Here is a 72,089-nt window from a genome sequence, read left to right on the forward strand (position 1 = left end):
CAATACTGCTTAAAAAGTACATAAGGGATAGTGGTTACTTGTGACCCAGTATCCAGCAAGGCGCTCATGGGGATACCGTCCAGCACCACAGGTAAAACCGGGCGCCCCCCAACGTACTTATTACGCCAATTGTAAGGGCCTGGTGATCTTATGCCTGGGGGTTGGCCCTCTGCCCCAGGTTGGACCCGTTTAAATTACAGTACCTGGAAATGTGTCCGGGCTGGTTGCATCTACGGCAAATGGGCTGTCCATCCTCTGCGTAGCGGTCTGTGGGCCTCCCTCGGAACGACGGGATCCTCCTCTGTCGACGCCACGGGACATCCTCCGGACTTGAAGCCTGCTCGATGGGTCTTGACGGGTCCACTTGCAACGCCTGGACGGTCCTGGTCAACGCCGCGACGCTCCTGGTCAGCTCCTGGACTTGGTGGTGCAGGCCTTTCGACGGGGCTTGGTTCAGGGCCTGTGCATCAGCCTCCACGGAGTCCATAGAGGAGGGCGCCGCCTCCTGGTGGTAGGTGATAGCAGGGCGCCGGGGGTTTATAGCGCCACTGGTTGCAGATTCACGGAGCACCCTTATGGCCCTGTCCTTAAATTGGGCAAAGGTCAGGTCGGGGTTCTGAAAGAACATGAGGCGCAGCTGGGCCCTGTGGGCGCTGGACAGCAGACCCTCTATGAATTGTTCTGTTAGCAGCTTATCGGTTTCCTGCACACTGCCAGGGTCAGTTTGTTGAATAGCCCTCAAGGCTTCCTGTAAATTTAAGGCATAGTCTCTGATGCTGTCCTGTGCCCGCTGCTTACATCCATAGAACCTCATTTTAATCTCAGCGGAGGTACGTGTATCAAAGGTACCCCGCAGCCGGGCCAGAATACCCTTCACAGTCCCTTTCTCCTCAATGGGCCATGATTTTACCTCCCTTTGGGCTGCGCCAGTTAACTGCCCTGTCAATATGCTGACCTTCTGTTCCTCTGTCAGGGTGTAAACTTGGAACAAACTATACAGTCTTTCCTTGAAGTCAGTTAGGGCATGGGGCTCCCCTGAGTATTTGGGCAGCCAGGCCGCTCCAGGGATGTAGGGTAAGGAAAAGGGCATCACCGCTGCTGCGGCTGCGTTGGTGGTAGTGGGCGCCTCTGTGTCCGACATCTTCCTCCCCCCTAGTTAAACATGGCCTACCTTCCGACGATCCGCTTCTGTAGGCCGCGGCTCCGCTGCTGCTGCTCTGGACGAGGACCTGGCGTCGCGTCCTGATGACGTCAGCGTCGCTCTCTCTCCCTTCCAGGACCTTGCGCCGCGTCGGTGCGTGGGGCGGAGCTTCGGATCTCGCGCGGTTTTGACGTCCACGCCCCTCTTCTTCCCGCGCGGCGTCCTGAAGATGGCGTCCGATGGCGGGAAGACGGCAGAAGACGGCGGGAAACGGTCCAAGATGGCGTCTGATGGCGGGAATCGGCTCCGGATGGCGGGAAACGACTCCGGACGGCGGGAAACGGTCCGAGATGGCGTCTGATGGCGGGAAACTTCTCCACAGGTAAGTTTACAACAGTCTTTTTCAGGCACGCAGTACCCGGTGGTTGCGGGCACGAAATCCTGCCGACTACGCCAAAGCTGACTCGCCCCCTGAGCCGTGGGGCACTCGGATCCGGGCAATTAGGGAAACGATGGGAGTAGTAGTGGCAACCCGGTTCCGTGGCTCAGGGTGGTCAGGCCAGTGGTAGTCCGTTATGTCTTATTCATAATGTCCGACTACGCCACCCGTGGATTGCGGTTATTAGGAACCGCCGCTGCATGCAGACCGCTGGGGCTGATGAGGTGTGCAGCTAGGGTAGTGTGACTCCCCACGGGAAGAGTGCGGCCCCAGGGCAGTGTAGTGGATGGTGGGAGTGATGGTAGTGAGAGTCCCAGTGCTGATAGTGCTGGAGGAGCAAGGAGCACACAGACAACAGGTTGCAGTCCAGGGTCTTTACTGAAACAGGTAAACTGACCCATAAACAGTCCCAGCTAGGAGGGGACCTGGATGTCTGAGAGCAACGGGGAAATTGGCCCTGGTCAGGGTGAGGGTGTAGGCCTACCGTGCTTTCTGCGCTCCTTCTGGCTATCTCCTCCTGATAGGGTAACAGCCCACGTTTCCGAGCTTTCCGTGTATTCTCGCCTGTATGGCCTGCGACGTGGGTTCCTTTCTGCTCCCAGCCTTGTACGGCTTTACTGGTCCCTTCGGTTGTGGCAGGGCCTCCAGGCTTCTTAGGCCAAGGAATGTACAGTCCCTTGCGGACTGGTTCTCTGCTGGGGGATGTGGAATCCTTCCAGCCTCAGACACCAAAGTCTGGTAAAGTTAAGTCTTTTCTCTGCCAAGACAGGCTCTCTTCGCCTCTTGTCTCTGGCTTGTGGCTCTCCTCCTGCCACACTTCCTCTTAGGTGCAATCAACTTTCTGTCCCTGCTCCACTCTGGGACACGTCTCAGAGCTGAGACAGGCAATCCAGTTCTCCCTAACCCTGCCCTCAGCACCAGCTTTTATAGGGGCAGCCAGCTTCCCCTACTGGCCTGAGACAGGAGGCATTGCATGCTAATGTTCCCCTGACCAGAGAACATCCCCCTTGCTCTCAGACACAGCTTTAATTACACTTGTGGCATCCAGGTAGGGTGACACATAATCATGCAGGAGGTTAGCCCAGGAGATCAGGTCTGTATCCTTACATCTCAGACACTGAGAAATCTGCTCTAAGCTATGGTGGGGATGTGATCATCTCTCTTTTCAGTGTTATCATCTGCTTATAATTGGTCAGCATCATGCAGGGAGAAGAATTTCGCACCCTCAGTGAAAACTCTGATAACATCTACTTGAACTTAATTTTTTTAACTCATTAGGCGCCAAATACTTTCATTGCTAATATCTCCGCAAATGAAAGATAAAATAGAAAAAAAAAACATGAAAAATTTGGTGACAGGTCCTCTTTAGGATAAGACAACCCTTTTAAATGTAAGAATTGAATTTTAGTCAAAAAAATGTATGCAACAAAAATGCCACATGTGATTTGATCCAAAAACATGCTGCATTTCAAGATGAGAGAAGCAAGTATTTGCAAAAAAAAAGTTAAAAGGGTCATTCACTGTTATGATATTGATCACTTATACTTAGGTTGGACCACCAAGATCAGATTGGTAGAGTTCCAACACTCTGCAACCCCTTTGATTCCATGCTGGAGCTGGTAACAGCTGATTGGTGGTGTTAGGATTTGGACACCTATCAATCTGATACTACTGACTTATATTGATGCCTTCTCCTAATTGATAAGTGGTAGCATACACCTTTAAAACAATACGTAGTTTTTATTTAGTTGTAAGATGAAAGTGACTCTACACATTAAGGCGTGTCATGGTCTGAGCACAAAATGATTCTAAGATTAGTTGCTGGCCTCTTGACCCGAACTTAAGAGCTTAAGGCCATGTTCATACATTCAGTAATTTGGTCAGTATTTTACTTCAGTATTAGGAAGCCAAAACCAGGAGTGGAACAATTAGAGGAAAAGTATAATAGAAACACGTCACTGATGAAACTTAGTGAACGTGTGAAGGTGGCCTAATAGAGACGCTGTGGAGAAGGACAGAAGCGCACACAAAATAGGGCAATAGCGTCTGATAAGGGGTAACTGATGGTAGCGCTCACCTAGAGGTGTTGTGTGCAGTCACAACAGCTATAATGGTGTAGAAAGCCGCTGCTGCCCTGTGGCTGGAGGAAAGGTTCTTCAAGAGGTGGAATGGCAAAAATGGAAGCTTGCACATTTAGGTGGGCTGTGCTGCGGGAGTGAAGAGCTTGTTTTTTTTTTATACCTTGAGAAAGGCCCTGGTCCATTGCAGAAACGCATTGATATTAATAAAAAACGTTTGGGAATCCCAACGCTCTTCATTCCCACAGTGCAGCCCACCTAAACGTGCCAGCTTCCATTTCTGCCAATGTGGCCTAATAGACGTATATGAGGCTGTCAAAGTTCAGGACAGGAGACTCGCAAACAGCTTGTGCATCACGATCTATGACACACAGATGTGTCAATACGCCATTAGTCTCATATAAGATTACCTGCATCAAGTTTCAAAGGAGCAATTGTAACCCTCTTTCAATTATTTAAAGGGATTTTCCCACAAATAAAATTCATTTTAATCAATAGATCTTGGAATAATAATAAGTTCCACAATTGGATGTGTTTAAATAAAATGTTCCTGTGCTGAGATAATCTTATAAATGTTCCCCTGCTGTGTACAGTGTAATAGTAAACACTTTGGCCAGCATAATGAAGATCACGAGTATGGAGTGCGGAAGAACCACAACTCACACCCCATGGTCGCACAAGAAATTGCTTACTCAAAATAAGTGTAAAAACACAAGAGAGAACTGAGTGTACAGCATATAAAAAAGACTTTATTAGTAGAAGTATAAATACACAATATTATAAATATAGTGAAATAATGCAAATAGGGAGACGATACAGAGCCACAGGGGCACGTGACAACTATCCACGGCTTACCAAAATGGTAGGATAGTGTAAAAGAGGGAAAAAGGGGGGGGGGGGACGACCCAAAGCAACATGTGCTAATAAATGGCGAGATAGGAGAGGTTCTATAGAAGGATATCAATACATTAAATAATGGTGAATACATATCCCATTTTTCCCCTAATGGGGCCAGAGTAGATAAAATCCATAATATAGGATACACTCACCGAAAAGGTCACCAGGGGACGCTCAAGGAAGGGGTCAGGGAACAAGGCAGGAGCAGACCAGTGTGGGACCTGCGGGCCTTTACGCGCGTTTCGCAGGTTTGCTTTGTCAAGAGGCGTGTGTACAGTGTAATGTCTGACCATACAGGAACATGGTCTGAACATACCACATCTCCTGGACAGGGAGGATGCAAAATAGTATACTGACATTACAGCCGGGGATCACAGCCGATTCTTTAAGTGAGGTAAAACAAGTTTTTAAACAGGCAGGGAAATGTTTTACCTCACAGAATCAGCTGCCATCCTGTGGTGTCCTGTCTGTATACTCTTTTGCTTCCTCCCATGGCCAGCTGTGTTATGTGCAGACCATGTTCGCTCCAGTGGGAGTCTGTTTATGACACGACACAGTAAAAGTGCAGTCATCAGTAATGATGTCAGCTACAAAGCTATTATAGTAAGGCCCAGTGTAGTGTGGAGGTCCAATGTGACACTGAAGATGTCCGCCTAGAGATAGATGCTGGTTATTGAGTTGCAGTTGTTGATCCATGTAACGCATAGGTTCACCTTTATACACCATTTCACCCATTTACCCAGATCATCAATCTTCAGAACGTCTTCAAATGTAGCATAAGTTTGTAAAAAATGATTCTGTATTTGTATCATAGCTCAAAGCTGCATTCACACTGAATTACTACTGAATGTAAAGGTGTGAGATAACACATGATTAGCTACAGCTTAGTTCTGCTGTACTGCTTTTTGTAGGGTCCTGTTCTGTGCTCCGGCCCTCCGTCTGTAGGTCCATTATACATTCATTTGCTTTTCATGGCAAAAAAGGTGCAGCATGCAGCGCTATTCCTTACCATCCAAACAATGCAGACCTCGAAGACCACTCAGCGGCTTGCGTCAATGGGATCCAGGGGTGCCATATGGCAATGGATCCACAGGGATCCAGCATTGAATTTTTTTTCCCTAATAACTGACTTAATGCTGCCCCTTCTAACACATCAGATGACTGTATGATGCCAAGAATACAAATAAAGTAAAGAGCATAATTGCTGTCCAGACACTGAACAAGCAGGCTATGCAGTAAAATTAAGAATGATCGATGTAGATATGGAAGAGAATAAGGTATAACTCAGGGCCAGTGCAAGACAAGTAATTCTATCTAGTAACAAAGTTTCTCAATTTATTATGTAGATTATAAATGGATGTAATATAAAATTGTTTTGCGGATGAATCGCTGCTCTGAGTGTTAGATTTTCAAAGTGGTAAAAGGGTTTATCTGCCAGTAATGATATTTACCTGGGGACATCCACCTATTGGAGACAGGCCATTAAAACTGGCCAAACTTTCTCCTTACTTTCTTGGCCACTGTGGGTCTTTTTGGACTGCAAATGATTGATAAGTGTTGGTAAGAGTTTTTGAAGTATATATGTCATAAGTGTCTATGGTTGGAGAACCCCTTTAAAGAAAAACATTGGTCAACAATTTTAGGAATTGTAAGGAAGGTTAGAAGATGTTTGGCTACGGTCAAAGTCTGGTGGTTTCACATTTTATATAATTTAGGCTTTGCATGTGTTAGTTCACTATATCGCACCTCTGATCTCTCTATTGGACCATGTAAAACATAAAAAACCTATTGACATGAGAAAGGATCTGCAGGATCGGTGATGATAGTTACTGGGAACCCCACCAATCACTAGAGTGGGGATCCCTATCCTCTCTTATGGAGGAAATAGTATGGAGCCGTTGCCAGGCATGCGCACTGCCACACTCCATTCAGTGTCTATGGGACTGATGGGGACAGCCGAGAACATCAGCAGCCCCGTATATATATATATATATATATATATATATATATATATATATATGATGCGCCCCCTGGGCCATGGGGTACCCGGAGCCGGGCCTGTAGATGCTGGGGGTTGTAGTCACCGTGGCGGTGAAGCGGTCCGTGACCCAGGGCGGTCAAACCAGGGTAGTCTATGTGTGTCTGTTATGTATAGTCCGACTACGCCACCTGTGGAATGCGGTTATTGGGAACCGCTGCTGCGGAGCAGTCCGCTGAAGCTGGTGGTATGTGCAGCAGGTGATGTAACTCCCCACAGGAAGAGTGGAGCTTCAGGGCAGCGTGTATGGATGATGGTGGTGGTAGTGCAAGGTATCAGTAATGACAACACGGTGTCTTTGTAGTGCAGTCCCAGGGTCTTTACTGTTGGCAATTATATGGGCCCCAACGGGAGTACCGGCTAGTGATGAGGGCCTGATCAGTCTGAGAACAATCCTAGAGTCCTCCTAGCCAGGTGAAGTTGTAGGCCTGCCGTTGATGACTATACTCTTTGGCTATCCCGCTTATAGTCGTGCTGTAGCCCACGTCCCTGAGTGTAACGTGCTGCGCTCACCCGTATGGCTGGCGACTTGGACCTTGTGTATTCCTCACTCCTCTGTGGCGATACGGGTCCTTTCGTGTGGCTGAGCCTCCGAGCTTCTGTTGGGCCAGGAGACCTGCAATCCCCTGCCCTGCGGTATCTGCTGCTGGGTTTGCAATCCCCACAGCCTCGGACTCCGGTGTCCGGTCCTCTGTCGATACTATCCAGGACGAGCTAGCTCCAGCTCCAGTCCCTGGCTCTTTACTCCTTCATGTCCTACTTGACTCCATACACTAGACTGACTAATCCCGCCTCCAGATCCAGTTATATAGGGCAGGATCCTCCCCTTTCTGGTCTGGGTCAGGAGGTGTTGCATGTAATGTGTTCCTGACCAGGAAACTCCTGTTTTGCTCCCAGACATGGTATTACTACCACTGTGGCAACCAGACCCTCTGGGGTGCCACATTCCCCCTAGTAAATTTCAGTACTCCGGGACTGAGCATATTTTGCAGAAATATAACAGACAACAATAAATAATAGCAATAACAATACATGAACATATTTACAAGCATTACTGTCTTTTTAGGTCTCGGTATCATACGTAACCAGGTGTCCATTTCACCCAACAAGGTGCACTTCTTGAGGGACCCTTCCCAAATCCTCCACGGAGGCCCTGGGGTGGCTGCAGGGCATAGATGATCCAGGTGTTGGACCACGTCTTCGGCCACCTCCAACGGGTTTTTGTTCAGTGGTCTGGCACAAAAGGGGGCTCTTTATAGGTGCAACTATTTATAAGGGAAAGTTCTTGGTTATTCACTGTCCATAACCTAAAAGTCTTTGGACCCTTTCCAGGTAACGGGATGAACAGGTTAAATGCACTCATATAAAACATTTCAAAATAGCATTGTCTCTGGCATACCCTTACGGGTAACTATATACAGCATACATTTACTTTAAACTTTACATTTTTAAATTCTCCAAAGGGCAGGGGGCTGACCTCTTGTACTTCTGGTGGATCTACGGAATACACTATCTGTCATTGCTCTACCCTGGTCCCTTGTGTCTACCCCTGGTGTGGTCGGTTCAATGTTCACCACACTACAGGTGTTTGGAGGTGTCTCTGGTAGGTTGGGCGGCTTCCTATGGATCCTTTGGCTTACCGTGGGTATGACAGGCTCGCTACTAGCAGAGAGTAGATTCTCCTCATGGTCTGCTGATGAGGAATCTCCGCGGCCAATGGTTCTTCCAACTCTACTGGAACTTCTACAGCTCCCTGAGGAGCTGGTTGGAGAAATGTAAGGACTGGCACAACAATGGAATTATTTACTTGCGTCCATGACCGGGGAAATTCTCCGAGTACTGTGCTGACCATAGACGCATCTCGCCTCGGGACTACCACCTGCCAGACCAGCTCATGTGTCCGGGAGTTGACAGTTCTTCGACACAGCTTCCCTTCATAGATGAACAGCTTGCTCTTTTCTTTCCACAGCTGTTTGGTCTCTTCTGGAGCATCTGAATCAGGGTATGAGTCAGCTTGTGTCAGCAACTCTTTGACTAGGCGAACAGCCGGGTCACTGTCTTGTGTTTCTGCCCATCCATGGTGGGGCAATGGATTGAACGTGGCTTCTCTGTTGGCCGAGCACCTGTTCTTCACACAATGGGAGCACTGCTTTATCCCATGGCGGTGGAACGCGGGGATTTCTATCTCTACCAGCTCCTCTGGGTCTTCTCCCCCGTCTGGCAAGTTAGGCATTCTGGACAGCGCATCTGCGTTTGCATTCTTGTGCCCAGCCCAGTACTTGATGGTGAATTCATAGTTAGACAGTCGGGCCATCCATCTTTGTTCCAGGACACCAAGTTTTGTAGTGTCCAGGTGTGTCAGCGGGTTATTATCCGTGTACACAGTGAATTTGGAAGAGGCGAGATAATGTTTGAAGCGCTCAGTCACAGCCCAGACGATGGCAAGGAACTCCAACTTCAAGGAGCTGTAGTTTTCTGGGTTTCTTTCGGTGGGCCGGAGCTTCCTGCTGGCATAGGCTATCACCCTTTCTCTGCCTTGCTGGATCTGGGACAGCACCGCTCCTAGTACCACGTTGCTCGCATCCGTGTGAAGGATGAGGGGTTGGCCATAATCAGGGTAGGCCAGGACCTCGTCTCCTGTTAGGGTCATCTTCAACTTGGTGAAGGACTCATCTTCCAGCTTGTCCCATTTGAATGGTGGTTTCTGGTTCTTGACCTTCCTGGACTGGCCTATCAGGAGGTCCTGCATGGGTGCCGCCATCTTGGTGAAGCCTGGTATAAACCTTCAGTAGTAGCCTACCAACCCGAGGAACTGCCGCAGTTCTTTGATGGTGGAAGGTCTTGGCCAGTCCTTGATTACGGTGATCTTATCGGGGTCTGGTGCTACACCGTCAGTGCTTACCACATGTCCTAAGTACTGTACTTTTGGCTTCAGCAGGTGGCACTTAGACGGCTTCACCTTCAGGCCAAAGTCAGCCAGGGCTTCAAACACTTCCACCAGGTACTTCAGATGATCCTTATATGTCTTGGAGTATACTATGACGTCATCCAGGTACAGCAGGACTGTCTTCGAAGTTCTTATGCCCTAGAAAGCACTCCATCAACCGCTGGAAGGTTCCTGGGGCGTTGCAGAGCCCGAATGGCATGCAGTTGAACTCGCTAAGGCCCATCGGGGTGGTGAATGCGGTCTTTTCCTTATCCGCCTCTGCTACAGGAACCTGCCAATACCCACTAGTAAGATCCAAAGTAGAGAAATAATTAGCAGATTTTAACGCAGCTAGTGACTCCTCTATCCTGGGTAGCGGGTACGCATCTTTATGTGTTATGCGGTTAATTTGCCTGTAGTCTACACACATTCTCATTGTGCCATCCTTTTTCTTTACAAGAACTAATGGAGCTGCCCAGGGGCTACAACTGTCTCTTATTACCCCAGCCTCCTTCATCTCTCGCAACATCCCTTTGGCATTTTGGTAGTGTGCTGGCGGTACAGGCCGGTACCTTTCTTTAATGGGTGGATGGTCTCCCGTGGGGATATGGTGTTGAACCCCCTTTACCTGCCCAAAGCTGAGTGGGTGTTTACTGAAGACCCTTTCATACTCTTAGACCACCCGGTATACTCCTTGTTTTTGGTGTTGAGGGGTGCAGTCAGTGTCCACATGCAGCTTCTGACACCAGTCCTCCATCTGTCCCTCGGAGCCATTACCCTCCGACTGGTTGGATGGAGGTAAGGGTTCCACTGTTTTTATAGCATTTTAATTGACGGTAAATAGCTTGGCTAGGGTGGCATACTGGGGCAAATGGACTTCTTTTTCCCCAACGTTCAGGATGCGGACTGGCACTCTCCCATGGCGGACATCAACCACCCCCCTGGTTGTCAAAATGGTGGGCCTACTGTCAGAGTAGACGGGCTCTACCAGGGCCTGGTAATCTCTACCCCGGAGACCGATTGCTGCCCGGCACCATATCAGCATTTCACTTCTTGGGAGCATGGCAATAGGGAATGGGTCACTCATCCTAACACTGCCAATCTCACCACCAGACAGTTCTACATGTTGTCTTTTCATCAGGGCTCTGATCTCTCTTTGTAGAACCCGCTGCTGGCTGGCACTGGCGGTCTCCGCAACCTGCTGTAACAAGACAATTATTTCTGCAAGACAATTTTCAATGACATTAGTGCCTAAGGTTATCATGGGATGACTTTCTCGGCGATCAATGTCGATAATAATCAGTCCTTGTGCTGGCAGTTCGACTTTGCCAACCTTTATGGTCACTTCTTTGTACCCCACCTGAGGTACGGGTTGACCATAACTAGCATAAATACTCAAATGTTCGTCTGGACGGCGGGTAATGTACGAATCAGTCCAGTACCATTTGAAAAAAATGTAGGGGATGGTGGTCACCTGGGACCCAGTGTCCAGCAACGTGCTCATTGGAAAGCCGTCCAGCACGATAGGTAGGACTGGTCGTCCTCCCACATATTTGTCTCGCCAGCTTGATGGGCCTGGTGGTCTTACGCCTCGGGGTTGGCCCTCTGCCCCAGGTTTTGCTCGTTTAAATGACAGTACCTTGCATAATGTCCTGGCTGGTTGCAGCGGCGGCAGATGGGTTGTCCGTCCTGGTCGTAGCGGTCGCTGTTCCTCTGGATGGTGGAATCCTCTTCTGTCGGCGCCACAGGAACGTCCTCCGGACTGGAAGCCAGCGGGATCTTTCCTTTGGGATACACCTGCAAGGACTGCACAGTTTTGGTTAGCGCAGCTACACTTTTAGTTAACTCTTGGACCTGATGGTGCAGGTCTGTAGACGGGGCATTGTCCAAAGTCTGTGCATCAGCTCCTACAGGCTCCGGGGAAAAGGGTGTCACCTCCTGGTTGTAGGTGATAGCGGGGCGCCGGTGAGCTGTAGCACCACCTGGTGCTGGTTCCCTTAGCACCCGGATGGCCCTGTCCTTAAATTGAGCAAATTCCAAGTCAGGGTTTTGCAGAGCCATTATGCGCAGCTGGGTTTGGTGGGCGCTGGACAGTAAACCCTCAATAACAGTCTGTTTTCATAATGCACACTGTCAGGGTCTACCTGTTTGATGGCCCTCAGCGCCTCCTGCAGGTTTAAAGCATAATCTCGTACACTGTCCTGTGCCCGTTGTTTGCACCCATAAAACTTCATCTTTATCTCTGCTGTAGTACAGGTGTCAAAAGTGTCCTTTAGGCGGGCCAGTATCTCTTTTACAGTCCCTTTTTCTCTGGCTGACCAGGATTTTACTTCTCTCTGGGCTGCACCAATCAACTGGCCTACGAGGATGCTCACTTTCTGCTCCTCGGACAGGGGGTATATTTTAAATAAACTGCTTAGTCTCTCCTTGAAGTCACTCAGGGTGTGTGACTCTCCTGAGTACTGGGGCAACCACGCCGCCCCCGGTATATATGGCATGGAGAATGGCATTACAGCGGCAGCGGCCGCGCCGGTGGTTGAAGCTCCCTCCATATCGGGCGTCTTCCTCCCCCCTAGTGAACCGTGGCCTACCTTCCTTCTCCTTTCTTCCGTAGGCCGCAGTTCCGAAGGCGATGGTCTCTGTCGAGGACCTGGCGTCGCACGCGTCTGACATCAGCGTTCGATGTGGCTCCTTCCAGGACCTGGCGCTGCATCCGTGCGTGGGGAGGGGCTTTGGACTTCGCGCATTTCCAGCGATCACGCCCCTCTTCTTCCCGCGCGGCGACTCGAAAATGGCGGACAATGGCGGGAAAAAGGCGACAAATGGCGGGAAATCTTCACCACGGTATGCGACACAGTCTGAGAAGGCGCGCAGTACCCAGTGGTAGTGGGCACGCAATCCTGCCGACTACGCCAAAGTTGACGCGCCCCCTGGGCCGTGGGGTACCCGGAGCCGGGCCTGTAGATGCTGAGGGTTGTAGTCACCGTGGCGGTGACCCGGTCCGTGACCCAGGGCGGTCAAACCAGGGTAGTCTATGTGTGTCTGTTATGTATAGTCCGACTACGCCACCTGTGGAATGCGGTTATTGGGAACCGCCGCTGCGGAGCAGTCCGCTGAAGCTGGTGGTATGTGCAGCAAGGTGATGTAACTCCCCACAGGAATAGTGGAGCTTCAGGGCAGCGTGTATGGATGATGGTGGTGGTAGTTCAAGGTATCAGTAATGACAACACGGAGTCTTTGCAGTGCAGTCCCAGGGTCTTTACTGTTGGCATTTATATGGGCCCCAACGGGAGTACCAGCTAGTGATGAGGGCCTGATCAGTCTGAGAACAATTGACGCGCCCCCTGGGCCATGTTTCAGGGGATACCCGGAGCCGGATCTGGATGGGGGTAGTAGTCCTTGTGGCGGTGACCCAGTCCGTGCCCAGGGTGTCAAACTAAGTGGCAGTCTATGGCAGTAGATGTTAACTTGATTGTCGACTACGCCACCCGTTGAGTGCGGCTTTGAAGCCGCCGCTGCAGAACAGTCCGCTGAGGCCGGTGATATGGGTGCAGCGATGATGGTATAACCCCCAACGGGAGGGGTATGGCCTCAGGGCAGCAGGTGTGGATGATGGGTGCAGTAATGTTGTAGTAAGCAGACTCAGAGGCGGGAGGTGCAGTTCAGGGTTTTTACTTACTGATGTTCTTCTGGTCACTCTGGCCTTGAGTGACCACCCGAGCCGTGCTGCGTCCACCAGGTCCTGGACTCGGCCAACCCCCAGGCAATTGCGGAGCGTGGTCCTGAGCTCCCTTCTGACCCTCTCTCTCTGGCCGTCCCCACCAGGGATCCACCTGTGTCCGGCTCCCTCGGGTCTCTTGTTGGTTGAACCTTCTCTGGCTTCCCTGACCCTATGCTCGGTGTGCCATTCTGGTGGATTTGGTGAGGGTCGTGGTAAAGCTTACCCACGACCTCCGGTTTCTGGCTGAGGATAAGTGGCCTCCACCAGTTCGGGTTCCGGTACCCGTGTCCGCCAACCCTTCACTCTTCTGTCTTAATTCTGGGATCTTGGGGTTCCTTCTTCTTTCCCCTCTGGGCCTTCCTTTCTCCTCTCTCTCTGCAGACTTGGCCTTGGAGCTGGGCCCAGACGGAGCCACATCTCCCTGTCAGCCCTCCTGGCTGAGCTTCTCTGCTCTGCTCCTCTGGCTCTACAAAGACCCTGTCCTAAGATGGTGCCCACCTTATATACTCCCTCTATGTGTGAGCTCAGGTGACCAGCACCCAATGAGCTCCTAGCCTTACCCAGACTGCTCCCCCTATCTGCCCCTACACTACTGGGATGTTCCACCCCCCTCCCACTCCAGCCAGGGACAGACGCTGTCGTACCTGCACATATATCTGGTGGGAGTACCGTAGTTCTGTCCCCCGGAAATGGGATGTATGTAGTGCATGTGTAGCACCCTGAGGACTCGGCTGCTACAGGGGTATTGCACCTCAACCCAGAGGTGTGGTATTCCACTCCCGGGTAAGGATGGAGTGTGGAACTGAGCTCAGATAGCTGCATACACTACATACATCCCATTTCCGGGGGACAGAACTACGGTACTCCCACTAGATATATGTGCAGGTACGACAGCGTCTGTCCCTGGCTGGAGTGGGAGGGGGGTGGAACATCCCAGTAGTGTAGGGGCAGAAAGGGGGAGCAGTCTGGGTAAGGCTAGGAGCTCATTGGGTGCTGGTCACCTGAGCTCACACATAGAGGGAGTATATAAGGTGGGCACCATCTTAGAACAGGGTCAGTCTTTTGTAGAGCAGAGGAGAAGAGCAGAGAAGCTCAGCCAGCTCCAAGGCCAAGTCAGAGTGAGAGAGGAGAAAGAAAGGCCCAGAGAGGGGAGAAGAAGGAACCCCAAGAGCCCAGAATTAAAGCAGAAGGGTGAAGGGTGGGCAACTCGGGTACCGGATCCCAAGCTGGTAGAGGCCAAAACGCACCTTAGCCAGGAACCGGAGGTCGTGGTTAGGATCTGCCACGACCCTCACCAAATCCACCCGGATGGCACACCACGTATAGGGTCAGGGAACCCAGAGAAGAGGTTTGACCACCAAGAGACCCGAGGGAGCCGGACTTAGGTGGATCCCTGGTGGGAACGGCCAGCAGAAAAGGGAAAGTCAGAAAGGGAGCTCAGGATCACGCTCCAGAATTGCTTGGGAGTTGGCCGAGTCCAGGACCTGGTGGACGCAGCACGGCTCGGGTGGTCACTCAAGGCCAGAGTGACCAACAGAACAGCAGTAAGTAAAAACCCTGAACTGCACAGCCCGACTCTGAGTCTTCTTACTGCATCTCCACAACCACCATCCTCTACATCTGACCCCCTGAGGCTATACCCCTCCCGTTGGGGGTTATACTACCACAGCTGCACACACACCACCAGCCTCAGCGGACCCTTCTGCAGCGGCGGCCTTATTGACCGCAAATCAACGGGTGGCGTAGTCGACACTAAGAACATCTAACAACATCTGCAAAGACTGCCGCACACTGAGTTTGACACCCTGGGCACGGACCGGGTCACCGCCACTCGGAGACTACAACCCCCATCTGATCCGGCTCCGGGTATTCCCCTAAGAACATGGCCCAGGGGGTGCGTCAACTTTGGCGTAGTCGGCAGGATTTCGTGCCCGCAATTACCGGGTACTGCGTGCCTGAAGAAAAGTTCGCATTTACCTCAAAAAGAAGTCTCCCGCCGGTTCCGGAGGGTCCCCGCCATCGGACCCCATCACAGATCGATTCCCGCCGGTTGCCCGCCATTTGCAGCTTTTTCCCGCCATTTGAGAAGATTTCCCGCCTTGGAAGAGCGGACGCCATTATGGGCATGCCAGAGGGTGGCAAGAGGCCACCTCCCATCGTGGGCCAGGTCGAAGAATGGCGCCAAAAGCGGAAACCGCCCCCACCAACAGAGACTGTGATGCTAGAGATGTCCATCAGCGTGAGGGAACTGCCCCTGGAACTGACAATCACCAAGTTGCCCCAGGACCACCCTGAATGGGGGCGTAGTGAGAATAAAAGAGCGAAGATGGGTGCCGCCTGGAGGAGTCTGGAGAGAGCGCACCCGGAGACAAGAAGTCTGGAGAGGAGTATGGAGAAAGCACACCCGGAGATGGAGGGAGAGTCAGGCAGCACCGACCCTGTGGTCAGGAGCCTGCTACAAGCAACAACCCCACTAGGCCTAGTGGAGGTCCTGGCGCAGCTCCCCCGAGACCGGGAGTGTGCACAGACTGCGCTGGAGGGCCTCGCACGGAGGATGGCTCAGGTGCAGCGAGAAGCGCTGGCGGAGTGGAGCCGAGAGATGGCCCAGCAGACCGGAACCCGTCAGCGGAGCACGCCACCCGAGACGAGGAGACAGACCGCCTCTGAGGATGGTGCAGGAGGAGTGAAGGCCGGAGACGACGCCGAGGAAGGAGCTGAGGAGACGGAGGCAGGTAAAGGGGACGTAACTACCCCAAGCCGAGATACAGCGTGCCTGCCCCAGCTCCCCGTCGCAGAGCCCGAAATTCCCCCTGCCGTGCCCGTCGCTGCATCGTCACCGCTCCCGACTAGGCCTCAACCAGAAGCCGCGGCCGCGACCCCTGTGACGTCACGCGCCTCAACCCTGAGCGAGGCTAAGCAGGAAATACCACCGGCCTGGTCGCAGGGCCGAGCGCCCCCGGGCGCTGCAGTGCCAATAGCGCCCTCTACCTCCACCGAGCCACCGGCCTGGTCGCAGGGCCAAGTAACCCCGGGCGCCGCCGTACTTACGGTGTCCTTTACCTTTAGGGTGCCCCAGGCCTGGTCGCAAGGCCTGGTGAACCCGGGCGCCGCTGCCACCACCGCGCCCTTAACATCTAGAGTGCCGCACCTGGGTGAAGACCTATTTGCCCAGCACACGTGCCCGGATGGGCAGCCCTTTGTATGGCCGAAGGAGTATTACCAACTGGAACTCCAAAAGGCAAGGCCCCTGTGCGAGCCCCTGATTCCGGCTCCGAAGCCCGTCAAGAGGACCCCGCTCCCGCTGGAGGAGGCACAGTTCGAGTGGGACCCCACCGGAGAAGACCTCATGGGGTTCACCCAAGAAACTCGGGCGGCCGCAGCGGAGCGTGCGGAGTGCTGCCAGCAGCAGCTAGAGGTCTTCGAGAGAGAGCGAAGAGAGAGGCGGGTCCGTGAGCAGCAGATGCAGATACGGAGCGCAGAGCAGAAGAGCCGGACCAGGTGGGACCCCCGTGCAGCTCATGGTCCCCGTACCACCGGGACTGTGATTAAATTTCATATGCAGCACGGTTGGGGCTTCATAAGAGATCATCATACCCCCGGCGACGTCTTTGTCACCCGCAGAGACGTAGAAAGCCATCTGCCGGAGGGACACAGAGGTCGTGACCTATACGTAGGGGACGAGGTCACATTCACCCGGCACAAATGTGCCAAAGGACCCTACGCCCTCCATGTGCACCGGCTGACGGAGGAGGAGCTGCGGTGTGAGGAGGAGCAAGAGGACCCGGACGGGTCTGAAGCTTACCAGCAAGAAGGAGCAGGAGGACGCCGTCATTAGAGTACGGTATCATGAGACTGTACATAGTTACCCGTCGGGGTACCAGAACTGTTGCTGATTTAAATATGTTCCCCGTTGGGACAAAGTGTGAACTGTAACCCGTGTGTCCCTATCCCCACTGACCGAGGACTGAGAGCGGTCATTTTTCCCTAATACCTGGCCGAGGACTAAGAGCGGCCACCTACCCCTTGTACATAGTTGCGCTTCCTAAAGCGCCCCCTACCGGTTTTATAAAGAACTGTGTTTTTTCTAAAAGAAACGGTCGCACTTTACCCGGTCACAAGTTGCACAGTGGCCGGAGGAACAAGAAAGTTTACTAAGAAAAAGTTTATTGCTGCTAATATATATATGATGTTTATATGTTTATGTTTTATGAAAAAAAAATGTATGTTTGTGGATGTTTTTACTCTTTTACAGCCCGAGGACGTGCTGTGATTTACCAGGGGGGAATGTAGCACCCTGAGGACTCGGCTGCTACAGGGGTATTGCACCTCAACCCAGAGGTGTGGTATTCCACTCCCGGGTAAGGATGGAGTGTGGAACTGAGCTCAGATAGCTGCATACACTACATACATCCCATTTCCGGGGGACAGAACTACGGTACTCCCACTAGATATATGTGCAGGTACGACAGCGTCTGTCCCTGGCTGGAGTGGGAGGGGGGTGGAACATCCCAGTAGTGTAGGGGCAGAAAGGGGGAGCAGTCTGGGTAAGGCTAGGAGCTCATTGGGTGCTGGTCACCTGAGCTCACACATAGAGGGAGTATATAAGGTGGGCACCATCTTAGAACAGGGTCAGTCTTTTGTAGAGCAGAGGAGAAGAGCAGAGAAGCTCAGCCAGCTCCAAGGCCAAGTCAGAGTGAGAGAGGAGAAAGAAAGGCCCAGAGAGGGGAGAAGAAGGAACCCCAAGAGCCCAGAATTAAAGCAGAAGGGTGAAGGGTTGGCAACTCGGGTACCGGATCCCAAGCTGGTAGAGGCCAAAACGCACCTTAGCCAGGAACCGGAGGTCGTGGTTAGGATCTGCCACGACCCTCACCAAATCCACCCGGATGGCACACCACGTATAGGGTCAGGGAACCCAGAGAAGAGGTTTGACCACCAAGAGACCCGAGGGAGCCGGACTTAGGTGGATCCCTGGTGGGAACGGCCAGCAGAAAAGGGAAAGTCAGAAAGGGAGCTCAGGATCACGCTCCAGAATTGCTTGGGAGTTGGCCGAGTCCAGGACCTGGTGGACGCAGCACGGCTCGGGTGGTCACTCAAGGCCAGAGTGACCAACAGAACAGCAGTAAGTAAAAACCCTGAACTGCACAGCCCGACTCTGAGTCTTCTTACTGCACCTCCACAACCACCATCCTCTACATCTGACCCCCTGAGGCTGTACTCCTCCCATTGGGGGTTATACTACCACAGCTGCACACACACCACCAGCCTCAGCGGACCCTTCTGCAGCGGCGGCCTTATTGACCGCAAATCAACGGGTGGCGTAGTCGACACTAAGAACATCTAACAACATCTGCAAAGACTGCCGCACACTGAGTTTGACACCCTGGGCACGGACCGGGTCACCGCCACTCGGAGACTACAACCCCCATCTGATCCGGCTCCGGGTATTCCCCTAAGAACATGGCCCAGGGGGTGCGTCACATGCAGCTTTCTAAGCTCAGTTCCACACTCCATCCTTACCCGGGAGTGGAATACCACACCTCTGGGTTGAGGTGCAATACCCCTGTAGCAGCCGAGTCCTCAGGGTGCTACATTCCCCCCTGGTAAATCACAGCACGTCCTCGGGCTGTAAAAGAGCAAAACACCACAAAAACATACATTTTTTTTTCAAAACATCATAACATATAAAACAGTATATATATATTAGCAGCAATAAAACTTTTTCATAATAAACTTTTCATTATCATCATTCTTGTTCCTCCGGCCACGGTGCAACTTGTGACCGGGTAAAGTGCGACAGTCTCTTTTAGAAAAAACACAGTTTCCTATAAAACCGGTAGGGGGCGCTTTAGGAAGCGCAACTATGTACAAGGGGGATATGGCCGCTCTCAGTCCTCGGCCAGGTATCAGGAAAGAATGACCGCTCTCAGTCCTCGGTCAGTGGGAATAGGTACACACGGGTTACAGTTCACACTTGTCCCAACGGGGAACATATTTTAACTATTAACAGTTCTTGTACCCCGACGGGTAACTATTTTACAGTTCTCTTTACCGTACTCTAATGACGACGTCCTCCTGCTCCTTCTCGCGGGTAAGCTTCAGACCCATCTCTCTCTCCGTTCTCGCTCAAAGACTTCCAACTGCTGTCGACAGCACTCCGCACGCTCAGCTGCGGCCGCCCGGGTTTCCTGACTGAACCCGATGAGGTCTCCTCCTGCGGGGTCCCACTCGAACTGCGCCTCCTCTAACGAGAGCGGGGTCATCTTGACAGGCTTCGGAGCCGGAATCAGGGGCTCGCACAGGGGCCTTTCCTTTTGGAGTTGAAGTTGGTAGTACTCCGGTGGCCACACAAAGGGCTGCCCATCCGGGCAAGTGTGCTGGGCAAACAAGTCTTCACCCAGATGCGGCACTCTGGATGTTGAGGGCGCGGTGGTGGCAGCGGCGCCCAGGTTTACCAGGCCTCGCGACCAGGCTTGGGGCACCCTAAAGGTAAAGGGCACCGTGAAGACGGCGGCGCCCGGGGGTACCTGACCTTGCGACCAGGCCGGTGGCTCCGTGGAGGTAGAGGGCGCTGTTGGTACTGCGGCGCCCGGGGGCACTCGGCCCTGCGACCAGGCCGGTGGCGTCACAGGGGGCGTGGCCGCGGCTCCTGCTTGAGGCCTAGTCGGGAGCGGTGACGGTGCAGCGACGGGCACGATCGGTGGAATTTCGGGCTCTGCGACGGGGAGCTGGGGCAGGCTCACGGTTTCTCGGCTCGGGGTAGTGACGTCCCCTTTACCTGCCTCCGTCTCTTCAGCTCCTTCCTCGGCGTCGTCTCCGGCCTCCACTCCTCCTGCACCATCCTCAGAGGCGGTCTGTCTCCTCGTCTCGGGTGGCGTGCTCCGCTGGCGGGTTCCAGCCTGCTGGGCCATCTCTCTACTCCACTCCGTCAGCGTTTCTCGCTGCACCTGGGCCATCCTCCGTGCGAGGCCCTCCAGTGCGGTCTGTGCATGCTCCCGGTCTCGGGGGAGCTGTGCCAGGATCTCCACTAGGCCTAGTGGGGTGGTTGCTTGCAGCAGGCTCCTGACCACAGGGTCGGTGCTGCCTGACTCTCCCTCCATCTCTGGGTGCGGTCTGTCCAGACTCCTCTCCAGACTTCTCATCTCCAGGTGCGCTCTCTCCAGACTCCTCCAGGCTGCACCCATCTTCTCTCTTTTATTCTGTATACGCCCACATTGAGGGTGGTCCCGGGGCAACTCGGTGATTGTCAGTTCCAGGGGCAGTCCCCTCACGCTGATGGACACCTCTATCATCACAGTCTCTGCTGGTGGGGGCGGTTTCCGCTTTTGGCGCCATTCTTCGACCTGGCCCACGATGGGAGGTGGCCTCTTGCCACCCTCTGGCACGCCCATAATGGCGTCCGCTCTGCCAAGGCAGGAAATCTTCTCAGATGGCGGGAAACGTCTCCCAGTGGCGGGAAACTCCGTGGATGGCGGGAAAAAGCTGCAGATGGCGGGCAACCGGCGGGAAACGATCTGAGATGGCGTCCGATGGCGGGGACCCTCCGGAACCGGCGGGAGACTTCTTTTTGAGGTAAATGTGAACTTTTCTTCAGGCACGCAGTACCCGGTAGTTGCGGGCACGTTATCCTGCCGACTACGCCAAAGTTGACGCGCCCCCTGGGCCATGTTTCAGGGGATACCCGGAGCCGGATCTGGATGGGGGTAGTAGTCCTTGTGGCGGTGACCCGGTCCGTGCCCAGGATGTCAAACTAAGTGGCAGTCTATGGCAGTAGATGTTAACTTGATTGTCGACTACGCCACCCGTTGAGTGCGGCTTTGAAGCCGCCGCTGCAGAACAGTCCGCTGAGGCCGGTGATATGGGTGCAGCGATGATGGTATAACCCCCAACGGGAGGGGTATGGCCTCAGGGCAGCAGGTGTGGATGATGGGTGCAGTAATGTTGTAGTAAGCAGACTCAGAGGCGGGAGGTGCAGTTCAGGGTTTTTACTTACTGATGTTCTTCTGGTCACTCTGGCCTTGAGTGACCACCCGAGCCGTGCTGCGTCCACCAGGTCCTGGACTCGGCCAACCCCCAGGCAATTCCGGAGCGTGGTCCTGAGCTCCCTTCTGACCCTCTCTCTCTGGCCGTCCCCACCAGGGATCCACCTGTGTCCGGCTCCCTCGGGTCTCTTGTTGGTTGAACCTTCTCTGGCTTCCCTAACCCTATGCTCGGTGTGCCATTCTGGTGGATTTGGTGAGGGTCGTGGTAAAGCTTACCCACGACCTCCGGTTTCTGGCTGAGGATAAGTGGCCTCCACCAGTTCGGGTTCCGGTACCCGTGTCCGCCAACCCTTCACCCTTCTGTCTTAATTCTGGGATCTTGGGGTTCCTTCTTCTTTCCCCTCTGGGCCTTCCTTTCTCCTCTCTCTCTGCAGACTTGGCCTTGGAGCTGGGCCCAGACGGAGCCACAGCTCCCTGTTAGCCCTCCTGGCTGAGCTTCTCTGCTCTGCTCCTCTGGCTCTACAAAGACCCTGTCCTAAGATGGTGCCCACCTTATATACTCCCTCTATGTGTGAGCTCAGGTGACCAGCACCCAATGAGCTCCTAGCCTTACCCAGACTGCTCCCCCTATCTGCCCCTACACTACTGGGATGTTCCACCCCCCTCCCACTCCAGCCAGGGACAGACGCTGTCGTACCTGCACATATATCTGGTGGGAGTACCGTAGTTCTGTCCCCCGGAAATGGGATGTATGTAGTGCATGCAGCTTTCTAAGCTCAGTTCCACACTCCATCCTTACCCGGGAGTGGAATACCACACCTCTGGGTTGAGGTGCAATACCCCTGTAGCAGCCGAGTCCTCAGGGTGCTACACAATCCTAGAGTCCTCCTGGCCAGGTGAAGTTGTAGGCCTGCCGTTGATGACTATACTCTTTGGCTATCCCGCTTATAGTCATGTTGTAGCCCACGTCCCTGAGTGTAAGGTGCTGCGCTCACCCGTATGGCTGGCAACTCGGACCTTGTGTATTCCTCGCTCCTCTGTGGCGGTACGGGTCCTTTCGTGTGGCTGAGCCTCCGAGCTTCTGTTGGGCCAGGAGACCTGCAATCCCCTGCCCTGCGGTATCTGCTGCTGGGTTTGCAATCCCCACAGCCTCGGACTCCGGTGTCCGGTCCTCTGTGGATACTATCCAGGACGAGCTCTGTACAGCTCCAGTCCCTGGCTCTTTACTCCTTTGTGTCCTACTTGACTCCATACACTAGACTGACTAACCCCGCCTCCAGATCCAGTTATATAGGGCAGGATCCTCCCCTTTCTGGTCTGGGGCAGGAGGTGTTGCTTGTAATGTGTTCCTGACCAGGAAACTCCTGTTTTGCTCCCAGACATGGTATTACTACCACTGTGGCAACCAGAGCCTCTGGGGTGCCACATATACAGTACAGATCAAGAGTTTGGACACACCTTCTCATTTAAAGATTTTTCTGTATTTTCATGACTATGAAAATTGTACATTCACACTGAAGGCATCAAAACTATGAATTAACACATGTGGAATTATATACTTAACAAAAAAGTGTGAAACAACTGAAAATATGTCTTATATTCTAGGTTCTTCAAAGTAACCACCTTTTGCTTTGATGACTGCTTTGCACACTCTTGGCATTCTCTTGATGAGCTTCAAGAGGTAGTCACCGGAAATGGTTTTCACTTCACAGGTGTGCCCTGTCAGGTTTAATAAGTGGGATTTCTTGCCTTATAAATGGGGTCGGGAGCATCAGTTGTGTTGTGCAGAAGTCTGGTGGATACATAGATGATAGTCCTACTGAATAGACTGTTAGAATTTGTATTATGGCAAGAAAAAAGCAGCTAAGTAAAGAAAAACGAGTGGCCATCATTACTTTAAGAAATGAAGGTCAGTCATTCCGAAAAATTGGGAAAACTTTGAAAGTGTCCCCAAGTGCAGTTGGAAAAACCATCAAGCGCTACAAAGAAACTGGCTCACATGAGGACTGCCCCAGGAAAGGAAGACCAAGAGTCACCTCTGCTTCTGAGAATAAGTTTATCCGAGTCACCAGCCTCAGAAATCGCAGGTTAACAGCAGCTCAGATTAGAGACCAGGTCAATGCCACACAGAGTTCTAGCAGCAGACACATCTCTACAACAACTGTTAAGAGGAGACTTTGTGCAGCAGGCCTTCATGGTAAAATAGCTGCTAGGAAACCACTGCTAAGGACAGGCAACAAGCAGAAGAGACTTGTTTGGGCTAAAGAACACGAGGAATGGACATTAGACCAGTGGAAATCTGTGCTTTGGTCTGATGAGTCCAAATTTGAGATCTTTGGTTCCAACCACCGTGTCTTTATGCAGCGCAGAAAAGGTGAACGGAAGGACTCTACATGCCTGGTTCCCACCGTGAAGCATGGAGGAGGAGGTGTGATGGTGTGGGGGTGCTTTGCTGGTGACACTGTTGGGGATTTATTCAAAATTGAAGGCATACTGAACCAGCATGGCTGCATTTTCTCTGTACTGGGTAAACTGGAGATAAACAGCTCTTGTCAGCAGATAGAATATTTCAGACTTTTGCCATATTGATTAATTTGCACATAATTTTCCTGTTTACAGTTTAGGCACCTGGATGGTGGAGGCCTCCATTACACATGTGGACATCTCCGAATTCCAGGACTTGAACACATCATATATATCTTGTTTTTTCACTTCAAAGTCCGTTATTATCCGTAAATAAGCCGGAGCCTTCACAATTTTACTTACTTAATAATAATCTATTAATCTTGAATAAATGCTCCAGATCCTGGATTTTACAATTTGGCCATTAGGTTCCATTATGTAAAATCAGGAGCTGACCTTCTTTATTGGTAAATCACGATGTAATTCAGGTTAATGATTCTTATGATTTTGCTAATAAAAACACTATTGCATTGTACACGTGTCGTTGTGTGATTGATCTAGATCCCAGCAGCCTCAATTGTCCGCTATTATTGAGAAGTCTTGGCTGCTAGATATGGCAGTGTCATCAATCTCAAGAAGCCTTTTATTCTCACATACATGATAGAATCCAATAGTAAACATCAGCATATCCCTTCCAGGAGCGGAACGACATCGGTCACAGCAGGTGTGATCGGGCCCGTGCAGGAGGGGGGTCAGCCGCCACCAGCACCTATTTCAGTTAGAGGTGCATGCAAGGACACACATTCAGCTGAAATGTATTGAGACGCAGAGACCATCTGTGTCCCTGCACCACAATACACTCTGCCAGCCTATCAGAGGCCAGCTGTTGACGTTGGTGTGCCAGTCACAGGCGGCACATGACCGTGACGTCATGCACCATGCCAGCAAGACGAAGTTAGATGCCAGTTCCTTCAAGTGCTATAGAATACGCTGAGAGTTGTGGGAGTGGAGGAAGGGAAGAAGAATAACTTATTTATTTTTAAATGTATTGGAGAAGAACAGCAAACATTATTAATGGAAGGGGCACAGGATGGGGGACATTATACCAGGAAGGGTACAATAAGAAAGCACAGCAACACACTACAAGGGCCAATACATATGCAGACACTGAGAACATAAGAGCTAAACTGCATTATTGCTAAATAAAATGTACTTACAAAAAATGAAGGCTCTTAACACACAAATTGGCCAATTCATGTATGCCCATCAACCACGACAAGGTAGCCTCTGCATGATGGGTAACTAACCTCTTAAACATGCCTCTCTTGGGCTATAAGCCTACAATATAAATGGGCAAACATGCCTCTCTTGGGATAGAAACCTAAAAATTTAAGTGGGCAGGTAGAAACCAACACTAATTAAAAACACCCTTGGGCTGATGGGTGCTTATACCAGGAAGGGTCCCAGGATGGAGTGCATTATACAAGGAAGGGTCCCAGGATGGGGAACATTATACCAGGAAAGGGCTCAGGATGGGGGACATTATACCAGGAATGTGCTCAGGATGGGGGACATTATACCAGGAATGTGCTCAGAATGGGGTACATTATACCAGGAATGTGCTCAGAATGGGGTACATTATACCAGGAAGATGCCCAGGATGGAGTGCATTATACCAGGAAGGTGCTCAGGAAGGGTAACATTATACAAGGAAGGTGCCAAGGATGTAGTGCATTATACCAGGAAGGTGCTCAGGATGTAGTGCATTATACCAAGAAGGTGCTCAGGATCGGGAACATTATACCAGGAAAGGGTGCAGAATAGAGCACATTATACAAGGAAGAGGCCCAAGATGTACAGTTGAAACCAGAAGTTTACATACACTATATAAAAAGACACATATGCATGTTTTTCTCAATATCTGACATGAAATCACAATAAACCTTTCCCGTTTTTTTAAATGCCTTAATACATTCTCTCTCTCCTTATTCTGGCATTTGGCAAATATTAAAAATTATGGTAATCCTAATTGACCTAAAATGGGAAAGGGCATCAGCGTTCCCATGTAACTTCCCAGGCCTATGCTCTACGTGAAAGTTGAAGTCCTGAAGAGCTAGGAACCATCTAGTTACCCTGGCATTGTTACCCCTCTTTTCCCTCAACCATTTCAACGGGGCATGGTCTGACACCAACTTAAACTTCCGGCCTAGTAGGTAGTATCTTAATGTATCTACGGCCCACTTTATGGCTAAACACTCCTTTTCTACTATTGCGTAGTTTTTCTCGCAGGAGGACAGCTTCCGGCTCAGATAGAGAATGGGATGTCCTTCCCCATTTATCCATTTATCTCTTGAGAGAGTACGACTCCTAGACTAAACTCTGAAGCGTCTGTCTGGACCACAAACTCTCTCTTAACCCCTTAAGCCCCGAGGGTGGTTTGCACGTTAATGACTAGGCCAATTTTTACAATTCTGACCACTGTCACTTTATGAGGTAATTACTCTGGAACACTTCAACGGATCCCCCTGATTCTGAGATTGTTTTTTCGTGACATATTGTACTTCATGATTGTGGTAAAATTTCTTCGATATCTCTTGCGTTTATTTGTGAAAAAAATGGAAATTTGGCGAAAATTTGGAAAATTTATGCAACTAGATAGGTGCCTTGGGGGGTCTAGTTTCCAAAATGGGGTCACTTGTGGGGGAGCTCCAATGTTTGGGCACACAGGGGCTCTCCAAACGCAACATGGTGTCCGCTAACAATTTGAGCCGACAATTTGTTAGCGGACACCATGTTGCATTTGAAGAGTCCCTGTGTGCCCAAACATTGGAGCTCCCCCACAAGTGACCCCATTTTGGAAACTAGACCCCCCAAGGCACCTATATAGATGCACAGTGAGCACTTGGAACCCCCAGGTGCTTCACAAATTGATTCGTAAAAATGAAAAAGTGAAAAAAAAAAACACTTTTTCATTTTTATGAATCAATTTGTGAAGCACCTCGGGGTTCCAAGTGCTCACTGTGCATCTAGATAGGTGCCTTATGGGGTCTAGTTTCCAAAATGGGGTCACTTGTGGGGGAGCTCCAATGTTTGGGCACACAGGGACTCTTCAAATGCAACATGGTGTCCGCTAACAAATTGTCGGCTCAAATTGTTAGCGGACACCATGTTGCGTTTGGAGAGCCCCTGTGTGCCCAAACATTGGAGCTCCCCCACAAGTGACCCCATTTTGGAAACTAGACCCCCCCAAGGCACCTATCTAGTTGCATAGTGAGCACTTGGAACCCCCAGGTGCTTCACAAATTGATTCATAGAAATGAAAAAGTGAAAAAAAAAACACTTTTTCATTTTTTTTAATCAATTTGTGAAGCATCTGGGGGTTCCAAGTGCTCACTATGCATCTAGATAGGTGCCTTGGGGGGTCTAGTTTCCAAAATGTGGTCACTTGTGGGGGAGCTCCAATGTTTGGGCACGCAGGGGCTCTCCAAACGCAACACGGCGTCCGCTAACAATTTGAGCCAATTTTCCATTCAATTTGTTAGCGGACACCATGTCGCGTTTGGAGAGCCCGTGATGTGTCTAAACAGTGGAGCTCCCCCACAAGTGACCCCATTTTGGAAACTATACCCCTCAAGGATTTTATTAATGTGTATAGTGAACATTTTGAACCCAGAGGTACGACACAGAATTTGTTTACATTAGGTCATCATATTGAATAAGTTGTCATTAGTCTTGAGCGCAAGTGCTCACTACTTGAGTTTGCATCGGGTACTCAGGTATGCACCATGTACAGCGTGTGCTCGAGTGACATGCTCGAGTCCCTGCTCCGCATGTTTCACGGTAATTAGACACCCAAAAAAAAACATGCAGGGATCGCTCGTGCATGGCAGGCAATCCCCGTAAAGTTTTTTTGGCCGCGAAGCATATGGGGCAGAGACTCGAGCATGTCACTCAAATACCCACGATACTCAATGCATACCAGAGCACCCAATGCAAACTCAAGTAGCGAGCACTTGCGCTCAACACTAGTCGCCATATCGTCATCTTTTTTTCTTACTTTTGAAAAAAATCCCAACCCCATCACAACCCTAACCCCAACCCCAGCCCTAACCCTAGCACAACCCTAACCGTAGCACAACCCTAACCCTAGCACAACCCTAACCCTAGCACAACCCTAACCCCAAACCCAGCCCTAACCCTAGCCCAATCCTAACCCAAGAGTTTATTTTTGACGCCGTTCCTCGTGCGGTATAAGTGATTAGACGACTTTATTCTTCGGGTCGGTGTGATTACAGCAATACCAGAATCATATGGGGTTTTTATGACTGACAGCTGTCACACACTAAAAGACGCATTTTTTGTAAAATCTAGTTTTTGCATCGCCATATTTTGAGAGCTATAATTTTTCCAGATTTTGGCAGACAGTCACGTGATGGCTCGTTTTTTGCGGGATGAGTTGACGTTGTTATTGGTGCCATTTTCAGGCACGTGACATTTTTTGATCGCTTTCTATTCCGATTTTTGGGAGGCAGAATAAACAAAAACCAACAATTCAGAAATTTTTATTTTTTTTTTTGTTCTGTTCCGCGTGTGGTAAAATTGATAAGGTAGCTTTATTCTTCAGGTCAGTACGTTTACAGCGGTACCACATTTATATAGTTTTTCTATGTTTTGCACTTTTACATAATAAAAGCAATTTTATAGAAAAAATTATTTTTTAGCATAGCTTTATTCTGAGAGCTATAACTTTTTTATTTTTTGGCTGATGGAGCTGTATGGCGGCTTGTTTTTTATATTTATCTTTTTGATCGCGTGTTATTCTATTTTTTGTTTGGCGGTATGGTGATAAAGCATTGTTTTTTGCTTGTTTTTTTTTTTTTTTTTTTTACCATGTTCACTGAAGGGGTTAACTAGTGGGACAGTTTTATAGGTCAGGTTGTTCCGGACGCGGCGATACCAAATATGTGTACTTTTATTGGTTTTTTTTTTATAATAATATTTATTGATGGGTACATTATATTTTTATTTTTGGTGGATTATTTTTTTTATTTTTTTTTTATATTTTTGCAAATTTTTTTTTTTTTTTTTTTTTTTCACTTTCTGAAAGTTTATATACTTTATTACTTTGTCCCACTCTGGGACTTTCACTTTTTTTTCTCTGATCGCCTGCATGGCACAGGAATGCAGCACCATCCCTGTGCTATGCAGGCTGTCAGCACTGGACAGGGAGAAGATTGTTTGGAGATGCACTGAGCATGTCCAAACAATCTTCCTGCTGTCTGGTGACCCGGATGTTGTCATAACGACATCGGGTCGTCATGGCAACACCCGGGAAGCCTTTGCAGACAAAGCTGGAAGCCGGAAGAGGAGGTGAGTATCTGCGATCACCTCCCCTTGCCCCCGCAATGCTGCGATCGACTTCGATCGACTTCGATCGCAGCATCGCGGGGGTTAATGTGCTGGGAGCGGTGCAGGACCGCTCCCTGCACATAGTATCGGGTGTCAGCTGTGACAATCAGCTGACACCCGGCGGCGATCGCGCCCGCACAGCCTGTGTGCGCGCGCGATCGCCATGACGTACTAATACAGGTCTGGCTCTTAAGTCCCAGGGCACAGACGCGTATTAGTACGTCAAATGTTGTTAAGGGGTTAAAGTCTGGTGCGACCAGGACCGGTTGTTCACACAGTGCTGACTTCAACAGTTGGAACGCGGTCTCTGTTTTCTCCGTCCACTTCCACATGGTTGACCTGGTGCCTTTTAGGACATCCGTCAGTGGTGCAGCCATCATGGAAAAATTTGGGTTAAACTGTTGGTAATATCCCACCATTCCCAGGAATGCTCTCACTTGCTTCTTGGAGAGCAGTTGCAGGCAGGTCTGGATTGCCTCCACTTTATTAACTTGCGGCTTTATTTCGCCTCTCCCGACGACATAGCCCAAGTAATTGGCTTCCTTTTTTCCAAAGGTGCATTTTTTCAGATTTATTGTAAATCCCACCTTCCTTAGAGCATCCAGAATGGGCTGTAGTTTAGATCTGGGCTAAAAACTACAATGTCGTCAAGGTAGGCTGCGGCATACTTCTTATGTGGGGCTATGATCCGATCCATAGCCCTCTGGAAGGTGGCTGAGGCCCCCTGTAACCTGAATGGCATCTGAGTGTATTGAAAGCACCCATCTGGGTGTAGAGAAAGCCGTCTTCTCCTTGGCCGCCTGGGACATGGGGATCTGCCGATAGCCCTTCGTCAGGTCGAGAGTGGTGATGTATCTCGTCGGTCCAAGCCTTTCGATGAGTTCGTCAACGCGGGGCATCGGGTACACATCACACTTGGACACCTCATTCAGCCGGCGGTAGTCATTACAAAACCTCCACTCTCCGTTGGGTTTTGGCACGAGGACGATTGGGCTCGACCACCCACTCTTTGACTCCTCTATCACATCGAGGTCTAACATCCTTTTCACCTCGGCCGAGATCACTTCCCGGCGTGCTTCCGGAATCCGATACAGCTTCAGATTCACTCTTACATGTGGTTCTGTTAACTCGTCATGCTCTACCACCTGAGTATGCTCCGGCAACTCTGAGAACAGCTCCCGATTCCACTGTAGTAGTTCTCGACACTGTTGCTTCTGGGCTGGCAGTAGAGTCTCAGAAATAGTGACCTCTTCCACCTTGCCTTCGGGAGCGGCTCCCAGGCAAGGAGTTTCCACAGGCTCTCGGTTCCGCCACAGCTTGAGCACGTTCACATGGTATACTTGGTGCGGCTTTCTTCGGCCAGGTTGGTGGATTCGGAGTTCACTTAACTGAGTTTCTCCACCACCTCCTATGGGCCCTGCCACTTGGCCAGGAACTTACTTTCGACAGTGGAAATGAGAACCAGAACACGATTCCTGATCAAGGTCACCAGACTCCCGGAGTCCAACAGCCCATCACTCCATTAACGGACATGGCACACACCTGCGGCCCCTCGACATGTCGACAGTCCACACTGCATGCTGGGTAAGCATAGTATGAACATCATCTGCATAGGCTCAGCAGATGTATGACACTGGGCGGCTACGTGTCCCGGACTGCGACATCGCCAACAAATCACATCCTTCACAACAGACCTTGCAGTCTCTTCAGTGGAAGTGGTATACCATCAGTTGTGGCTCTGAATCCCTTCCATGGTGAACCCATCCCCTTTTGGGCACTCCAGTAAGGGTAGGTGGCTGTGTCTGGTTTCCCCAGGGATTTTTCGACCACTTGGTATCTTTCTACCAGACCTACGAGATTGTCTGCGTTCCGAGGGTCGCCTTGGGCAAACCAGGTCTGCATCGGCCTGGTTAGGGAATGGATGAACCTGTCCATCACCACACGCTCAACCATCTGGGCAGGAGAGGAAGACACTGGCTGCAGCCATTTTTGTACAAGATGTAACAAGTCGAACATCTATGAGCGTGGAGGTCTGTCGCCAGCATACGCCTAGTGGTGGACCCTTTGTGCTCTGACAGACACAGTCACTCCTGAGCGTGCCAATATTTTGGTTCTTAATTTGGCGTATTCCTTTACGTCCTCTAAAGTCAGATCGTAATAAGCCTGCTGCGGCTCCCCAGTCAAATATGGCACCAGAACCTTTGCCCACTGCTGCAGCGGCAATTTCTCCCGTTCCGCCACCCTCTCAAAAACAGTCAGGAACATCTCAACATCATGCCCCAGGGTCATCTGTAACGCTCTCCTTACCGTCTTCCTGACGTATGCATCATCACCTGGACTTGTCGGAGCCGTTGTCTTGCCACGGATCGCCTCTGCAAGTAACTCGATCTGCTGTTACTGTTGGCAATGCTGATCCTGTTGCTGCTGTTTCTGGAGCTCAACCTGTTGTATCAGCAGCTTAGTGGTCTCTTGTTGCTGCTGTAGCTGGTCACGGTGCTGCTGCTGCATACTCTGCACCAGGTGCTTAATTAGCTCTTTCATGCTGCTGGCAGCCTTCACCTAAGACATCCAACGGTCTCTGTAGAAGGTACACGTGTTCCTGGAATCTTGCCCACATTTGTCTCACCCCTCTGACCAGAGGTGTATTTTGGTTTTCTGGCACCCGGGGCAAGAATTTAGTTTGGCACCCCCAAAGCACAAATGCGATTTGCACACTTAGGCTATGTGCCCACGATGCAGAAATGAAGCAGAAAATTTCTGCAGCATTTCTGCATCTCCCTGGCAGAAAAAACGCATGCAGATTGTGCATGCGTTTTTCCTGCAGAATACATGCGGATCCACATGCGGATTCACATGCGTTTCCGCATGCAGATTGACAAGCGCTTTCCAGGCAATAGCATCACTTGGAAAGTGCTTGACAACTAGGTCACACTGTATAAATCCATGCAAACAGCATGGATTTATATAGTGTGAACCGTAAAAATGAAAACAAATAAAGCTATACTCACCCCCGAGGCCCCGGCGTGGCTGCAGCGCTCGTTCCTGTCTGGTTCCTGGATGCCGGCATATCGCGAGACAGAGCGGTGAAGGGCCTGCGGTCACATGACTGTGACGTCACCGCAGGTCCTCAAGCGATGCCGGCATTCAGAGAGAAGCCTTCGGAAAGGTGAGTATAAACTTTATTTGTTATTTTATTCTTTTTTCACAGGTACAATGGAACCCAGGTCTGGATGAGAGTCTCCTCTCCTCCAGAACTGGGTACCATCCGCACATAGAGACGCATAGAAGCCGCTTGTACAAATGTACAGTCGCGGTTTCTATGCGTCTCAATGCAAGTCAATGGCGGGAGTTCCGCTGCGCTTCCGCAAAATTAAATGACATGCTGCGGATTTTTGTACGCAGCATAAACGCTGCGGAAAAATCTGCTGCATGTGCATAGAACATGCGGAATCCCCTTGGGGACCATGGGGTGCGGATTACCTAGCGTTTCACAAGCGTTTATGCTGCGGAAATTCCGCAGCATAAACGCTTGAAAAACGCTACGTGGGCACCCAGCCTTAGTCACGTGCTGATGAGCTTCTCTCCCTAATTCTCTCAATGTTCAGAGAAAAACAGAGATGCAGGAAGAGAACCTGCTAGTTGTAACGTGACCGAAAGTAAGAAAATCTCAGAGTGAAGTGGCCTGATGAAGGCTCCACTCCTGAGCCGAAAACCGATTTGTGATTTTGAAAAATCCGTAATAAAAGGTTCTTATTGTAATTATCACATCTTCACCATTCCTATTGGCAGCGCACCAACAAACATTTTATGGCATACTTCTCCACAGTTTAACCCATTACACCTCACATTTGATTGGTGCTGCGCCTCACTCCTTCACTGCCACGTGCTAAAATTTCACATCAAAGGATTTACTGGCCACATCAGCGCCACCCATTACAACTCTATCATTCAATGTTGGGTACATCATAGTGTTTAAAGAATACCGTGGGGGCCATCATACAGTGTGGGGGGCATTATCTGTGTACAGAGGAGCTGTGGGACCATGGTAGTGTACATAGGGGAGCTATGGAGACATCATACTGTGTACAGGAGGACATTACACTGAGAATTGGGGGCTTTGTGGGCAGTATATAGTGTTAGTACTAGTATAGTTGGCTATCATACAGTGTGAGGAGCATTATACTGTGTACACAGGAGATGTGGGCCATTATAGTGTATATATGGGAGCTATGTGGACATCCTGGTGTAGAGAGCATTATACTGAGTATTGGGGGCTTTGAGGATATTATACTGTATTAGAACTACGGTAGAGTTGTAGGAAACTATTAAACGGTAGTTGCAAAAACAAAGAAAATATCCATCTATCCATCTATCTATTATCATCTATCTGTCTGTACTTCATGTCTGAGTGTCTATTTATCTCTCTACTAGAGATGCGTCAAACTGCTAAAATTCAATGAGACAAATTCACTTGAATTCGGCCAGAAAATGTGATTTGCGGCAAATGTATTTGACGCGCCCCCTGGGCCGTGTGTGGGGGAATACCCGGAGCCGGGTCTCTGTGTAATGCTAGGGGTTGTAGTCTCCGTGGCGGCGACCCGGATCCGTGGCTCAGGGTAGTCAAACCAGTGGCGGATCTATTTATTTGGTTTTTAATGTTGAAATGTCCGACTACGCCACCCGTGGATTGCGGTCGCTGAGAACTGCCACTGCAGGGCAGACCGCTGAGGCTGATGTTGTGTGCGCAGCAGAGGGTAGTATATGGTAGTATATAGGTGCGTAGATGGTGTCGGTTGTGGTGCATGGGCGCAGCAGAAATGACTCAGAGTCCCTGCAGTGCAGTTCAGGGTCTTTACTGTTGGTAATGAAGAAGGCCCTGCCGGGAGTACTGGCTAATATTAGAGGCCTGGTCAGTCTGTGAGCAAACAAGAGTCCCCCTGGCCAGCTTGTCCCACCTGAAGGGCGGCTTCTGATTCTTGGTCTTTGACTGACCTAACAGGAGGTCTTGCATAGGGGCTGCCATTTTGGTGAACCCGGGAATGAATCTTCGGTAGTAGCCTACCAACCCGAGGAACTGCCGCACTTCCTTTATGCTGGAGGGTCTTGGCCAGTCCTTAATCACTGTGATCTTATCAGGGTCAGGAGCTACTCCATCAGCACTCACCACGTGTCCCAGGTACTGTACCTTTGGTTTCAGTAGATGACACTTGGAGGGTTTCACCTTTAGGCCGTAGCCTGCCAGGGCGTCAAACACCTCTGCCAGGTGTTTCAGATGGTCCTCATATGTTTTGGAATACACGATGATATCGTCCAGGTATAGCAGGACCGTCTCAAAATTTCTGTGCCCCAGGCAGCACTCCATCAACCTCTGGAAGGTTCCTGGTGCGTTGCAGAGCCCGAACGGCATACAGTTGAATTCGCTGAGACCCATCGGGGTGGTGAACGCGGTCTTCTCCTTGTCTGCCTCTGCTACAGGAACCTGCCAGTACCCGCTAGTAAGATCCAAAGTGGAGAAGAAGTTAGCAGACTTTAATGCAGCTAAAGATTCCTCTATCCTAGGTAATGGGTACGCATCTTTGTGTGTGATACGGTTGACCTTTCTGTAATCTACACACATTCTCATAGTGCCATCTTTCTTTTTCACAAGAACTAGCGGAGCTGCCCAGGGGCTACTGCTGTCCCTGATTACCCCAGCCTCCTTCATGTCTCGCAACATTCCCTTGGCATTCTGATAGTGTGCAGGGGGTACAGGTCGGTATCTTTCTTTTATGGGTGGATGGTCTCCTGTGGGTATGTGGTGTTCTACCCCCTTTACTTGCCCAAAGTCTAGTGGGTGTTTGCTAAAGACTCTTTCGTACTCCTGCACCACCCAGTAGACTCCCTGTTTTTGGTGTGAGGGAGTGGAGTCGGTGCCCACATGCAGCTTCTGACACCAGTCCTCCATTTGTTTCTCGGAGCCGTTACCCTCCTCTGGTTGAGATGGAGGCAAGGGTTCCACGTCCTTTACAGAGTTTTGGTTAACGGTGAACAGTTTGGCTAGAGTGGCATACCGGGGCAAGTATACTTCTCTTTCCCCAATGTTTAGGATGCGGACGGGTACCCTCCCATGGTGTACATCGATCACCCCCCGTGCTGTCAAAATGGTGGGCCTACTGTCTGAGTAGACGGGTTCTACCATGGCTTGGTAGTACCTTCCTCTTAACCCGATTGCAGTCCGGCATCATCTGGGTAGCGGGTAATATCTGAGTCATTCCAGTACCGCTTAAAGAGCACATAGGGGATGGTGGTTACCTGTGACCCGGTGTCCAGTAGTGCACTCATAGGAATGCCATCCAGCACCACAGGCAAGACCGGTCGTCCCCCTACGTACTTATCCCGCCAGCTCGATGGGACTGATGGTCTTATGCCTGGGGGTCGGCCCTCTGCCCCAGGTTGGGCCCGTGTAAATGATAGCACCTTGCCATATGTCCTGGTTGGTTGCAGCGGCGGCAGATGGGTTGCCCGTCCTGGTCGTAGCGGTCGCTGGGCCTTCCTCTGGACGATGGGATCCTCCTCTGTCGGCGCCAAGGGACATCCTCCGGACTGGAAGCCAGCTGGATCTTTCCTGGAGGGGACACCTGTAAAGACTGCACAGTTCTGGTTAGCGCGGCAACGCTTTTGATCAGCTCTTGGACCTGATGGTGCAGGTCTGCAACCGGGGCTTTGTCCAAAGCCTGTGGATCAGCTCCCACAGGCTCTGCAAACAAGGGCGCCGCCTCCTGGTGATAGGTGATAGCTGGGCGCCTGTGGGTTACAGCGCCACCTGGTGCCGGTTCTCGGAGCACCCGGATGGCCCTGTCTTTAAACTGCGCAAAGTCCAAATCAGGGTTCTGCAAGGCCATTACACGCAACTGGGTTCGGTGGGCGCTGGACTGTAGACCCTCAATGAACTGTTCAGGCAACAGCTTATCCTCATTCCGCACGCTGTCAGGGTCTGCCTCCTTAATGGCTCTCAGGGCCTTCTGCAAATTCAAAGCATAGTCCCGTATACTGTCTTGTGCCCACTGTTTGCATCCATAAAATTTTAGCTTGATCTCTGCTGAGGTGCGGGTATCAAAAGTGTCCTTCAGACGGGCCAGTATTTCCTTTACAGTCCCCTTTTCCCTGGCTGACCAGGACTTCACTTCTCTTTAGGCTGCTCCGATTAACTGGCCTATCAGGATGCTCACTTTTTGTTCCTCGGACAGGGGGTATACTTTGAATAGGCTATATAGTCTTTCTTTAAAGTCGCTCAGGGTATGCGACTCCCCTGAGTACTGGGGTAACCATGCCGCTCCAGGGATATACGGCATCGTGAACGGCATCACTGCGGCAGCAGCCGCGCTGGCGGTGGGAGCTCCCTCCATTCCTGGTGTCTTCCTCCCCCCTAGTTAACCGTGGCCTACCTTCCGTTGCTTCTTCTCCGCAGGCTGCGGCTCCGCAGGCGATCGTCGGGGTCGAGGACCTTTCGTCGCACGCTGGTGACGTTGACGTCCGCTGGGCTCCTTCCAGGACCTTGCGCAGCGTCAGTACGTACGGCGGGGCTTCAGCTCTCGTGCGCTTTTGGCGTCCACGCCCCTCTTCTTCCCGCGCGGCGTCCCAAAAATGGCGCCCAATGGCGGGAAAATGGCTGCGGATGGCGTGAAAACGGCTGCGGATGGCGGGAAAACGGCTGCGGATGGCGGGAAACTTCACCACGGTAAGTATCACAGTCTCTCTTCAGGCACGCAGTACCCCGTGGTTGCGGGCACGAAATCCTGCTGACTACGCCAAAGTTGACGCGCCCTCTGGGCCGTGTGTGGGGGAATACCCGGAGCCGGGTCTCTGATTAATCCTAGGGGTTGTAGTCTCAGTGGCAGCGACCCGGTCCCGTGGCTCAGGGTGGTCAAACCAGTGGCGGATCTGTTTACTTGGTTTTTAATGTTGAAATGTCCGACTACGCCACCCGTGGATTGTGGTTGCTGAGAACCGCCGCTGCGGGGCAGACCGCTGAGGCTGATGTTGTGTGCGCAGCAGAGGGTAGTATAACTCCCCATGGGAGGAGTATAGCCTCAGGGCAGCGTGCGTAGATGGTGTGGGTTGCGGTGCATGAGCGCAGCAAAAATGACTCAGAGTCCGTGCAGTGCAGTTCAGGGTCTTTACTGTTGGTAATGAAGAAGGCCCTGCCGGGAGTACTGGCTAATATTAGAGGCCTGGTCAGTCTGTGAGCGAACAAGAGTCCTCCTGGCCAGGTGGAGGTGTAGGTATTCCCATCTGACTGCACTCTTCCTGGCTACCCTGCTGTAGTCGTGTAGTAGCCCACGTCCCTGAGTGTACCGTGTGGTGCTCACTCGTATGGCTGGTGACTTGGGGCCTTTGGTACCTTTCGCTCCTCGATGGCTTTGCCGGTCCCTTGCGTGTGACTGAGCCTCCGGGCTTTCTATGGCCAGAGGACCTGAAATCCCCTGCCAGGTGGTTTCTGCTGCTGGATGTGGATATCCTCACAGCCTCAGACTCTCTGCGTCTTCTGCCAGGATGAGCTCTATCAGCTCCAATCCCTGGCCTTCAGCTGCTGTCTCCTACAGAGCTCCTTGCTTGCTGCTCTGTCCCTTTCTCTGGAACTAACTCACTAACCCCGCCCCAGATCCAGTTTATAAAAGGCAGGTTCCTCCCCTCCCTGGACTGGGGCAGGAGGCATTGCATGCAATAGTGCTCCTGGCCAGGATAACCCATGCTCGCTCTCAGACATGGTATTTCTACCACTGTGGCAACCAGACCCCCTGGGGTGCCACATATTCAACGCAAATTGAATTACTGGTAAACTTGTGATGGGTAGATATTACATAAGATGTTGTTAAGCATCCAGCAACTAGGGGGGTTAACAGGGTGCAGCTAAGGTGAGTGGTCAGGCCTGCCCCAGTGAGACTGGGTAGTGTCAGTTCTGAGCTGGAGAGCGAGCTTAAGGCTGTGTGCCCACGATGCATTTTTTAAGCTTTTCCGCAGCAGCAAAAACGCTGCAAAAACGCATGGTAGAAGGCCTGCCATGTTCCCCAATGATAATCCGCATGTGCTGTGCACATGCTGCGGAAATTTCCGCTGCGGGTTATCATTGCGGGAAAAAACGCAGCACTACCAATTATTTTGCGGAAGCACAGGGTTTTTGCCGCCACTGACTTTCATTGGAACACATGGAATCCGCATCACTGCATCTGTAGATGCGGAATCCAAACGTTTCAATGTGAGGATGGTACCAGGGTCTGGAGGACAGGAGACTCTCCTCCAGACCCAGGTACCATAGAACCTGTAAAAAAAGAATAAAATAAATATTATGCTTACCTTCTGATGGCCCCCGGTGCGCTCGTCTTCACTTGCCGGCAGATCGCGGTGAACTGAAGGACCTGCGCTGACGTCAAGGTCATGTGACGGCAGGTCCTTCAGTGTAGTATTCCGCGAGCTGGGCATCGTGGGCACATATCCTTAAGGATGCAGACCTCTTCATCAGGCTGATGAGGGTTCTGGGACTCTCCCACTGTGACTGCCATTTAGTTGCTAGTGGTATCTATAGGAGAAAGTAGTAGAGAAAGGAGTTAACTGTTGTTTAGCAAAAGCAAGGATTGAACACCACATCTGAGGACTGGACTCATCCTTCCATTCTAATCGCCCCATCGTACCTCACAGCACTAGAAGGTAAAGCCTGTGACACTGTGGACCGGGGACTGCTGGTGGGAGCATTGCTGTTGTGGGAGTATTGCTGTTGTGGGAGTATAGAAGTGTGCTGCTAAAGAGACTTGATCTGTGCTGTACTGTACTAGTAAGAAATACTGTTTATTAATGTGCTTTTAAGAAGAAACTATTTGTTACTGGAGCCTGTTGCTCAAGAGACTTAAATTGCACTGGCAGTGCGGCTTCATTAAATGCAACTGTTCAATTGTTCATGAGGACTGGTGTCAAATGTGTCTGGTCAGCAAGTGAATCCAGCTATGTGTCTGTGCCTGAGGGCAAGTACCCCTGTATGACTGAGAGAAGCTGCAGCACATGGTCTATGGTCGCCCAGAGTAAACAGTTCCCCCAGGATTCCAAAGAATTCATGAAACCTATCTCACCCCTATCTACACCTAGCTGTGTGCATGTAACAAAATCTTTCTATGTCTCTCTGAGGTCTCTCCAGAACACAGGGCACAATAAACAGACAGGTTATAAAAGAAGAACAATATACTTATGTTGCCCCTCTCCTGTCTCTGCCCAGTCCTCCGCTGGCTCGCTTACTCCATTTCTCCCATCTGACTTCACTCTTCAGAGCCTCCAGTACTCACTAGGACTTAAATGACTTCCTGTTGAGCATCACCCAGCGATGTCATGATGTCTCTTGATGCCTAATGAGCATTGAATTGCAAAAATTTGGGTTCTGGAAAATCCAATTTTTTGTGAAATTTGAAGCAGAGAGACAAAAACAAGACAGCCCCCAAAAAGGGAATGGTATTATAGTATCTAGTTTTGCATTTTGCATGAGTTCTTGTAAATACTGCTATCATAAAGCGGTATTCTTCAGCCCATTCAGGTTGCACAGGTTGTCCAGTGCCTACAGGATAGCAAGAAGGTTTGCCCTGTCTTTCAGCACAGTCTCCAGAGCATAGAGGAGATACCAGGACACTGCCTGTGGCACATTATTATTATTATTTATTATTATAGCTCCATTTATTCCATGGTGCTTTACATGTGAAAAAGGGGGTATACATAGCAAACACAATTGCAAAAATCTTGAACAAAAACGCAATGGCAAACTGGTACTGGAGGAGAGAGGACCCTACCTGCGATGTCTCACAATCTTCAAGGGATGGGTGAGGATACAGTAGGTGAGGGTAGAGCTGGTCATGCAGCGGTGTGGTGGAGCAATGATTACTGCAGGTTGTAGGCTTTTCGGAAGAGGTGGGTTTTCAGGTTCCTTTAGAAGGTTTCCACGGTAGGCGAGAGTCTGATGCTTTGGGGTAGAGAGTTCCAGAGTAGGGATGCACAGGAGAAATCTTGTATGCGATTGTGAGAAGAAAAGATAAGAGGGGAGTAGAGAAGGAGATCTTGTGAGGATCGTAGGTTGCGTGTAGGTGTGTACCGGGAGACTAGGTCACAGATATATGGAGGAGACAGGTTGTGGATGGCTTGATATGCCGCGGTTAGGGATTTGAACTGGAGTCTCTGGGCAATGGGGAGTCAGTGAAGCATTTGACAGAGAGGAGAGGCCGGGGAGTAGGCGGGAGGCAGGTGGATTAGTCGGGCAGCAGAGTTTAGGATAGATTGGAGGAGTACGGGAGTGTTAGCGGGGAGGCCACAGAGCAGGAGGTTGTAGTAGTCGAGGCGGGAGATGATGAGGGCGTGCACTAGTGTTTTTGCAGATTCATGGTTGAGGAATATGGAGTCGGCAGCAAGAGGAAAGGGCTTTGATATGTTGTTTGAAGGAGAGGTTAGAGTCCAGGGTTACCCTGAGGCAGCGAGCTTATGGGACTGGGGAAAGTGGACAGCCATTGATTTTGATGACTATGATTCGCCCGCAGGGCCGTGGGGTACTCGGCAGCCGGGTCTTATGGCTGCTTGCAGGGGGGATATCACGGTGGCTGGCCCGGTTCGTGACCCAGGGGGATCAGTGCAAAAAGGGGATATAATTGTAAGGGGCAGTTTGTGACGCTGACTCGCCCCTGGGGGCCTGTGGCTGATCGCTGGGGTTATCACGGTGGCTGGCCCAGGGCGGTCAGTGCACAAAGGGGTATCAATTATTAGTTGGAGTTTGTGACGCCACCTGTGGTGTCTGGTGAAGGTCACCAGCGCTACAACAGGCCTCTGAGGCAGATGTCAAGGCAGCTAAAGATGGTACAGCTCCCCACAGGCGGAGCGGGCCTCAGGGCAGTGTGAATAGATGAATGCTGAGCGTTGTAGTGCGGTGAGGGAAAATGGCGCCGGTGAAGAAACAGACAGAGGCTGTTCGATGCAGTCGTCCAAGGTTTTAGTTACAGTTCTTAGGCAATTCACAAGTGCACTTTACAGGTGAAGGTCTCCCGCGTCGCGCTGCATTCACCGGGCAGGGGTTCAGTCCTTCCTCAAGCAGCTTAGGAGTGCCTGGCAGAACCCCACTTTCTCGTGTTCCTACTTTGACCATCTTTACACTTGATCCTTCTCACCGCTGCCCTACGCTGCCCACTCTCAATCCCGCTGTGGTATGCTGAAGTCCTTCCTGTACGTCAGATCCGGGACCAACCTGACCCCCTGGGGATTAAAATGAAGCAAACCGATCCCTCCTGACACCTGGCAGGAGCGGGGCATATGGGTGCCGTCCTGCACGCGCCATACCCCCTGGGATCCTTTTTGTGGAACGGTGCCTACTCCCTGCTCCCCTCCGGGGCCTCTATCCTGGGCCCTAACTTGCAGAGCAGGGCACTGACTGAGCCTCTGCTCCCAGACAGTCTAAACTAACTGGCCTCAACTTCAAATATGGCTTCCTATTATATACATACTGAATAAGTGCTTCCTGTATCTTCTTCCTCCACCCACACCCACTACTGGTTCCCCCTACCTTTGGGTTCCCCCCTACTCCAGCCAGGGTCGGGGCTCAGCAGTAACTACATTGCGTCTTGCTCCTCCTGCTGGCCTGGAGTGGTGTAGTGTTGTATGTGGGTGTTTGGGGTTCTGTGCAGCACACCTATCTTACCTGAGAGAAGGGAGACACCACACTTCTGGGTGAGGTGCAGTATCTCTGTGGCGACCGAACCCTCAGGGGCGCCACAATGCCACCTGTGGTACCTGGTGAGGATCACCAGTGCTGCAACAGTCCTCTGAGGCAGATGTTAGGGCAGCTAGAGATGGAACGGCTCCCCACAGGTGGAGCAGGCCTCAGGGCAGTGTAAACGATGCAGGTTGCACTGGGCGTTGTGGTGCAGGGGGAACGATGGCGCAGCAGGAGTAACGGACAGAGACAGGGAATTTGCTTTGTTACCTTTACTGGTGAAATTGTTAGGTACGGTCCAGGGTGCTCCATAGGATAGGTGCACTTCAGGACTTCGCCCCAGTGAGCGGGTATAAGGCCTCCTGATCCGTGTTTGCCTCTGTGTATGCTCCTGGCCAGCCTGCAACTGGGCCTAGATTATGTGTCCTGCTGTTACTTCACCTGATGCTCAGAAGTAGGACCTCCGGTTGGTAACCACTTTCCGTGGACGTCGGGGCCTTCATGGTTCCTGGTCCTGTGTGTGTCTAGCTTTCAGGTTTTACCAGGGACTTGTAGTCCTCCTGGGATTCCGGTTGACCCTACTGGGTGTAAAGGGTCCGTGTAGGCACCGACCCGGTGTCCGGTATGTATAACAGGGTGAGCTTACTATGCTCCTCTGCCCCCTTGGTTCCACTCTCCTTTCCTCCTCACCGTTGGCCACACTTGGGGGCTCTCACTACTCGGCAGCTGACGTGCTGCGTCTTCACCGCTCTCTGAGCGTCAGCACGCTCTCAGACTCTCTCTGTCTGACTGCTCTGTTCTGCTCTGAGCACTGACTAAACTCAGACTGACTCTGACTAACTAACTCTGACTAACCAACTGAGCTGCCTGGCTCCACCTTCCCTTTATATGTCCCTATCAGTGCTTCCTCTGCTGGTACGAGGTGGAAGGTGGAGGTGTGTGAATGTAGTGAGGGCCTCTTGTGGAGAAGTCCATCCATGCACCCATATGGGTCTGTGGCACCAATGCGCAGCAGGGCGCCACAGATAGGTCAGATGGGGGGACTTATTGAAATGGGAGAAAGATGATAAATTCTGTTTTATCCATGTTAAGTTTTAGAAATCTAGCAGAGAAGAAGGATGAGATAGCGAACAGACATTGTGGGGTTCTGGTTATTAAGGAGGTGATACCAGGTCCAGAGAGGTACATCTGTGTGTCGTTAGCATAGAGATGATACTGAAAGCCGTGGGACTCTATGAGCTGTCCCAGGCCGAAGGTGTAGATGGAGAAGAGCAGGGGTCCTATGACTGAACCTTGGGGAACACCGACAGATAGGGTGCGAGATGAGGAGGTGGTGTGTGAGTGAGAAACACTGAAGGTTCTGTCTGTTAAGTATGAGTAGATCCAAGATAGGGCCAAGTCTTTGATACCAAGAGATGAGAGAGTCTGTAGTAATAGGGAATGGTCCACTGTGACAAGGGCAGATGACAGTTCCAGGAGGAGAAGGACAGAATAGTGTCGCTTGGATTTGGCGGTTAGTAGGTCGTTGGTGACTTTAGGTAGGGTAGTTTCAGTAGAATGGTGCGGTTGGAAGCCAGATTGTAAGCGGTCAAAGAGGGAGCAGGAGGAGAGGTGGGAGGACAGTTCCAAATGGACATGTTGTTCGAGTAGTTTTGAGGCATAGGGGAGAAGTGATATGGGGCGATAGCTAGTCAGAGAGGATGGGTCAAGGGAGGGTTTTTTGAGGATGGGTGTAATCGAGGCATGTTTGAAGCATGAGGGGAAGACACCAGTTGTTAGTGACAGGTTGAAGAGGTGGGTTAGAGTTGGGATGAAGACTGTAGTAAGGTTAGGGATGAGGTGGAATGGGATAGGGTCAAGTTCACAGGTGGTGAAGTGTGACTTAGAGAGTAAGGAGGAAAGTTGATCTTCCGAAGCTGGATTGAGTAGATATGAGGAGGGGCTATGGGGACTTTAGGAAAAAGCTTTGTCTGATGGTATCAATCTTCTGCTTGAAGAATGAGGCAAAGTCCTCGGCTAAGATGAAAGGAGAGGGAGGAGGCGCTGGGGGGCGGAGGAGAGAATTAAAAGTGTTGAATAGCTGTTTAGGGTTGTGTGACAGGGAGGATATGAGAGATGAGAAGTAGGTTTGTTTTGCTGCAGTGAGTGTGGACTTGAAAGTAGTGAGGGACTGTTGGAATGCGATGCAGTGCTCGTTGGAGTGGGACTTTTCCATTTCTGTCCAGCAATCCTGGAGGTCAGTCTCAGTTCTTTTCAGGATGGTGTGCCAGGGTTGCCTGTTGATTGTGCGAGCTTTGTTATATGTAAGGGGGGCGACCGAATTGAGAGCTGTAGCTGTTGTGGTGCTATATAAAGCAGCAGCAGCATCTGTATTGTGTAAGGAACTTATGTCTGTAAGAGGGAGAAGGGATTAAGAGAGTGAGTGTAGGTCAACGTGTTTGAGATTTCTGCAAGGGTATGTAAGTTTGTCAAGTGGGGATTGTGCACCTGGAGAGGAGAGGGAAGAGAATGTTAGTAGGTTGTGGTTGTGGTCAGATAGAGGGAGAGGTGAGTTGGAGAGGTTAGATAAGGAACAGAGGCGGGTGAAGATGAGGTTCAGTGTGTGGCCATCTTTGTGGGTGGCTGCGGAAGACCATTGAGGAGGAAGTGAGGGATAGAAGCTTAGAGACAGATGAGTGGGAAGTGTCAATGGGGATGTTGAAATCACCCATGATGATAGTGGGGATGTCAGCGGAAAGGAAGTGAAGCAGCCAGGTGGTGAAGTGGTCGAAGAAATTGGTGGCTGGCCCTGGAAATGACAGCCAGTTGGAGGTTGGAGGGGGAGTAGATGTGTAAACAGTGCGCCTCGAAAGAGGGGAAAGTAACAGGGGGCGACAGTGGAATTGGGGAGAAGGAGCAGTTATCTGACAGGAGGATACCAACTCCTCCGCCATGCTTGCCGCTGGAGTGGGAAAGATGCGATCCACCATAGGAAGGTGCAGCTGGAGAAGCTGTGTCAGAGGGGGTGAGCTAGGTTTCTGTGATGCCGAGGAAGGAGAGTTTGTTAGTAATGAAAAGATCATGGATGTAGGAAAGTTTGTAGCAGACAGAGGAAGCATCCAGAGAGCTCCTGTTAGTGGGACTGGGGAAGCGGGTGCTGGGCGGATGGGTATAAGTTTAGAGAGGTTACGGAAATTTGTGGTAGGTTGTGGGTAGGAGGTAGAAGTGACTGTGGGGATGTGGTGAGGAAGGCCAGGATTTGGAGAGATATCGCCAGCAGTGAAGAGGAGAAGAGAAAATGTTAGTAGGTGGGAGCAGGAGAGAGCATGAAGTGGCTGTCTGTGTTTGGAGACAGAGGATTGAATATTAAAGAAGAATTCTGAAGAGGAGGTGAATTGAAGGGGTAGGATGGGGGGAGAGATAAACAGTTCATTACGAGGTGTAGGTATTAGGGGAGTTAGTAGAAAGTAGAGGACTATAGGGGAGAGAGTGAAAACACATAGAAACATTGCTTATTGTGAATGTGTACTATCTTTCGGTGCATAGTTAAAGAGGATATAAAGTGTGGTTACCTGACTCCTGCAATGACTAACTGCCAAATGAAATAACTGCCCACACTTGGCGCCGATGACACTCAGCGCAAGACACGTGCATGTGACGCGCCCCCTGGGCCGTGGGGTACCCGGTGCCGGGCCGGTAGATGCTGGGGGAATGTCACAGTGGCGGTGACCCGGTCCGTGACCCAGAGCGGTCAATAAAAGGGGTTATGTATAGGGGATTTATAGAGTTTTTATAGAGTTCGTGATGCCACCTGTGGAATGTGGCTAACGGGAGCCGCCGCTGTGGAGCAGTCCTCTGAAGCTGATGTTACTGCAGCAGGGATGGTGTGGCTCTCCACAGGAAGAGCTATCTCCAGGGCAGTGTAGATGATGTTGCAGGTTGTGCTGGGCGTTGTAGTGCAGGGGTTGATGGCGCAGCAAGAAATACAGAGACAAGTGCAGTCCCAGGGTCTTTACTCACAGTTGTTGCAGTCCAGATTACAGGCGCCAAAGCAATCTCCCTCGTCGTGCTGCGCTTACTCAGTGAGGGGCTCAGTCCACCCTCAGATAGCTCCGGAGTACACAGCAGGACCCCCTTCTGTGTCTTCTCTCTGACTGTCTCCCTGAACCTCATACCAAGTGTTCCAGTCTAGTACCTGCGGGCCTTGGCGGGCGACGTCTGTTCCGTCCCCTGGGTCCTATATAGCTACCTTCCTGGTGAGACTGGTATGGAATGTTGGCTACAGGACATAACGTTCTGCAGCCTCCGGTTTCTAGCTGAGACATGCAATCTTCTACTAGTTGAGGGACCGGTTCCCTGTGTGCAGCCTCACCCCTCCACCTCCCGATAGATTCGGGCATACGGGTGGCTTCTCGCACTGCCCGTACCTCTGGGGTCCTCTTTTCTGTTCCTGGAGCCTTTCTGCTCCCTCTACTCTCTTCGCTCCTTCTCTTCAACCTTGGGCCTCACTGATTAGGCCCGTCTCTGGAGCAGAGCTCCTATAGAGCCCCTGCTCCTTCCACTCTCCTCCTCTGACTGAACTGACTTTCTAAGATGGCTTCTCTATTTTATATCTTTCTTCTATGTGCTCCCCTTAACTACGTTCTCCACCCACACCCACTACATGGTTCCCCCTTACTAGGTCCCCCCACTCTAGCCATGGTCCAGGGACTGTGCTCTCCCCTAGGAGCAATCTCGCCCTGCCCTCTGAAGTGTGGTGTAATGAATGCAGGTGTTATGGTCCTGAGCTCTACTCCTTCCTTACCTGAGGGTGAGATACCACACTTCTGGGTGAGATGCAGTACCTCTGTGGTGACCGAACCCTCAGGGGCACCACACATGCACCCCACACACATGCACCCCTTAAGCAGCTTCTAAATTTATGGAGCAGAACTGTAGAAGAGCATCAACTGAACATCAGGACCAATATCTGCTCCTTTGTGTAAGGATGAACAGGAGGACTGCAAAGGCCCTACAACATAACCAGAAGCACGTTACACCCAAAATTGTCAGAAACAGACTCCATGAGGGCGGTATGAGGGCCCGATGTCCTGTAATAGGACCTTACTCACAGCCCAGCACCTTGCAACTCAATTGGCGTACACCTGAGAACACCAGAATTGTCAGGTCCTACGTTCTCTGTATAGATGACAGCAGGTTCACATTGAGCAAGTGATAGATGTGAAAGTCTGGAGACACCGTGGTGAATGTTATTCAGTCTGCACCATCACCCAGCTACAAGGGTATTGCACCTCAAACCAGAGGTGTGATATTCCACTCCCGGGTAAGGATGGAGTGTGGACCAGGACTCGGTAGGCTGCATGCACCACACACACCCCATTTCCGAGGGACAGCTCAACGGTGCTCCCACTAGACAGAAGTGCAGGCACGACAGCATCTGTCCCTGGCTGGAGTGGGGAGGGGGAGGAAAACCCAGTGGTGTAGGAGCAGATAGGGGTGGGTCTCTGGGCATAGGTAGGAGCCCATTGGTTGCTAGACACCTGGGCTCACACATAGAGGAAGGTATATAAGGTGGGCACCATCTTAGTTCAGGGTCTGTTCAGAGAGGAGTTCAGCCAGAGAGGGCTGACAGGGAGCTGTAGCTCAGTCTGGGCCCAGCTCCATGAGGCAGGCCTGGAGTGGAGGCCAGAAACAGCAGAGAGGACAAGAACAGAAGAGAAAGGAAACAAGGAACAGAACATAAAGAGAGGCCCAGAGACACGAGAGAAGAAGGAACCCCATAGGCCCAGGAGATTTCGGGTGACGGGTTGGCAGAACAGGGTACCGGATCCCAAATTGGTGGAGGCGACTAATCCTCAGCCAAAAACCGGCGGTCGTGACTATATCTCGGTGCGACCCCTCACTACACCTACCAGGAAATCACACCACATAGGGTCAGGGATGCAGAAATCAGCGTACCAAGAGAAGGCCCGAGGCAGCCGGACAAACGTAGAGTCACTGGTGGGGCACGGCCAGAGAAGGGAAGAGAAGGGAGCCTTGTGCCACGCTCTGGAACTGCCTGGGAGTTGGTCGAGCCCCTTGCCTGGTGGACGCAGCACAGCTTGGGCAGTCACTGCCAGTATCGAGGTGACTAGGACCAGTAAAGAACTGTGAGTAAAGCATTGGAAACTGCAACCACACGTCTCTGTGCTTCTTCGCCGCACCAGCACTACCAGTGCTCATGCAGCATCACTACCATCATCTGCACTGACTGCCCTGAGGCTATACTTCTCCCTTGGGGAGTCATCCCATTCTTAACTGCACACATAACACCGGCCTCAGCGGTCTGCCTTGCAGCGGCAGTCCCCACTGACCGCAATCCACGGGTGGCATAGTCAGACTATTATCACACTAATAAGACTGCCACTGAATTGACCACCCTGGGCACGGACCGGGTCAACGCCACAGAGACTACAACCCCAGCGATCTGGCTCCGGGTATTCCCTGCACAACACAGGCCCAGGGGGCGCGTCATATACATCTGCAAAAGTTTGGTTCCCCATCCTTCAAATTAGATATCTATCTATCTATCTATCTATCTATCTATCTATCTATCTATCATTGTGACATTAGAATAAAATTGATGTCACAAGTGATGTGATGTCATCATTCCATTCTATATCCCAGTGTTCCGTCCTAAGGGAAACCACTGCCTTACAGACTCCCAAGGGTGAGGCTGCCCCTTTTGTTTTTCGTGACAAACGAAGCAAAAATTGATTTTAAAATGGATAATTACAGAAGAGCCCAAAGAAATCGGGTTCTCAGAGAGAAGAGAGGAATAAATGAAGAGCAGGTGCTATTGTTCGCTTTAGGGCAAAAAGACTTTATACTAACGGACATTGACACTGACGCCTCAAACATGGCGTCCAAACGTCAAATTCTAGACAAAATGAGAAAGACCAAAAGACATGAGATCCTTACAGAGAGAAGGAAAATGGAAACCCTCACGGAGTCTCACTCTGCAGCCTCCGCTGAGATTCAGAGGGCCATTCTTATCTCCTTGAAAAAACTCGGAGATCTGGTCCCTGAAATACGGAGGAGGAACAAAGATGCCATCCTCAATAAGAGGAGAAACATCAACGCAGAGTTAGAGCTGGAAGATGTTCTCCAAGAGACACCGAGACAAGTCACAACCTCCAGATCTGAAAGCCTGGAGGTTCCGAAACTACAAAGAGCGGCAGCCCAGAAGAGGATCAGGAACAGCAGAGACTGGGTTGTCCAATGTAGAAGACGTCTCATCTACGCTAAAGCCATTATAAATGGGAATGGTGCATTACGGAGGTCGAGGTCATCAGCTGAAAACATCTCCATCTCAGAGAACAAACAGCTGAGTGTTTCTCCACCAAACACATCACTGGATACAGATGGACCAGGTAAGATGGAAACTGTTCAGTGTAATAAGACTGGGGGTGACGGGGATTATACTCCTAATATTATGTTCTGGCCTCAATTATCAAAAGTGCAGAAAAACTGTCCTTGTTGCCCATAGCAACCAATCACAATGCAGCTTTCATTGTTCCATAGAATGTTAAGAGATGGAATCTATGCTGTGATTTGTTGCTATGGACAACAGGGACATTTTTATTATTGTACAGTTTTGATAAATGAGAGCCCAAATATTAGACATTTCCTGCTCATTTACATAATTCTATTTAAAATTATAATATTTTCTTCTAGCTATATTTGTTAACCCCTTCTTGACCGGGTAACCTTTCGTTGTTTTTTCCTTCCTCCTTCGAAAACCCATAACTATTTATTTTTTAATTTGTCTCCCAATGTAGCTGTATGTGGACTTGATTTTTTAGTGGACGAGCTGTAGTTTTGAACATTATTTATTTTACTATTCAATGTTCTGGAAAATGGGGAAAAAGATTCAAAGTGTGGTAAAATTGTGGAAAAAAAGTGTTTCCACAATTGTTTTTTTTTTAGTGTGTTCATTGAGTGGTAAAAATGACCTGACAAAATGATTCTCCATGTCAGTTACAACTATGATAATGCTGAACATGCATAGGCATAGGCGGATTATAATGAGGGCAATCCGGGCTACTGCCCGGGGCCCCGAGCCTGCAGAGGGCCCGCGGCTCCGGACGGGGTGTCTAATGCCGGATTGCCCTCATTATATGTGCGGGCCGCCGCGGCACATACCGGTAGCAGTGGCGGGAGGGGGGGCCCCGGACCGCTCCCCCAGCAGGGGCCGCTGCTACTTCTTCATCGGCCGGGCCAGCACTGCAGCAGTTAACTTCCCTGTGCTGGCCCGGCCGCGTCACTGCTAGGAGACACGGCCCTGTGCGCGGCCGTGTCTCCTAGCTGTGACGTCACGCAGTGCGCGCCCGGCCTGCACTGCTGCAACGGAGAAGTCAGAGCAGGCAGGAGGAATGGAGCTGGGGGATGGTGAGTGTGCATGTGTGTGTATGTGTATGTGTGTGTATGTGTATATATGTGTGTGTGTGTGTGTGTGTGTATATATATGTGTGTGTGTGTATATATATGTGTGTGTGTGTGTATATATATATATGTGTGTGTGTGTGAGCAGGCAGATATCATTGTGTGATGTCTGTTTATATATATTTTTGTGTTTCAAATGTGTTTATGCGTGTATGTATATGTCTGTATATGTTTGTGTGTGTGCATGACTGCATGCGTGACTGCGTGCAGCCTCCTGCTGAGTATAGTTGGAGCCGTGCGGCCTCCTGCTGTCTCTGGGGGGGGCGCCGTGCAGCCTCCCACTATGTATAGATGGCGCCGTGCAGCTCCCTGCTGTGTATAGATGACGCCGTGCAGCCTCCTGCTGTGTATAGATGGCGCCGTGCGGCCTCCCGTTGTGTATAGATGCGCCGAGCGGCCTCCTGCTGAGTATAGATGGCGCTGTGCGGCCTCCTGCTGAGTATAGATGGCGCCGTGCGGCCTCCTGCTGTGTATAGATGGCGCCGTGCGGCCTCCCGTTGTGTATAGATGCGCCGAGTGGCCTCCTGCTGAGTATAGATGGCGCCGTGCGGCCTCCTGCTGAGTATAGATGGCGCGTGCAGCCTCCTGCTGAGTATAGATGGCGCCGTGCGGCCTCCCGTTGTGTATAGATTGCTACGTGCGGCCTCCCGCTGTGTATAGATGGCTACGTGTGGCCTCCCGTTGTGTATAGATGACTACATGCGGCCTACCGCTGTGTATAGATGGCTACGTGCGGCCTCCCGCTGTGTATAGATGGCTCTGTGCAGCCTTCCGCTGTGTATAGATGGCTACGTGTGCTCAATATTGAGTCATACAATTAATGTAAGGCTATGTGCCCACGATACAGAAATGTTCCAGATTTTTTTGAGCGTTTCTGCATCCCCCTGGCAGAAAAAACGCATGCGGATTTTACATGCGGATTGTACATGCGGATTTTACATGCGGATTTTACATGTGTAGCACCCCGAGGGCTCGGCTGCTACAGGGGTATTGCACCTCGAACCAGAGGTGTGGTATTCCACTCCTGGGTAAGGATGGAGTGTGGACCTAGGCTCAGTTAGCTGCATGCACCACACTCACCCCATTTCCGGGGGACAGATCAACGGTACTCCCACCAGATAGATGTGCAGGTACGACAGCGTCTGTCCCTGGCTGGAGTGGGGGGGGGGAGGAACATCCCAGTGGTGTAGGAGCAGAGAGGGGAGGGACTCTGGGCATAGGTAGGAGCCCATTGGGTGCTGGTCACCTGGGCTCGGGTGTCAGAGGGAGTATAAAAGGTGGGCACCATCTTTAGACAGGGTTCTGTTCAGAGAGGAGCTCAGCCAGAGAGGGCTGACAGGGAGCTGCTGCTCCGGCTGGGCCCAGCTCCAGAGCCAGGCCTGAATCAGAGAGAGAGAGAAGGAGACCGAAGAGAAACACCAAGAAAGGCCCAGAGACGCAAGCATAGAGGGAACCCTGAGATCCTACAAGTTAACGGGTGAAGGGTTGGCAGAACAGGGTACCGGATCCCAAACTGGTAGAGGCTAATCATCCTTAGCCAGGAACCGGAGGTCGTGGACAAGTTTTGGCGCGACCCCTCACCATATCCACCAGGAAGGCATACCACGTATAGGGTCAGGGAAGCCGGGAAAGGTTTCGCCACCAAAAGGCCCGAGGGAGCCGGACAAAGGTGGGTCCCTGGTGGGGACGGCCAGTAGGAAGGAAGAGAGGGGAGCTCAGGACCACGCTCTGGAACTGCCTGGGAGTTGGCCGAGTCCCGCACCTGGTGGACGCAGCACGGCTCGGGTGGTCACTCCTGGCCGAAGTGATCTGAACACCAACTGTGAGTAAAGCTGTGAAAACTGCAATACACGTCTCTGAGCTTCCTTGTCGCACCATCACTACCACCATCATCCACGTCTGCTGCCCTGAGGCCATACCCCTCCCGTTGGGGGTTATACCATCTACGCTGCACCACCGTACCACCGGCCTCAGCGGTCTGCCCTGCAGCGGCGGCTTCATAGCCGCAATCAACTGGTGGCGTAGTCGAACATTCTAACATCTACTGCTAAACACTGCCACTTAGTTTGACACCCTGGGCACGGACCGGGTCACCGCCACGAGGACTACTACCCCCAACAGATCCGGCTCCGGGTATTCCCCACGTGCGCAACGCTACACAACATGGCCCAGGGGGCGCGTCACATGCGTTTTCCTGCCAGGGACATGCAGATGTGAAACGTTCTTCACTTGCATTTCCGCATGCGGGTTGACAAGCGCTTTCCAAGCGATTTTAGCATCACTTGAAAAGTGCTTGACAACTTGGTTACACTATATAAATCCATGCAACCAGCCGTAAAAGAATGGTAAAAAATAAAAAATATATACTTACCTTCTTGTGGCCTGCCAACGTCAGCGGTCGCGTGACCCGTCACATGACTAAATGACGTCACGGCAGGTCCTTTTCAGACCATCGCGAGCTGCCGGCAAGCCAGGACGCATCGGATAAAGACACCGGGGGCCATCAGAAGGTAAGTATAATATTTATTTTTTATTTTATTCTTTTTTACAGGTTCTATGGTACCCGGGTCCAGAGGAGAGTCTCCTGTCCTCCACACCCGGGTACCATCCGCACATTGAAACGCATGGATTCCGCAACTAAAGATGAAGAGATGCGGATTCCATGCATTCTAATACAAGTCAATGGCGGTGAAAACGCCGCGCTTCTGCAAAATAATTGGTAATGCTGCGGATTTTTCCGCAATGATAATCCGCAGCGGAAATTTCCGCAGCATGTACACAGCACATGCGGATTATCATTGGGGAACATGGCAGACCTTCTACCAAGCGTTTTTTAAGCATTTCTGCAGCGGAATTGCAGCTGCGGAAACGCTTAAAAAACGCATAGTGGGCATACAGCCTAAAAAAAAATATTATAATTAATATTGTGGCAAATTATTTTCACGTGAACTGTCACATGATCTATCACAGGGGATCATGAGACATGTCACGTGATAAATCAGATGTGGGGTGGGGGGGGCCGCGCCTTCTAAACTGCCCGTGGCCCTTGCTACTCTTAATCCACCCCTGTGCATAGGGGTTTATTTCTTTTTACTTAAATGGTGAAAGAAAATTAGGAATTTTCTAAAAAATAAATTGGTTTGTGTCCCTATATTCTGAGACATTATATCTTTTGGATTTTGATAGCTGGATGGAGCTGTGTGAGGACTTGATTTGGTTTTTTTTGCGTGACAAGTTGTAGCTTTTATAGATAACTTTCTCGGGTAGACAAGACATTGTGATATCTTTTATTGCAATTTATTAGATGGATACTGTGCCCTCACAGAAACACTATTCTGGTGTTTAAATGTTTTTTCTCATTTCAGTGTTTACTGTTTGGGTTAATTAATGTTCCGGATGTGGTTATACTAGATATTCAAATTATTACTATTATTATTATTATTATTATTATTAATGGGGAAGTATTTTTTTTACATTTTATTTAATTTTTTTTACTTTTTTTTTGTTACTACTTTTCTTTAGTCTCCTTTGGGGACTTGAACCTGCGATATTCTGATCGCTTCTACTAGATACTGTGATAGAACTGTATATAGCTAAATTAACATTCTCATATGAAATTAAGCCAGGCTGGTCTTAACAGGAGGAGGAAAAGACAGGGGCTTTCAGCAGGCTCAGGTAGACATTTCCAACAATGTGTTCAAATTTATTATATCATCTCAGCAGATGGAATCGATAAGACACCCTACGACACAACGGACATACCTGCACAAGGCCTTGATGATGCCAGTTTACAGATTTCTGACCCAAGAGAACTGGTCCACACAGACCAACCTATAGACTTTTCCAATCTCGAGTTCTGGAAAGATCTTGGAAAAGGAAACTATGGAAAAGTAAGCGTCAATTTACAGTATATTTGTCCGTGTTCCCCAATGTATCCTGCACCAGATACACAGGAGGGATGTACATATTCATTACAGGATGCTCATATGTAATGATAATTGGGATAAACTAGTGAACTACTACACAGTAATAGATGAGAGTTTGGTCTGATCTGTTGTGATTTTTCTCCAGGTCGTCTTGGCATCAGATCTAGTCAGTGAAGGACTGCTGGCCATCAAAATCATGGACAAAAGTTCTTGTGAGGACCTAATCTCTACAGAGCTAGAAGTCCTGAGAATGGCTGTCGGATGCCCCTACCTAATGACTATGCGGGCGTTTAGGGAAACACCTATGGAGTATGAAATAGCCATGGACTATATGGCCGGAGGAGACCTGTTTGGCCACATGAAAGATTCAATGATATTTAACACAAAGACAATAAGGTAAATGTCTTGTACTGAATGTTAATCATCCGCTGCCGGCACATTGTAGTCCTAGAGCAATGGACAACGACAACAGGAGAAAATAATGATGTGAAAAGGACACGTGTATGATCTCCTCATGTTCTCTGTATATTTGTGTATGTAACCACTGATCCATCCTTTCTACTCCACATACTCTTTGCGGCAGAGATGGTGTGCGGACTCCAGTTCCTGCATGAATGCGGCGTCATACATAGGTAATCATTTCATCTTCATGAATCTGTCATCTGTGACTCTCTGTTGTCTCCTTACATATCTATTATAGAAAGTTCTTTCCATGAATTGTCCTCACAATCAGTTTCTGATCCTTCTCCCTACAGTGACCTGAAGCCAGAGAACATCCTCCTCCAAGACACCGGGCACATCAAAATCTCAGACTTTGGTGTAGCAGCCACGAATGTGTTTGAGGGTGACATAGTGGAATATACTACTGGCACTAAGTGCCCGAGGTAAGGAACATCTCTGTGTGATTGATGCCGATAGTAGGATTGAGGGATATTCTGATCCCAATGTATTCTGCTGATATCTAATCACAGACCGGTCCTCATAATCTCTGTGTATAAATCCCCTTCCCGGTATATTCAGATTCTTTCCAATCTCATGTTCCCATAGGTAATGGACGGTGAAGGATACAACCATCTGGCAGACTCCTTTTCCTTTGGCGTCATCTTATATATGATGACTGTAGGTGACTGGCCATTCTATACCAGAGGCACAATGGATGAATACCACCAGTCTCTGTATGACGACATCCCTTATTTTCCACCTGGGATCTGCTGTCATACCACTGATATCATAAAACGGGTGAGTAAGATCAGATGGACAATGATAAAGGGGGATTACAAGAAGATATAGAAGATAAGATGTGGACAGTCCATAGACATTGTGTAATAATGTATCAGTAATAATACATAATATAATGACTAATGGTCTCTTTCATTTTCTAGCTTCTCTGCAAAACTCCATCTGCCCGACTTCCCATTACATCGTCCATCAGATCGCATCCGTTCTTCTATTCTATAGACTGGAGCGATGTGGAGTCCGGCAGAGCTGACCCACCATTCCCATATTGCTATGTAAGTACAACACATACAGACATCCATAGTGTTATCACTACCCAGTAACACACTTACCCCCTATACACCTTATCATTATATCCCCCCAGTACACTGTATATACTATAGTGTATGTGAGGAGCTGATTCTCAGACGAGTATATTTCTCTTCTTCCAGCAGGAGTATTAGGCTGATAAAAATCAGCCCCATTCCAGTAACATCCAGGAATGAAGATTTACATTAATCAGATGAGACAATTACACTGGACTTTCTTATTTACCGGACTGTGACAAACCTACCGAGCTTCCACCACATAACATCCACGTAGATTTGAGCACCAAACATCCAGGGATTTATTCAGATCGCCATATTTGGGGTCAGGAAGGAATTTTTTTCCCTTGATATGAGGATGATCCAACAACGAGTCCTCAGGGTTATTTTTCGCCTTCCTCTGGATCAACATAACAAGTAATTAAAGGCTGAAATTGAAGGACTTCTTTCAGCCATACTTGTTATGTTAACATCTGGACGACTCATCTACAATGTGGTGGTAAGGAGATGACTACAAGATATGGACATAAAGAAGGAAGCGGATGCTCCTTCTACTACTTGGCCATGTACAGACAAAGGAAGCGGCTGCTCCTTCTACTACTTGGCCATGTACAGACAGGAGGAAGCGGCTGCTCCTTCTACTACTTGGCCATGTACAGACAGGAGGAAGCGGCTGCTCCTTCTACTACTTGGCCATGTACAGACAGGAGGAAGCGGCTGCTCCTTCTCCTACTTGGTCTTGTAAAGAAAGAAGGAAGCGGCTGCTCCTTCACCTTCCTGACCATGGTCAGACAAAAGGCCAAATGGCTGATCGCGATGCTGTAGGAATCCAGGAAAACTCCAACTACACAGATCACAAGTCACACATTCCTGCTCTTCTCCTCTCTCATGTGTGATCCAGACCTGGATGCCAAAAATGGCAAAAGTGTAAGCTGAGGCCTGAGGAGCAGAATCAACATCATCTGCTCCTTTCTACAGAAAGTGACCGTATCTACACACTTTCTTTTTATATATTTGCATAATATTAACAACTTTTATGCATAAAAATAAATATATAAAACATTTATGTTGCTTATGGTTAGATTCTTCTCATATGCAGACATGCTTTTTGGTATTTTTATTAAAAACATGATAAGGGCCGGGACAAGGTATTTTGCTGCCTTAGGCAGATGAAGCAAATGGCTCGCCCCCCAAGAAAAGGAATAGGTGAGAAACTATGATAACTGGACCTCTAACTCCCCCTTCTGATCCATCAGGTAACAAGCTCTGATGACCACTTCCTTTACAATTATTACCTTTTTCACCAAAAATACCAGCAACAGTGAAAAATTGTGGTATACTTTAGTGATGAGGCTTTACAGGAAGCGCAATTTCAAAGATATGGAATCAGCCGTTGTTTGTGGATCATTTACTCAATATGAGGGACAAATAGCGACATTCATCCCTGACATCCTATATGTAAAATGTCTGACCCAAGAATAGTCATGGAAACTAATATTGCTTAACTATAATGGGGGGCCGTTTGGTTTCAATTAATGAGATACAATAGATGGAGCTTGTAACAAAACCGATGGTTGTTGTACTGCTGTATTCCTGTGTGGCGCCATCCTCTAACAGGGGGCAGACTGTCCATAGCCTACGTATTGCGGGAATTACCGCCAGAACATCGACCTGATTACAGCTCCTCTGCTCCTGTCCTGGGAGCAGCGTTCACATTGTCTTAAAGACGCAAATGCCTTTCAATGCAGATAGGGAATGAGAACCGGGTCGCAGGCGTTGAGCGGTGTTAGTGACCCACTGACTCCGCTCACCTTTGTTCCTGTGTACCGGCTGTCAGTATGCTGAATGTTTGCGGCAGGAGGAAGGTGCCAGTTGACTGCAGACGTTCAATAATGTCAATTTTTTTTCTTAAACTGCTCCCCCCTCAGAGTGGTAGCGCCCTAGGCGGGTGCCTACCCCTTGTCCCGGCCCTGCACTGGTGGTTCAGTTTGGATCCTCTTGCAGGATAGTGCCATACACTATTGCAGTCGGTACAATGGAAATCATTGAGTTGTCAAATTTCAAAGCTTTTTTTGCGAAGAAGAGAAAAATGAAGACTGTTTACTGAGTTTTTTCAACCATAGCTGTGATTAAAGCAATGCTCCTTTGCCCATAGGGGAAATCAATTTTATCAATTGCTTTGTTGGGGAGCTGTCCACTCCATTCTGGTCTTTCGATCGTCCCACATTACTTCTGACTCTCAGAATCCTACAGGATCTTATACGCGGTTTGTAAGACAATTTCTCTATATAATGAGCCTTGATGTGACTCTCATAGGAATGCAAAGTGAGATTCATTCACCTCTGCATCACTAGTCAGAGCTATAGACAGCAGGTTAATTTAATGAAATATCAGACCACCACTTTTAGGCCACGTTCACACGTTCAGTATTTGATCAGTATTTTCACTCAGTATTTCTAAGCCCAAACCAGGTGAGGAACAATCAGAGGAAAAGTATAATAGAAACATGTCACCACTTCTGCATTTATCACCCACTCCTGGTTTTGCCTTACAAATACTGATGTAAAATACTGACCAAATACTGAATGTGTGAACGTGGCATGACATTTATTGCACTAGTCCATGTGCCGTCTGTTTTTTAGTAACAGTTCGGTGTCTAATCCGTGAGACTCAGAGCAGGTTCTATTCTCATTCATTTTGTAGATCAGACTCAGCCATTACAGTCGATGGAAATCCATGTACAACACATGAAGCACTGAAGACTTTTCTTTTCCTTTAGTGCTCCATCAGTGTTTCATCCATTTTTAATCGATCCATTAATAGTCAATGGATAAATAAAAGTTCAGACTGTCTACCTGCTTCAGTTTTTACAAATGTATGAGGAAAAAATATATCTATACAACACGGATATAAAATGGAGACAATGCGGAGACACATGGGAGAAAAAGGTTCTGTTTTACAAGGATATAGAAATAGACAAGGATTTGTGAATGTAGCGTCCTCTTAAGAATAGGTAAAATCCATCAAGCTAAAGACAAGACAGACTGATAACTCAGTGAGGAATACATTAGAAGCTGCCTATTGAAGTCTACGGAGAGGCTCCGGACATCACTAGGTAGGCTTCATTTCTACACATGAGCTTGATGTATCATCCATTACTTTCTCTGTACATTTATTAGCATTTTTTATGTTTTTGCTTTTTGGATGTATAGTCTGGTACTCGGCTTTCTCCTTTGTACTATGTGATTGTAATTAGTGTCATTAATGCATCATGTTCTCTCGGGACTATAATTATTGTAGCATGGTACTCTACAGTTAGCATTACTAGGCCTATATGCCTTTATATACATATATTTTCATACCTTTTGTATGGACTATGTATGTGTGTCACCCTGGCCTGGATGCCACAAGTGTAATTAAATCTGTGTCTGAGAGCAAGGGGGAGGTTCTCTAGTCAGGGGAACATTAGCATGCAATGTCTCCTGTCTCAGGCCAGTAGGGGGAGCAGGCTGCCCCTATAAAAGCTGGTACTGGGGGCAGGGTTAGGGAGAACTTGAAGGCCTGTCTCAGGACTGAGACTTGTCTGTATTGCACCTAAGAGGAAGTGTGGCAGGAGGAGAGCCACAAGCCAGAGACAAGAGGCGAAGCAAGCCTGTCTTGGCAGATAAAAGACTTACTTTACCAGACTTTGGTGTCTGAGGCTGGGAGGATTCTACATCCCCCAGCAGAGAACCAGTCCGCAAGGGACTGTATATTCCTTGGCCTAAGAAGCCTGGAGGCCCTGCCACAACCGAAGGGACCAGTAAAGCCGTACAAGGCTGGGAGCAGAAAGGAACCCACGTCGCAGGCCATACAGGCGAGAATACACGGAAAGCTCGGAAACGTGGGCTGTTACCCTATAACGAGGAGATAGCCAGAAGGAGCGTAGAAAGCACGGTAGGCCTACACCCTCACTCTGACCAGGGCCAATTTCCCCGTTGCTCTCAGACATCCAGGTCCCCTCCTAGCTGGGACTGTTTGTGGGTCAGTTTACCTGTTCTAGTAAAGACCCTGGACTGCAACCTGTTGTCTGTGTGCTCCTTGCTCCTCCAGCACTATCAGCACTGGGACTCTCATTACCATCACTCCCACCATCCATTATACTGCCCCGGGGCCGCACTCTTCCCGTGGGGAGTTATACTACCCTAGCTGCACAGTTCATCAGCCCCAGCGGTCTGCATGCAGCGGCAGTTCCTAATAACCACAATCCACGGGTGGCGTAGTCGGACATAACCATCAGCACATAACGGACTACCACTGGCCTGACCACCCTGAGCCACGGAACCGGGTTGCCACTACTACTCCCATCGTTCCCCCACTGCCCGGATCCGAGTGCCCCACAGGCCAGGGGGCGAGTCAGCTTTGGCGTAGTCGGCAGGATTTCGTGCCCGCAACCACCGGGTACTGCGTGCCTGAAAAAGACTTTTGTAACTTACCTGTGGCGAAGTTTCCCGCCGTCCGGAGTCGTTTCCCGCCATCCGGAGCCGATTCCCGCCATCAGACGCCATCTTGGACCGTTTCCCGCCGTCTTCTGTCGTCTTCCCGCCATCCGCAGCTGCTTCCCGCCATCGGACGCCATGTTCAGGACGCCGAGCAGGAAGAAGAGGGGCGTGGACGCCGAAAGCGCGCGAGACCCGAAGCTCCGCCCCACGCACCGACGCTGCGCAAGGTCCTGGAAGGGAGAGAGAGCGACGCTGACGTCATCAGGACGCGACGCAAGGTCCTCGTCCAGAGCAGCAGCAGCGGAGCCGCGGCCTACAGAAGAGGATCGTCGGAAGGTAGGCCACGCTTGACTAGGGGGGAGGAAGATGTCGGACACAGAGGCGCCCACTACCACCAACGCAGCTGCAGCAGCGGTGATGCCCTTTTCCCTGCCCTACATCCCTGGAGCGGCCTGGCTGCCCAAATACTCAGGGGAGCCCCATGCCCTAACTGACTTCAAGGAAAGGCTATACAGTTTGTTCCACGTTTACCCCCTGACAGAGGAACAGAAGGTCAGCATATTAACAGGGCAGTTAACTGGCGCAGCCCAGAGGGATGTAAAATCATGGCCCACTGAGGAGAAAAGAACTGTGAAGGGTATTCTGGCCCGGCTGCGGGGTACCTTTGACACACGTACCTCCGCTGAAATTAAAATGAGGTTCTATGGATGTAAGCAGCGGGCACAGGACAGCATCAGAGACTATGCCCTAAATTTGCAGGAAGCCCTAAGGGCCATCCAACAAACTGACCCTGGCAGTGTGCAGGAAACGGATAAATTACTAACCGAACAATTCATAGAAGGTCTGCTGTCCAGCGCCCACAGGGCCCAACTGCGCCTCATGTTCTTTCAGAACCCCGACCTGACCTTTGCCCAATTTAAGGACAGGGCCATAAGGGTGCTCCGTGAATCTGCAACCAGAGGCGCTATAAACCCCCGGCTCCCTGCTCTCACCTACCACCAGGAGGCGGCGCCCTCCTCTATGGACCCCGTGGGGGCTGATGCACAGGCCCTGAACCAAGCCCCATCGAAAGACCTGCACCACCAAGTCCAGGAGCTGACCAGGAGCGTCGCGGCGTTGACCAGGACCGTCCAGGCGTTGCAAGTGGACCCGTCAAGACCCATCGAGCTGGCTTCAAGTCCGGAGTATGTCCCGTGGCGTCGACAGAGGAGGATCCCGTCGGTCCGAGGGAGGCCCACAGACCGCTACGCAGAGGATGGACAGCCCATTTGCCGTCGATGCAACCAGCCCGGACACATTTCCAGGTACTGTAATTTAAACGGGTCCAACCTGGGGCAGAGGGCCAACCCCCAGGCATAAGATCACCAGGCCCTTATAATTGGCGTGATAAGTACGTTGGGGGGCGCCCGGTTTTACCCGTGGTGCTGGACGGTATCCCCATGAGCGCCTTGCTGGATACTGGGTCGCAAGTAACCACTATCCCTTATGTACTTTTTAAGCAGTATTGGACTGATGCTGATATCACACGGTATCCAGACAGTAACTTGAGCATCATCGCCAGTAATGGCTTGCCCGTGCCGCAGATGGGGTTCAAGGAGATGACCATTAAAATTGGTAAAGTTGAACTGCCGGCACAGGGAGTAATTATTGTGGACATTGACTGTCGTGAAAGTCACCCTAAAATAACTGTGGGTACTAATGTAATTGAAAATTGTCTTTCAGAGGTAATTGTAATTCTACAACAGATGGCGGTGAATGCTAGTTCCAGCCAACAGAGAGTCCTCAACAAGGAGATAAAAGCCCTGATGAGACGGCTGCAGGTAGAACTGTCTGGTGGTGAGATCGGTAGCGTAAGACTGAGTGACCCATTCCCCATTTCCATGCCTCCCAAAAGTGAAATAATGATCTGGTGTCGGACTGCAATCGGGTTGAGAGGTAGGGACTACCAAGCCATGGTAGAACCCGTGTACTCAGACAGCAGGCCCACCATTTTGACCGCCCGGGGGGTGGTTGATGTCCGTCATGGGAGGGTGCCCGTCCGCATCCTCAACATTGGGGAGAGGGAAGTACACTTACCCAGGTACGCTACACTCGCCAAACTGTTTGTTGTCGAACACAAAGCTATCAGGGCCGTGGAACCCTTGCCTCCATCTCCTCAGGCGGAGGGTAATGGCTCCCAGAAACAAAAGGAGGACTGGTGCCAGAAACTCCATGTGGGTGCTGACTCCACTCCCCTGCACCAAAAACAAGGAGTCTACCGGGTGGTACAGGAGTACGAGAGAGTCTTTAGTAAGCACCCGCTAGACTTCGGCAGAGTAAAAGGGATAGAACACCACATCCCCACAGGGAGCCACCCACCGATAAAAGAAAGACACCGACCTGTACCCCCTGCACATTATCAGAAAGCCAAGGGTATGCTGCGGGAAATGAAAGAAGCTGGGGTCATTAGAGATAGCTGTAGCCCCTGGGCAGCCCCCTTGGTTCTGGTGAAAAAGAAAGACGGCACCATGAGAATGTGCGTGGACTATAGACAAATCAACCGTATCACCCACAAAGACGCATATCCGCTGCCTAGAATAGAGGAGTCTTTAGCCGCACTAAAATCAGCTAACTTCTTTTCTACTTTGGACCTTACTAGCAGGTACTGGCAGGTTCCTGTGGCAGAGGCTGACAAGGAGAAGACCGCCTTCACCACCCCGATGGGACTGAGCGAATTCAACTGTATGCCTTTCGGGCTCTGCAACGCACCAGGGACCTTCCAGCGGCTGATGGAATGCTGTCTAGGGCACCGAAACTTCGAGACGGTCCTCCTTTACCTGGACGACGTGATCGTCTATTCAAAGACCTACGAGGACCATCTAAAGCACCTGGCCGAGGTGTTCGAAGCCCTGGCAGGCTACGGCCTGAAGGTGAAACCATCGAAGTGTCACCTGCTGAAACCAAGGGTCCAGTACCTAGGGCACGTGGTAAGCGCGGAAGGAGTGGCCCCCGACCCTCACAAGGTCACGGCAATCAAGAGCTGGCCAAGCCCCTCGAACATCAAAGAGGTGAGACAGTTTCTCGGGTTGGTAGGCTACTACCGAAGGTTCATCCCCGGGTTCACTAAGATGGCAGCTACTATGCAGGACCTCCTGATCGGACAGTCTAAGTCCAGAAGTCAAAAGCCACCCTTCAAGTGGGATAAACCGGAAGAGGAGTCCTTCCGCCAGCTAAAGATGGCCCTCACGGGGGATGAGATCCTGGCCTACCCTGATTACGGCCAGCCTTTCATTCTCCACACAGACGCCAGTAATGTGGGACTGGGAGCCGTACTGTCCCAAAACCAACAGGGCAGAGAACGGGTGATCGCATACGCCAGCCGGAAGCTGAGGCCCACCGAGAGGGACCCGGAGAATTACAGCTCCTTCAAGCTGGAATTCTTGGCGGTGGTGTGTGCCGTGACGGAACACTTCAAGCATTACCTGGCCTCCGCAAAGTTCACGGTGTACACGGAAAACAACCCGTTAACACACCTAGACAATGCAAGACTTGGTGCCCTGGAACAGCGGTGGATGGCCCGTCTCTCCAATTATGACTTCGTGATCAAGTACCGGGCCGGCAAAACCAATGCCAACGCTGACACCCTATCGAGGATGCCTCACTTACCTGAAGGTGACGAAGACCCAGAAGAGCTGGAGGAGGTAGAACTCCCAGCGTTTTACCGGTATGGAGCCACTCAATACTCCCACCGTGTGAAGGAGGAGGATCTAACAACCGTGATGATCAATCCCCTACCTCACCACAGCTGGGCTGAGACCCAAGATAGTGACCCTGCCATCCGCCTGGTGAAAGATCTGCTGACCCAGGAAGACGCCCGTATGGATCCGGATGCTCCAGAGGAAGCCAAGCAGCTGTGGAAGGAGTAGAGCAAGCTGTTCCTCTACGAAGGCAAGTTGTGCAGAAGGATTGTCAACCACTGGACGCACGAGCTGACCTGGCAAGTCGTGGTCCCAAGGCGGGATGCAGCTATGGTCCTGGGGGCTTACCATGACAGAGCGGGACACTTCGGTTGGAAGAAACTGGAGTTCCTGCTAAGAGGAAGGTTCTTTTGGGTCGGCATGAGAGGAGCTGTAGAAAAATGGTGCAGAGACTGTGGCCCTTGTCACCTAAGGAGGAAGGACCGCACCAGCCAGAAGACACCCTTGAGGCCCATCGTCACCACGCAGGCTCTTGAGCTGGTGGCTCTAGACCACGTCAAGTTGGCTCCCAGCCGGTCAGGGTACATCTACGCCCTGACAATCGTGGACCACTATTCCCGTTTTCTCGTGGTGGTCCCGGTAAAGGACTTGACAGCCCAAACAGCGGCCAGAGCCTTCCAGCAATACTTCTGCCGTCCACACGGGTATCCGGAACAGGTCCTGACAGACCAGAGTCCAGCGTTCGAGGCTGAAATCTTCCAGGAGTTCTGCAACCTCTATGGCTGTAAGAAGATTCGGACAACGCCTTACCACCCACAAACCAACGGGATGTGTGAGAAAATGAACAACATAGTCATTGATCTCCTGAAGACGTTGCCCCTGGAGGGCCAGAAAAACTGCCGGATCTGATAGACTTATACAATCATATCCCGGTGAATGCTACAAACTGCACCCCAGCTTACCTGATGCGAGCTAGACCAGGTAAGCTGCCCGTAGACCTGGAGATGGGAATCCTAATACCTGAGGACACCTCCCCGGATGCGGACTGGGATACGGAAAGGCAACTGCAGTACAAGAAGGTACAGGAGAGTGTGGAGAAGAGCCTGGCCCAGGTGAGAGAGAGGCAAGAAAAACTCTTCAATCAACACGCCCCTGCTGGTCCCCTAGAACCTGGTGAGCAAGTCCTAAAGCGAAAAAGAAGGCTACATAAGTTGGACGACCAGTGGGAAAGGGAACCCTACACCGTACTGCAGTCTGACCACGACAACCCAAAGGTGTACATAATCACCAAGGACGGAGGAGAAACCACTAGTACCGTCTCCAGGGACCACCTCAAAAGATGCCCCGAGCAACTCCGTAGTGCAGAAGAGGATCAGAGTGACCTTGAACCCGCAGAGGACAAGGAAGAAATGATCAGCACCGTTCTCGGAGAGTTCCCTCAGTCCTGGACTCGCATAAATGATGCCATAGTGGTACCCGTCCTGCATTTCCTGCAACCGGCACAGCAACAACCAACACCAGAGCCGGAAGGTGAAGAGGAGCAAGCGGTTCCAGAGGCAGAAGAGCCTGTACCAGCAGCCCAGGAGAGTCAACCCTCTGCTGACAGTGAGCCTGCCATGCCTGCGGTAAGCCAAAGGACCCGCAGACAGCTGCCTGCCCTACCTGTACACCCAGCTGGTAGCTGTACCCCTAACGCTAGTGGGGAAAGCCAGGTTGGTCCACCACCAGACAGTGGGCTACGTAGATCAACCAGGATCACAAAGGGGCAGATACTCGCTCGCTGGAAAATATAGAGTGCACTAAATTGTAAATAACCCTGTTGCCAAATGTTGAATTGTTTGCAAAGTTACATGCATGTTTGGTAATTCTGTGTTTCAGTTTCTTGCAGTTACCATAAGGACTCACAGGTTATGGACTTTTTATAACCGGGACCTTGTATGGACTGCGTTCGGAGCCTAACCAAGGAAGGAACTAAGACTGTAAAGGACTTGGGGTAGGACAGACCCCCACCTGGTTAAGGCTCCCCGTTGTGCTGGTGATATGGACACCCGGTCACAGGCCACACTGTGACCTTAAGAACTCAATCTGTGCGTCGTCTGTCTGTTATTGTTTTATGGTTATGCATATTGTCTTTGTTTACTGTGTAGTCCCGGAGTTCTAAATTTCACTAGGGGGGAATGTGTCACCCTGGCCTGGATGCCACAAGTGTAATTAAAGCTGTGTCTGAGAGCAAGGGGGAGGTTCTCTAGTCAGGGGAACATTAGCATGCAATGCCTCCTGTCTCAGGCCAGTAGGGGGAGCAGGCTGCCCCTATAAAAGCTGGTACTGGGGGCAGGGTTTGGGAGAACTTGAAGGCCTGTCTCAGGACTGAGACTTGTCCCAGAGCAGAGCAGGGACAGAAAGTTGTCTTGCACCTAAGAGGAAGTGTGGCAGGAGGAGAGCCACAAGCCAGAGACAAGAGGCGAAGCAAGCCTGTCTTGGCAGATAAAAGACTTACTTTACCAGACTTTGGTGTCTGAGGCTGGGAGGATTCTACATCCCCCAGCAGAGAACCAGTCCGCAAGGGACTGTATATTCCTTGGCCTAAGAAGCCTGGAGGCCCTGCCACAACCAAAAGGACCAGTAAAGCCATACAAGGCTGGGAGCAGAAAGGAACCCACGTCGCAGGCCATACAGGCGAGAATACACGGAAAGCTCGGAAACGTGGGCTGTTACCCTATAACGAGGAGATAGCCAGAAGGAGCGCAGAAAGCACGGTAGGCCTACACCCTCACCCTGACCAGGGCCAATTTCCCCGTTGCTCTCAGACATCCAGGTCCCCTCCTAGCTGGGACTGTTTGTGGGTCAGTTTACCTGTTCTAGTAAAGACCCTGGACTGCAACCTGTTGTCTGTGTGCTCCTTGCTCCTCCAGCACTATCAGCACTGGGACTCTCACTACCATCACTCCCACCATCCATTATACTGCCCTGGGGCCGCACTCTTCCCGTGGGGAGTCATACTACCCTAGCTGCACACCTCATCAGCCCCAGCGGTCTGCATGCAGCGGCGGTTCCTAATAACCGCAATCCACGGGTGGCGTAGTCGGACATTACCATCAGCACATAACGGACTACCACTGGCCTGACCACCCTGAGCCACGGAACCGGGTTACTACTCCCATCGTTCCCCCACTGCCCGGATCCGAGTGCCCCACGGCCCAGGGGGTGAGTCATATGGACTAGGTTTGGTTTTACTCAGAGCCAGTTTTAGACATAGTGGGACCCCGGGTAAAAGTTTTAAGTGGGGCCCCAAATGCTCACATATTGCACCATTATACAGTAATATTTTGGTTGTATTTACATGCGCTGAGTTCAGGCCACTAAACGAGCGCGATCGACAACATTGAAGTCCTTAGGTGCTTGTTTCCCGGCTTCTTTACAATGGCTGAGGAAGAATGATGGGGACAGAACAATGACTAATAGATCAATCTGTCCCCATACACATCATGTTATCAGCAGTATATCTGCAGATTACACCCGACAATGTGCTGCTGAGAACAATGAGCTTTGTTTTGGCATAAACAATCCAATCACTCGATGAATAGGCAGCATTTTGCTCATTAAGTATAATGCACCCCATAGTCCTCCATATAGTATAATGTGCCTCATAGTCCAACACATAGTATAATGTGCCTCACAGTCCTCCATACAGTATAATGCACTCTCCATAGTCCTCAATACTGTGTAATGCAGCCCCCATATAGTACAATGCACTCCCCATAGTCCTCAATATAGTACAATGCAGGCCCCATAGAGTATAATGCAGCCCCCATAGAGTACATATACTATAATGCAACAGCACAGTCCTCCAGTATTGTGACCACCATGTTCTCAATGAAGTAAAAAAATGCATAAATACAATACTCACCTCTCCCCGTTCCCCACTGCTCCGTTCTGTGCAGCACGTCTCCTTGGCAGCAGCAGCTCCACTGCCTGGCACAGCGTGGCGCACGATTAAGTGACATCATCACACCCGCTGCATTAGACCCAGAGGGGGAATGATGGAAGAGGGAGCGTCACCTGACGCTCTCTCCTCCATCATTGCTTTGAACTATATCAGCATGCTGGGTAGAGGGAGGTGACAGAGCCGGCGCTGGCACTGGGCCTCCCTGACTCATGGGCAATGTGGTGTGCGGCTATTAGCAGCATGCCACTGGCTTGGGGCCCCTGGGGGAGTGGGAGCCCTAAGCAAATGCCTAGCTTGCCTGCCGCTAACGTCGACTCTGGTTATACTGTATTCCTAATTCTTCTCAATACCAATCCATGTGGCTCCAGCATTTACTAATTGCAGAGATCATCTGCTTTCGCAGTTCCCTGGTTGATCTTTGACTTATGACTATTGATGAGAGAGCACTAAAATGCTCGGTAGTCATTACTCCGGTCGAGCAAATCATAATGCTCAGGTGCTCGACCCGAGTAATGAGTATAATGTAAGTCAATAGGAAACTCAAGCATTTTTACGGCACCCCCGCCTGAAGGTCTGCAGGGGGTCTAAAAATTGCTTAAATTGATGGAAACAGCGCTGAAATGGCATGGGAACAGCATGGGGAAGACTCCTGGAAGTATCTTTGAATCCCAGGTCACTGATGTGAACAATGTTGTCAGAGTTTACACCACTTTTATAGACTGACAATAAAACATACAAAAACGATGATAAAATGGATTTTCATTGAAAAAAAATGTTAAGAAATTTTTTTTCCAGGATAATGACTTATATATAAGGCAAAATAAATAACAGAAAAAAATGCTCTTCCACTCCTTGGGCTATGTTCACATGTTGTGTTTTTGCACGTTCACATTGCTTTCAAGGGTGAAAAATACATTCACCAGTAAATCTAATTTTAACATTTTACCTTGTCTGGTCATGTTGTGTGTTAGACATGATCAGACACATCCTGTTTCATTTATGAAGGAGGGACTCTGAAAGTCACAAAGCCTATTTTTACAGGGCCATCAGGCGGCCCTCACTATTTGTAGACGGCCATCAGGTGGCTCTTACTATTGTTAGAGGGCCAGCAGTATGCTATTCTTTGCATGGCCATATATTGCTACTGCAATATAACGTATCCATCTGAGCTGCTTAAATTTTCTTTCTCGTATATATTTTGTAAAGTTTGAAACTTGGATGTCCAGCAGGCGGCCCTCACAATTTATTCAATGCAAGCAGGCAGCCTCCACTATTTTTGTGACCAAGATAGAGCTTTTTGGTAAAACACATCATTCAACTGTTTATGGTAAATGGAATGAGACCTACAAATAAAATAACACAGTACTTACAGTGAAATATGTTAGAGGTTCAAAGATATTTACGAGAGGTTGTTTTTTTGCCTCTGGCACTGGGTGCCTTGACTGGGTGCAAAATCAAGTAGAAAATGATCGCATTTCCTGTGGGGTTGGTGCACAAATAGCGTCCAAAACCATATAATAGGTAGAAGAAAACTTGGCACTCAAAGATCTTGCAATTTCTTTATCAATTTAATGATGATAAAAAACAAAGATTTCTGGGGGCTTCTTGATGTATGATTGGGGCCGTTGTCCTGCTGGAAAACCCATGACCTAGGATGCAAATCCAGCTTTATGACACTGGGCACTACATTGCGACCCCAAATCCTTTGGAAATCTTATAATAATAATAATAATGTTTATTTATATAGCGCCAACATATTCCGCAGCACTTTACAATTAAGCAGTGACATATACAGACAATAAATTCAATACAAGGTAAGACAGTTTAAAGAGTTAGGAGTTAGGTCCCTGCTCACAAGTTTACAATCTGCAAGGAAATGGGGGGACACAGTAGGTGAAAAGTGCTTGTTATTTCAGGTCTAGCAGTTATAATAGGGATTTTCATATAACGCTGCATGATTCGGTCATCAGCCCGTATGTTTAAGTGCAATAATCAAGTATCTAGTGCAGTTATCGTGTGCTTGGAGGGTGTGGAGACAGATGAATAGTAGGGAACAGATTCTGAATAATATTTAGAAGGAGGGAACAGGGGAAAGTTAGTTTACTGAGTTGAGGTGGTAGGCTTGTTTAAAGAGATAGGTTTTTAAGGCACGCTTTAAGAAGTGGGGACTAGGCATCAGTAAGATCGTCTGGGGTAGAGCATTCCAGAGAACTGGCGCAGCACGAGAGAAGTCTTGGAGATGGAGGTGCGAGGTTCGGATTATGGGGGATGTTAGTCTTTGGTCATTTGTAGAATGGAGGGAACGTGTGGAGCCATAGACAGAGATGAGAGGGGAGATATAAGGCGGTGCAGAACTGTGGAGAGCTTTGTGGGTGAGAGCAATGAGTTTATATTGTATTCTGTAGCAAATGGGTAACCAGTGTAATGACTGTCACAAGATGGAGGCATTGGTGAAGCGGCTGGACAGAAATACGACCCTGGTTGCCGCATTCAGGACGGATTGGATTGGAGAACGATTAGTAAGAGGGAGAAGAGAGTTGCAGTAGTCCAGACGAGAGTGAATAAGAGCGACAATAAGAGTTTTAGCATTTTCAAAGGTGAGAAAAGTTCGGTTTCTGGAGGTGTTTTTAAGATGCAGGTGACAACAGCGGGTGAGTGATTGGATATAGGGAGTAAAGGAAAGATTAGTGTTGAATATGACCCCAAGGCAGCGAGTGTGCTGCTTTAGAGTTATGGTTGAACTGACGCGCCCCCTGTGGCCGTGGGGTACTCGATAGCCGAGCTAGTCCTTTTCTGGGGTAGTCACGGTAGCAGTGACCCGGTCCGTGACCCACGGCGGCCAATTAAAGGAAAAGAAAAGGGGAATAAAGTTTTTATAGAGATAATGTTCGAGACGCCACCTGTGGTATGCGGCTATATGGGGCTGCCGCTGCGGTGCAGATCCACTGGAGCTGATGGTGACGCAGCACAGTTGGTTCAGCTCTCCACAGGCAGAGCTAAGCTCCAGGGCAGTAGATGGAGAATTGTGGAAGTTGATGTTGTTGGTGAGGTGTAATGCAGGCGATGGCGCAGCAATTATTCACAGACACAGTGGGGTGCAATCTTCAGGTTTTACTCACAGTTCTTAAGTTCTCCAAGTTACAGTTGTGGCGCCCCTGAGGTTTCAGTCTCCACAGAGTTACTGCACCTCACCCAGAGGTGTGGTATCTCCTTCTCTCAGGTAAGGAGGGTGTGCTGCCCGGAACCCCAACACCCACATTCAACACTACACTGCTCCAGGCCGGCTGGAAGGGCAAGATGCAATGTGTTTCCTGCTGAGCCCTGTCCCTGGCTGGAGTGGGGGGAACCAAAGGTTGGGGGAACCAGTAGTGGTTGTGGGTGGAGGAAGTAGAGTAGGAGAGCACCATCATAGGAGATATATAAAGGGAAGCCATCTTAGGGTGGTAGGCCAGTAAGGCAAGACAGTCAGTCTGGGAGCAGAGTCTCTTTAGGAGCTCTGCTCCACAAGTTGGGGCCTAGTGATAGAGGCCCAGGAGGGGAGCAGAGGAGGAAGGCTCCGTTCTATTGAAGGGATCCCAGGGGGTACAGTGAGTGCAGGATGGCACCCATACACCCCGAATCTGTCAGAGGACAGAGGGATCAGGCCGCAAGAAGGGGATCGGCCCCTGGACCAGCCGTGTTACTCCAGGTCTCGGCTGGAAAAATCAGAGGCTTCTGGCTTTTATAGTTCAGTTGCCAAAGCCTCAATCTAGTCACAGTGTGGGTCAAGCAGGTCCGGGAACTCCAAGTTACCCCGAGGGACTTCAGGGCACCCGAACGGGACTATGAGTGGGGAAGCGCAGGGCAGGAGGGAGAAGACCCAGCGTGAAGTCGGTCTAGAGTGGAACATAAGAAAGCGGGGTTCCGTCAGGTGCTCCTAACCAACCTGAGAAAGAGCTGAACCCCCGATCTGGTGAACGCAGCTCGACGTGGGAGGCTGGCACCCGCGCAGTGTATCAGTGGAACGTACACGAGAACTGTGAGTAAAGTCTCGGATGACTGCACCGCACTGCCTCCGTCCATTATTTTAGCTGCGCCATCTTTCCCCCTGCACTACAACACCCAGCGCAACCTGCATCGTCCACACTGCCCTGGAGCTAGCTCTTCCTGTGGAGAGCCACACCATCCCTGCTGCAGTAACATCAGCTTCAGAGGACTGCTCCGCAGCGGCGGCTCCCTTTGGCCGCATTCCACAGGTGGCGTCACGAACTTCATAAATCCCCAATAAATAGAAAACCCCTTTTTGTTGACCGCCCTGGGTCACGGAGCGGGCCAGCCA

This window comes from Phyllobates terribilis, unplaced genomic scaffold (assembly GCF_046119375.1).
Source record: "Phyllobates terribilis strain yellow unplaced genomic scaffold, ASM4611937v1 Scaffold_114__1_contigs__length_5359813, whole genome shotgun sequence".
Taxonomy (NCBI): domain Eukaryota; kingdom Metazoa; phylum Chordata; class Amphibia; order Anura; family Dendrobatidae; genus Phyllobates; species Phyllobates terribilis.